This window comes from Elephas maximus, chromosome 23, assembly GCF_024166365.1.
Source record: "Elephas maximus indicus isolate mEleMax1 chromosome 23, mEleMax1 primary haplotype, whole genome shotgun sequence".
NCBI lineage: Eukaryota > Metazoa > Chordata > Mammalia > Proboscidea > Elephantidae > Elephas > Elephas maximus.
The window spans coordinates 7,910,243-7,982,331 of NC_064841.1; positions in this window are offsets into that span (position 1 = coordinate 7,910,243).

The following is a 72,089-nucleotide window of genomic DNA, read 5'->3' on the forward strand; positions in this document are numbered from 1 at the left end:
AAAAATTTTAAACTCTTGGTAAATTTGCTTAGAAAGGTGCCAGATACTGTGTGAGTGTAAGTTTTAAGGTACAAGTTGTTAAATCATTCTTGTTTAGACAAATTCAGTCTATCTGTATATATATCTCATGTTTTCTCCAAGGAAAAGCTGCTGTCAAGTCGATTCCAACTCAGAGACCCTACAGGACAGAGTAGAACTGCCCCATAGGGTTTCCAAGGAGTAGCTGGTGGATTTGAGCTGCCGATCTTTTGGTTAGCAGCTGAACTCTTAACCACTGTGCCATCAGGGCTCCTTCTCCAAGGAAGGACTAGATAAAAACTATTTATGGAATGACTTGGGATAGGATAGTTTAGCAGAGTTAGGGCTATTCAGCTTAGAAGCTTTAACTAGTATAAAAACAGAAGTTACAAAATTGTTCCACAGTTTTTCTAATGTCAGTCTTGATGAAGACCCTGCTGTTAACGTGATGTAAACAACAGCAACAACAAAAGAATAAGAACATAGCTCCAATTACCCTCTCCCTTCTTATCTATACAAGTCTTACTGAACAAGCTAAAAATGTGAATTCGTGCAAAGAATTTTTTAAAAGCTAAACAATTCAATGAAAGGTTTACCTGAAATAAGAAGCTAAGTACAATTTCATAAAGCGCCAATAAAGATCTGATAATATTAGTCATCCTGCAATTTGAAAGCGAAGTTGAAGGGAAATCAGACCGACTCTGTCGCTGCATAAATTATCCCCCTGGGAGGGAGGGAGGGAAGCACTTGGAGAATGGGAAATGTGAGATTCGTGACTCTTCGTGGCTAGTGGTTGAGTCTAGAGTGAACAGCAGTCATGATTTTGCAATAACAGCTTCTCACGAAACCCAGGTAGATTTCAATTCAAAAATGATGATTTTATTGTATTCAAAATGGTTTGTTTTTTGGAAGATACAGTTTATTGAAGGGGTGGAATTTGTCACAAAAGCACCGTTTTAAGCAAATAGTTAGGACTTAGTGAGTTTCTGACATCAGGAATTAATATGAAACTATAAAGTCCCTAATTGAATATAAAGGGAAGAAGAAAATGTAAAGCTACCAAAACCCAAAAACCTGGTGCTGTTGAGTCAGTTTTGACTCATAGTGACCCTATAGGACCGAGTAGAACTGCCTGCCCCATAGGGTTTCCAAGGAGCGCCTGGTGGACTCGAATTGTTGACCTTTCAGTTAGCAGCCTGAGCTCTTAACCACTGTACCACCAGGGCTCCATGCAGAACTAAATCACCTTCAAATCAAAGAAAAGATGCAAGGGTGCTCCTAGAGACATCTCAACCCCCTAACTCTTGCTTTTCTGCCATGCATGTTTGAGTATGAAAGATTGGAAATGAAAATAAAGGATTAATTAGTTAGGACCTAATCAATGGTCTATAGAAATACTGAGAAATGAAATAATAAATTACCCATAACTACCACCGCAAAGGAGCCCTGGTAGCACAGTGGTTAGGAGCTCAGGCTGCTGGCCAGAGGGTCGGCAGTTCGAATCTATCAGCTGCTCCTTGGAAACCCTATGGGGCAGTTCTACTCTGTCCTGTAAGGTTGCTATGAGTCAGAACCAATTCAACAGGCTTTGACTTTATTTTTCAAAACTGTTCTAAAGCTTCAAGAGAGAAGAAAAGTTTCCACATACTATTAAAGCTGAAATTTCATGGGCACAAAATTATCACGAAGATAATACGTATAAAAGTACATTGTACAAGAAGAACTCATAGGATATCATTATAAAATCTAATTTTTGACCCTCACCATTCCTTTAAATCAGATTAGTGAGGGTTTTCTTTTCTCTTGCCTTAAATGAAAAAGTGTGGTGGGCACCATTATTTTCTGACCATTCCTCTTAAGTTGTAGACTTTTAAAACAGCCCGTATTCTGTATTGATCAAAACTTTGAAGTTGATTTAAATTAAATCTCGTCCTTTGTATTCCAGTTGAAGTTTCCTTTGGGATGACTACTTGCAGAGGAAGATGGAGGAGGACGCTGGATCCTCTTTCTTTCTTATTCACCTCTGTCCCCCTTGCTAGCTCATTTCTGACACCAGCAGATCAAATTTGAAGGGTGGGAATTGGGAGAAGAAGAGTTAATGATGATAAAAGAAGTTAGGCAGAGGGGGAAGTTCATATTTCACAGATATCTGCATGTTTCCTAGGCATTTTTTTTGTTGTTGTTGTTAGATGCCTTCCAGTTGGTACCAAGTCACAGCAATCCCAGGTACAACAGAACAAAATACTGCCCTGTCTTGCACCATTCTCACAGTCGTTGCTGTGTTTGATCCCATTGTTGCAGCCACTGTGTCGATCCCTTTTCTTGAGGGTCTTCCTCTTTTTCACTCTCTACCAAAATTTTTTTTTTTTTTTTACCAAGCATGATGTCCTTCTCCAGGAACTGACCCCTCCTGCTAACATGTCCAAAGTACGAAGTCTCGACATCCTTGCTTCTAAGGACTATTCTGGCTGTACTTCTTCCAAGAGAGATTAGTGCAATGCATCAAATCTATTCTTGACATGGTCTCTAAATTCAGGTGGGATATACTCAAGGTTGTACCTTGACTCTGGTGCACTTGTTTTAATTTTCTTCAGCTTCAACTTGCATATGAGCAATCAATGATCTGATCCACAGTCAGCCCCTGGCCTTGTTCTGACCGATGATATTGAGTTTATTTTCTCTTTCCACGGATGTAATCAATTTGATTCCTGTGTATTCCATCCGGTGAGGTCCACGTGTTAGTTACAGTTTATGTTGTTGAAAAAAGACATTTGCAATCAATAAGTTGTTGGTCTTGCAAAATTCTACCCTGAGATCTCTGATATTATTTCTATCACCAAGGCCAAATTTTCCAACTACTGATCTTTCTTTATTTCCAGTTTTCACATTCCAATCGCTAGTAGTTATCAATGCATCTGGATTGCATGTTTGATCAGTTTTAGACTGGAGAAGTTGTCATTCCCAGATTAGTAGACCACATGATTTCTGATTCAAAATGGCCAAACACCAGTCCACTTCAGCTTGGCAATGCCTAGGATATCGATCTTTCTGTGTTCCATTTCTTTTTTTTTTTTTTTTTAATTTTTATTAAGCTTCAAGTGAACATTTACCATTCCAATCAGTCTGTCACATGTAGGTTTACATACATCTTACTCCCTTCTCCCACTTGCTCTCCCCCTATTGAGTCAGCCCTTACAGTCTCTCGTTTCGTGCCAATTTTACCTTCTTCCCTCTCTCTCTATCTTCCCATCCCCCCTCCAGTCAAGAGTTGCCAACACACTCTCCCGTGTCCACCTGATTTAATTAGCTCACTCTTCATCAGTATCTCTCTCCCCCCCACTGACCAGTCCTTTTCATGCCTGATGATTTGTCTTCGGGGATGGTTCCTGTCCTGTGCCATCAGAAGTTCTGGGGAGCATTGTCTCTGGGATTCCTCTAGTCGCAATCATACCATTAGGTGTGGTCTTTTAATGAGAATTTGGGGTCTGCATCCCATTGGTCTCCTGCTCCCTCAGGAGTTGTCTGTTGTGTTCCCTGACAGGGCAGACATCGATTGTGGCCAGGCACCAACTAGTTCTTCTGGTCTCAGGATATTGTAGGTCTCTAGTTCAAGTGGCCCTTTCTGTCTCTTGGGTTCTTAGTTGTCGTGTGACCTTGGTGTTCTTCCTTTGCCTTTGCTCCCGGTGGGTTGAGACCAATTAATGTATTTTAGATGGCTGCTTGTTGGCATTTAGGACCCCAGGTGCCACAATTCAAAGTGGGATGCAGAGTGTTTTCATAATAGAATTGTTTTGCCCATTGATTTAGAAGTCCTCTCAAACCAAGTTCCCCAGACCCCAGCCCCTGCTTCGCTATCCTTTGAAGCTTTCATTTTATCTTGGAAACCTCTTTACTTTTAATCCTGTCCAATTAGGCTGACCTTCCTTGTTTTGAGTGTTGTCTTTCCCTTCACCCAAAGCAGTTCCCATCTACAGATTGATCAATAAAAAGCCCTCTCCCTCCCTCCCTCCCTCCCCCCTTTGTAACCACAAAAGTATGTGTTCTTTTCCGTTTTTTCTATTTCTCAAGATCTTATAATAGTGGTCTTATACAATATTTGTCCTTTTGCAACTGACTCATTTCGCTCAGCATAATGCCTTCCAGATTCCTCCATGTTATGAAATGTTTCAGAGATTCGTCACTGTTCTTTATCGATGCGTAGTATTCCATTGTGTGAATATACCACAATTTATTTACCCATTCGTCCGTTGATGGACATCTTGGTTGCTTCCAGCTTTTTGCTATTGTAAACAGAGCTGCAATAAACATGGGTGTGCATATATCTGTTTGTGTGAAGGGTCTTGTATCTTTAGGGTATATTCCGAGGAGTGGGATTTCTGGGTTGTATGGTAGTTCTATTTCTAACTGTTTAAGATAACGCCAGATGGATTTCCAAAGTGGTTGTACCATTTTACAATCCCACCAGCAGTGTATGAGAGTTCCAGTCTCTCCGCAGCCTCTCCAACATTTATTATTTTGTGTTTTTTGAATTAATGCCAGTCTAGTTGGTGTCAGATGGAATCTCATCGTAGTTTTAATTTGCATTTCTCTAATGACTAATGATCGAGAGCATTTTCTCATGTATCTGTTGGCTGCCTGAATATCTTCCTTAGTGAAATGTGTGTTCATATCCTTTGCCCACTTCTTGATTGGGTTGTTTGTCTTTTTGTGGTTGAGTTTTGACAGAATCATGTAGATTTTAGAGATCAGGAGCTGGTCGGAGATGTCATAGCTGAATATTCTTTCCCAGTCTGTAGGTGGTCTTTTTACTCTTTTGGTGAAGTCTTTAGATGAGCATAGGTGTTTGATTTTTAGGAGCTCCCAGTTATCTGGTTTCTCTTCATCATTTTTGGTAATGTTTTGTATTCTGTTTATGCCCTGTATTAGGGCTCCTAGGGTAGATCCTATTTTTTCTTCCATGATTTTTATCGTTTTAGTCTTTATGTTTAAGTCTTTGATCCACTTGGAGTTAGTTTTTGTGCATGGTGTGAGGTATGGGTCCTGTTTCATTCTTTTGCAAATGGATATCCAGGTATGCCAGCACCATTTGTTAAAAAGACTATTATTTCCCCAATTGACTGACACTGGTCCTTTGTCAAATATCAGCTGCTCATAAATGGATGGATTTATATCTGGATTCTCAATTCTGTTCCATTGGTCTATGTGCCTGTTGTACCAGTACCAGGCTGTTTTGACTACTGTAGCTATATAATAGGTTCTGAAATCAGGTAGGGTGAGTCCTCCCACTTTCTTCTTCTTTTTCAGTAATGTTTTGCTTATCCGGGGGTTCTTTCCTTTCCATATGAAATTAGTGATTTGTTTCTCTATTCCCTTAAAGTATGACATTGGTATTTGGATTGGAAGTGCATTGTATGTATAAATGGCTTTTGGTAGAATAGACATTTTTACTATGTTAAGTCTTCCTATCCATGAGCAGGGTATGTTTTTCCATTTAAGTGTGTCCTTTTGAATTTCTTGTAGCAGAGTTTTATAGTTTTCTTTGTATAGGTCTTTTACATCCTTGGTAAGATTTATTCCTAAGTATTTTATCTTCTTGGGGGCTACTGTGAATGGTATTGATTTGGTTATTTCCTCTTCGGTGTTCTTTTTGTTGATGTAGAGGAATCCAAGTGATTTTTGTATGTTTATTTTATATCCTGAGACTCTTCCAAACTCTTCTATTAGTTTCAGTAGTTTTCTGGAGGATTTCTTAGGGTTTTCCATGTATACGATCATGTCATCTGCAAATAGTGATAGCTTTACTTCCTCCTTACCAATCTGGATACCCTTTATTTCTTTGTCTAGCCTAATTGCCCTGGCTAGGACTTCAAGTACGATGTTGAATAAGAGCGGTGATAAAGGGCATCCTTGTCTGGTTCCCGTTCTCAAGGGAAATGCTTTCAGGTTCTCTCCATTTAGAGTGATATTGGCCGTTGGCTTTGCATATATGCCCTTTATTATGTTGAGGAATTTTCCTTCAATTCCTATTTTGGTGAGAGTTTTTATCATAAATGGGTGTTGGACTTTGTCAAATGCCTTTTCTGCATCAATTGATAAGATCATGTGGTTTTTGTCTTTTGTTTTATTTATGTGATGGATTACATTAATGGTTTTTCTGATATTAAACCAGCCTTGCATACCTGGTATAAATCCCACTTGATCAGGGTGAATTATTTTTTTGATGTGTTGTTGGATTCTGTTGGCTAGAATTTTGTTGAGGATTTTTGCATCTATGTTCATGAGGGATATAGGTCTAAAATTTTCTTTTTTTGTAATGTCTTTACCTGGTTTTGGTATCAGGGAGATGGTAGCTTCATAGAATGAGTTGGGTAGTATTCCGTCTTTTTCTATACTTTGAAATACCTTCAATAGTAATGGTGTTAAGTCTTCTCTGAAGGTTTGGTAGAACTCTGCAGTGAAGCCATCTGGGCCAGGACTTTTTTTTGTTGGGAGTTTTTTGATTACCGTTTCAATCTCTTTTTTTGTTATGGGTCTATTTAGTTGTTCTACTTCTGAATGTGTTAGTTCAGGTAAGTAGTATTGTTCCAAGAATTTATCCATTTCTTCTAGGTTTTCAAATTTGTTAGAGTACAATTTTATGTAGTAATCTGATATGATTCTTTTGATTTCATTTGGTTCTGTTGTGATGTGGTCCTTCTCGTTTCTTATTCGGGTTATTTGTTTCCTTTCCTGTTTTTCTTTAGTCAGTCTAGCCAATGGTTTATCAATTTTGTTAATTTTTTCAAAGAACCAGCTTTTGGCTTTGTTAATTCTTTCAATTGTTTTTCTGTTCTCTAATTCATTTAGTTCAGCTCTAATTTTTATTATTTGTTTTCTTCAGGTGCCTGATGGATTCTTTTGTTGCTCACTTTCTATTTGCTCAAGTTGTCGGGACAGTTCTCTGATTTTGGCTCTTTCTTCTTTTTGTATGTGTGCATTTAGCGATATAAATTGGCCTCTGAGCACTGCTTTTGCTGTGTCCCAGAGGTTTTGATAGGAAGTATTTTCATTCTCGTTGCTTTCTAAGAATTTCCTTATTCCCTCCTTGATGTCTTCTATAACCCAGTCTTTTTTCAGGAGGGTATTGTTCATTTTCCAAGTATTTGATTTCTTTTCCCTAGTTTTTCTGTTATTGATTTCTAGCTTCATTGCCTTGTGGTCTGAGAAGATGCTTTGTAATATTTCGATGTTTTGGATTCTGCAAAGATTTGTTTTATGCCCTAATATGTGGTCTATTCTAGAGAATGTTCCATGTGCGCTAGAAAAAAAAGTATATTTTGTAGCAGTTGGGTGGAGAGTTCTGTATAAGTCAATGAGGTCAAGTTGGTTGATTGTTGTAAGTAGGTCTTCCGTGTCTCTATTGAGCTTCTTACTGGATGTCCTGTCCTTCTCCGAAAGTGGTGTGTTGAAGTCTCCTACTATATATGTGGAGGTGTCTATCTCACTTTTCAATTCTGTTAAAATTTGATTTATGTATCTTGCAGCCCTGTCATTAGGTGCGTAAATATTTAATATGGTTATGTCTTCCTGATCAATTGTCCCTTTTATCATTATATAGTGTCCTTCTTTATCTTTTGTGGCGGATTTAAGTCTAAAGTCTATTTTGCCAGAAATTAATATTGCTACTCCTCTTCTTTTTTGCTTATTGTTTGCTTGATATATTTTTTTCCATCCTTTGAGTTTTAGTTTGTTTGTGTCTCTAAGTCTAAGGTGTGTCTCTTGTAGGCAGCATATAGATGGATCGTGTTTTTTTATCCAGTCCGTGACTCTCTGTCTCTTTATGGGTGCATTTAGTCCATTTACATTTAGCGTAATTATAGATAAGTAAGTTTTTAGTGCTGTCATTTTGATGCCTTTTCATGTGTGTTGTTGGCCATTTCATTTTTCCACATGCTTTTTTGTGCTGAGACGTTTTTCTTAGTAGCTTGTGAGATCCTCATTTTCATAATGTTTAACTTTGTGTTTATTGAGTCGTTACGTTTTTCTTGAGTTATGGAATTGATATTCCTTTTTGTGGTTACCTTTTTATTTACCCCTATTTTTCTAAGTAAAAACCTAACTTGTATCCTTCTATTTCGCCTTGTATCACTCTCCATCTGGCAGTTCAATGCCTCCTATATTTAGTCCCTCTTTTTGATTATTTTGATCGTTTATCTATTGATTTCCATGATTTCCTGTTGTGTGTATTATTTTGTTTATTTATTTATTTTTTAGAATTAGTCTTAATTTGTTTGTTTTTGTGCTTTCCCTGTTTGAGTTGCGTTGATATCAGGACGTTCTGTTTTGTGACCTTGTATTGTGCTGGTACCTGATATTATTGGTCATCCGGCCAAACAATCTCCTTTAGCATTTCTTGCAGTCTTGGTTTAGTTTTTGCAAATTCTCTAAACTTGTGTTTATCTGTAAATATCTTAAGTTCTCCTTCATATTTCAGAGAGAGTTTTGCTGGATATATGATCCTTGGTTGGCAGTTTTTCTCGTTTAGTGCTCTGTATATGTCGTCCCATTCCCTTCTTGCCTGCATGGTTTCTGCTGAGTAGTCTGAACTTATTCTTATTGATTCTCCCTTGAAGGAAACCTTTCTTTTCTCCCTGGCTGCTTTTAAAATTTTCTGTTTGTCTTTGGTTTTGGCAAGTTTGATGATGATATGTCTTGGTGTTTTTCTTTTTGGATCAATCTTAAATGGGGTTCGATAAGCATCTTGGATAGATATCCTTTCTTCTTTCATGATGTCAGGGAAGTTTTGTGTCAGGAGTTCTTCAACTATTTTCTCTGTGTTTTCTGTCCCCCCTCCCTGTTCTGGGACTCCAATTACTCGCAAGTTATCCTTCTTGATAGAGTCCCACATGATTCTTAGGGTTTCTTCATTTTTTTTAATTCTTTTATCTGATTTTTTTTCAGCTATGTTGGTGTTGTTTCCCTGGTCCTCCAGAAGTCCCAGTCTACATTCTAATTGCTCGAGTCTGCTCCTCTGACTTTCTATTGCGTTGTCAAATTCTGTAATTTTATTGTTAATCTTTTGGATTTCTACATGCTGTCTCTCTATGGATTCTTGCAATTTGTTAATTTTTCCACTATGTTCTTGAATAATCTTTTTGAGTTCTTCAACAGTTTTATCAGTGTGTTCCTTGGCTTTTTCTGCATTTATCCGAATTTCATTTGTGATATCTTTAAGCATTCTGTAAATTAGTTTTTTATATTCTGTATCTGATAATTCCAGGATTGTATCTTCATTTGGGAAAGATTTTGATTCTTTTGTTTGGGGGGTTGGAGAAGCTGTCATGGTCTGTTTCTTTATGTGGTTTGATATGGACTGCTGTCTCCGAGCCATCACTGGGAAACTAGATTTTCCAAGTAGTCAGCTGCTAGGCTTCCTCCCGGGATGGGTTCGGGGGGGAAGGGGTGGGCCCCCTTTCTGTGCCATCTGCCCCCCTGGGCTCTGCCCCAGATCGAGCTCCGAAGGTCACCTGCCTGGTGCGCTGGCTCCTAGTTCTGAAAACAGTCGCTGTCTGCCCGTTTTTGTTCGTTTTCCGTCTCTAAGTCTGTGCTTGTTGTTCAGAGTTCGTAGATTGTTATGTATGTGATCGATTCCCTTGTTTTTCCGAGTCTTTGTTGCAAGAGGGATCCGCGGTAGCGTCCACCTAGTCCGCCATCTTGGCCCCCCTCCATTTCATTTTTGATGACTTCCAATTTTCCTAGATTCGTACTTCTTACATTCCATCTTCTGATATCACAACAGCAAATGAAGATCCCCAAAGCTTGACTCCACCCACTTCACTAAGGTCGACTCTACTTTGGGGGGACATCTCTTCCCCAGTCGTATTTTGAGTGCCTTCCAATCATCTTCCAGCACTGTCTCAGGCAATGTTCCCTTACTATTCATAAGGTTTTCACTGGCCAATTTTTTTAGAAGCAGATCACCAGGTCCTTCTTCCTAGTCTGTCTTGTCTTGAAGCTTAGCTGAAACCTGTGCACCATGGGTGACCCTGCTAGTATTTGAAATACGGATGGCATAGCTTCCAGCATCACAGCAACACACAAGCCACCAGAGTATGACAGACAGACAAGTGGTGGTCCTAGGCATTACAGATATTTAAAGCTAATTTTTTCACTTGCTGGGTATTTTTGTAGATTCTCGAAGATTCCTCTATTGGATCTTGTTTCTGAAACTCCTGTGACATGGGCTCTGTCTTTCTTTGGCAGGCATATTCACATTTCACAGAATTTGCTCCTGGCTATGGAAACCCTGGTGGAGTAGTGGTTAAGTAGTATGACTGCTGCTAACCAAAAAGTCAGCAGCTCAAATCCACCAGGCGCTCCTTGGACACTCTATGGGGGCAGTTCTACTCTGTCCTGTACGGTTGCTATGAGTTGGAATCAACTCGATGGCAATGGGTTTGGCTTTGGTTTGGTATACTCTATGCCCTTTGTAATTGATGTTCCTCACTCTGAAAGGCAATACTCCTTGGGTGGCTTCCACTTAAAATAATCCCAGGCCCACATTTCTACTTAGGATGCACATCTGGTCTCCAGGATTAACCCAGATCTGATCAACTTTCAAAAAGGAAAGAAGTAATTTCCTAGATCCAGCCTTCTGTTGCCAGAGATCACTTGAGCTAGTTCAGGCAGGCATGAGTTACAAACTTCAGGGGATATAAACTAAACTTTCTAAAGGGCCCCTTTGAAGCCTTTCTCCCTGTACTTAAGGTGACTATAAGATACTTCCCCAATTTCCCTCCCTGTGGGGTTAGGACTCTCAGCATCCTGGTAATGGTCTTCAACATTTCTTCTCACAAAATCTTTTTTTTTTTTTTTTTTTAGTTCCAACTCTGCACCATCTAAATTCATGAAAAGGGTGCAGAGCTTCGAAAGTATTGTAGCCAGTTCAGGAATATTTTCTTTGTAAATTCTGCATGAGGTATAAAAACTACTTTGGAATGCAGGGACGTCTAGCACGTTTTATTTTATCTTGGTTCCTTTCCCAAAACTTCAATTTTAACATCCTTTTTGACTCTGAAAAACTTTTCAAAGTAATTTCACTTACAAATAGTAATGTAAGCATTAAAGATTTTTATCCCAGATAGAATGCAGCAACACATTGAGTTATATTGCATTTGATCTCAGGAATGCAAGGATGGCTCGTATTTGGAAATTATTAATTCTCTTCGTTACGTCCCATTAAAGGCTGCAACTGAAAAGGCATTTATTTGATAGAATTCAGTCTTCTTCTCGGTGGAAAATTTTAATTAGCAAAGATGCATATTTTCTTAAAGTGATAAAAATATTATTTCAAACAAATATGTAATCATCTTTAAATGTAAAACACTGGTAGCATTCCCATGAATATTAGCAATAAATTTGTCATTGCTCTGGTCAAAACTCTACTATAGGACAAATTATAGAACCAGAAAAAACGATAAGGCATATTTTTTTTTTGGACTGTCTATCTCAAATATTTTAAAGCTGTTGACTATCCCTAAATTAAAATAAATGTAGTGCTGTCTCATAAAAAACACAATTAGTTCTTCTAAAAAAAAAACTTTGACAAGTTGATACTAACTTTCATAGGGAAATATAAACATGAGTATAGCTAGGAAAATTAGGAAAAAGATGAGTAATAAGCTAGAACTAGTTAATTCTTATTAAACACGAAAATTCTTTATAAAAATTGCGAGTATTATGGTTGATTTTTCCCATATCCATTCCATCTTTAGATTCTTAATCTAAGCCAGCAATGGTGGCTCCACTATCTTTGCCTAGGATTCGTTCAGGGAAAGGGAAGTGTTAGTCAACTGGGGCCAGTGACACGGAAGAAGAGTCTTGATGTGGTTTCTGGGAAAGTCAGTCTCACTCGTCTTCTTCAGGTTATGCAGCAAGTTGGACTCTTGAAACTGGTGCAGTCACCTGGCTTCCAGCCTGAGGATGAAGCCAACAGTTAGCATGTCTAAACAGGGAGATGGGAAGAATTGGGTCCCTGGTGACATGATTTAGTGAAGTGCCTCACAAACCTATCTCAAGGCCCTGTGGACTCTGGAGTACCGTTGTATGATAACATGAATTTTTTGCTCCTGGTAAAGTCAGCTTGATTCTGGCTTTTTTTTTTTTCCTTGCAGCCAGAACATCCTGCTAAAATAAATCTACCAGTAACATAAGATGGATATGACACATGCAGAGGCAGGGACAGGATAGGAGCAGGATGAAATTGTCCATTTCAAAGAAATGTGGAAAATACAGATACTCAATTAATAGTATCAGGACAGCTGCCTAACCTTTTGGAAATCTAATGCTGGATCTCTACCTCTTTCTTTTTACTGAAATAAATTTTTGGTGACTCGATTATGTAAAATGAAAATAAAATTGAACTCTAAATAAAAATATTAGGAAAACTCCCATATACTGCAGTTGGGAATGCAAAATGGTACAGCTGCTTTGGGAAATTTTTGGCAGTTTATTTTATTAAAAAGCTAAACATGTACTGTCAGTATACCATTCTACACCTAGATAATTTACTGTAGAGAAATAAAAACCTACACCCATGCACAGGCTTATAAGGTGCATGTTTATAGGAGCTTTATTCATAGTTCTGAACTGGAAACAATCTACATATTAATAATAGATGTATGAAAAAACAAAGGAAACCCTGGTGGCATAGTGGTTAAGAGCTAGGGCTGGTAACCAAAAGGTTGGCAGTTCGAATCCACCAGGCTCGCCTTGGAACTCTATGGGGCCGTTCTACTCTGTCCTGGAGGGTTGCCATTAGTTGGGAATTGGCTCAACAGCAACAGGTTAGGTTTTTCTTTTGAAAAACAAAGGTGGTATATTCATACGATGGAATAGTACTCAGCAACAAAAAAGAATGAACTATGAGCATATGCCACAACATGGATGAATCTCAAGACTGTTATGCTGATGGAAAGAGACCAGACTCAAAAGAATATAAACTATGAGATTGATTCTAGATATAAAAATTCCAGAAAATGCAAATTGATGTATAGTGATAAGAAGAAGAGCAGTGGTTTCCCGGTATGGGTGCAGAGGGAGGAACTGACTACAAAGGGCACAGGAATCTTTAGGGAGTGATGGAAATGTTCCGAATTTTGGTGGTGGTAGTGGTTTCATGGGTCAAAACTCATTAAATTGCACAATTACAATGGATGCAGATTTTTGTTTGTAAAATATCCCAATGGAGTTAATTTTAAAAAATCATCTCAGGATCTTTAAAACACACTAAATGAGAACTTGGCTTAATATTTTTATAATCTTTAGGTGGGGTACACCCAACATCCATAAGGAAAATAAATAGACTACATGAAAAAAATTACAGAAAAAATATCAAAAATGAAGCCAAAATACATTACGGATGAGAAAAATTTTGCAACACTATACACACATAAACGGGAGTCCCTGGGTGTCACAAAACTTTCAAATACCACTCAAAAGTTTGGCTGTTTGAGCCCACCGAGAGGTACCCTGGAAGAAAGGCCTGGCTTTCTGCCTCTGAAAGGTCACAGCTTTGAAAACCCTATGGAAGGCAGCTCAACACGCGGGGTCGCTATGAGTCAGAATTGAGACAATGGCAACTGGTAAACACACAGAGGGCTAATTTCTCTTTAATATTTAAAAAATCACTTCAAACAATAAGAAAAATGTTAATATAGGACAGAACAGCAGTTGACAGTAACAAAATCTCGAATGGCTTATAACCTAAAAACCGTCGAGTCAATTCCGACTCATAGCGACCCCATAGGACAAAATAGAACTGCCCCACATGGTTTCCAAGGAGCAGCTGTTGGATTTGAACTTCTGACCTTTTGGTTAGCAGCTGAGCTCTTAACCACTGTGCCATTGGCTTACAGACATACGAAAATATGTTTTATATCCCTTGACACTAAATAGAAATTTAAGTACCAATGGATTGTTTTTATTAATCAGCAGAGATCAACAATTTTGAACTAATTCCGTATTGACTATTTGAGTGTGGACTGGGCACTTCCACATGTTCTTCACCGGTGCCATCTTGGTACAGTGCTTTGGAGAGCAATTGATGATATATCTCAAAACCAAAGACTCACACTATTTGCCATTCCAATTACCCTTCTCCTTCTCAGAACTTAGCCAATACTTAAAATTGAATACACAAAACGGCACTTGCACTAATATTTATTGTAGTATTGATTGCAAAGCAAGAAAATAAAAACAGACAAAATACACATCAATAGAGAACTATTTAAGCAAATTATAGGATATTCATGTTTCATTCCATGATAAAAACACTTCATTTAAAAACAATGAGGTAGCTCTATTTTTGCTGATATAAACACTCTGTATGGTTAATCCCTCTGCTGCTAACTGAAAGTTTGGTGGTTCAAGCCACCAGTTGCTCTGCGGGAGAAAGACGTGGCAGTCTGCTTCTGTGAAGATTTACAGCCTTGGAAACCCTAAGGGGCAGATCTGCTCTCTCCAATTGACTCCACAGCAGCATCGTTGTTGATAGGTACCATTGAGTCTGCTCCAACTCATAGTGTACAACGGAACAAAACACTGTTAGGTCCTGCACCACCCTCACAATCTTTGTTATGCTTGAGCCCGTTGTTGCAGCTATCTCACTGAGGGTCTTCCTCTTTTTTGATGACCCTCTACTTTACCAGGAAACATGATGTCCGTCTCCAGGGACTGGACCCAACTGATAATATGTCCAAAATACGTGAGACAAAGTCTTGCCATCCTCGCTTCTAAGGAGTGTTCTGGCTGTACTTCTTCCAAGACAGATTTGTTCATTCTTCTGGCAGTTCATGGTATATTCAATACTCTTCACCAACACCGTAATTCAATGGTGTCAATTCTTCTTCAGTCTTGCTTATTCATTGTCCAGCTTTCACATGTATATGAGGTGATGGAAAATACCATGGCTTGGGTCAGGTGCACCTTAGTCCTCACAGTGACATCTTTGCTTTTTAACACTTTAAAGCGGTCTTTTGCAGCAGATTTGTCCAGTAAAATATATCATCTGATTTCTTGACTGCCGCTTCCATGAACGTTGATTGTGGATTAAAGTAAAATGAAATCTTTGACAACTTCAATTTTGGGTTAAAAAAAAAGTTTTAATTCCATTTTGTTTTCTTTGAGCCCCATGGTATAGGAGAAATACATTTATTTGCTCACATTGATACAAGAAACATTATGAGCATGGAGTACAGTTAGGAAGTAAATAGCGTTCCCTTGAAAATTACAGTACGGTGACCATTGAATCCTAGGATTGGGATTAATTTAAAAGATCTTAATGAAAATTTTGTTAATGAAAAGGACATGCATACTAGTTTATTTAATTAATTAGCTAATTATTAATAGCTTAACAAATACAAACTAAATCAAACAAAAAGGGATGACGGATGCTTTGGATATCAGTTATGAGCTCATTCTTATCAAGTTACTGATGGAATCAGAACAAGAATATCAGGTCTACTGTTAACAGATGTGTGAATCTGGGAAGATTCCAAGTCTTTGGGTTGTGAGTGGCTTCATCTGTAGAGCTATATGGATATCCTTGCTGTGGGGTGTGATATTCTAGGTTCTTTGAATTAATGAAGTACAGGATGGTATGGACCTAAGAGTCAACATCAGAAGAAAATATTACACTAAAGGATGACATAATTGCTGCTATCAGACTTATAATCCTATAAAGAGATATAAAGAAAAAGAAAAAAAATTATGTTAAACACAAGTCACGATGTTAGGGTTATAGTCAACATTTTCTGGTTTTCCAAACTGGGCCAATCAGAAGGGCTATGAGTAGAAGAGTTGAATCAACAACCCAGGCTTCTACCATAACTCAACTGATAGACTCCAACACCAAAATACTCAGTTTCTACCAACTTGCCATCCTACTCCTCGCACCTGGCTCAGAGGAGATACTCATCTGGTACACTGATTGAATAAACAACAAAATACACCCACTTCCCTACAGCTTACTGGTATTGAAATCTTCTTTGAAGGTGAAAATATATGATTTAAAAATTGTTATGACATACGATAAAATATACTGAGATTTGTAATAGATCTAGTACAAATATAAATGACATATGATCCCTGCTTCTGAGAATATGGGAAGAGCACAAGATGTCAGAACGATAGACTAGGTGGTGCCATGGGCAGGGGAGAGGGACAGGCACAGAAAGGGGAAGATATTAGTGTTCATAACAAACAAAAACCAAACTCATTGCCACGGAATCAATTCCAACTCATAGTGACCCTACAGACAGAGAAGAACTGCTCCATAGGGTTTCCAAGGCTGTAATCTTTAAGGAAGCAGAGTGCAACATCTTTCTCCCGCAGAGCAGCTGGTGGGTTTGAACTGTCAACTTTTAGCTTAGCATCCGAGCACTTTAACCACTGCACCACCAGGGCTTCCATTAGTGTTCATAGTAATGTGATTATATTTCCAACATTTTCTTCCAATATAGCCTTGAAAATAAGTTTTAAAAAAATGATAAAGCATACTCTAAACATAAGGTAAATATAAATAGATACATATACACAAAGATCATCAAAACTATTCATTGAGTCACTGACCAATCAAATCAGACGCTGTCCACCATGCCATGTTGTTGTTGTTGTTAGGTGCTGTTGAGTCGGTTCAGGCTCATAGCGACCCTATGCACAACAGAATGAAACACTGCCCAGTCCTGAGACATCCTTACAATCATTGTTATGCTTGAGCTCATTGGTGCAGCCACTGTGTCAATCCACCTTGTTGAGGGTCTTCCTCTTTTCTGCTGACCCTGAACTCTGCCAAGCATGATGTCCTTCTCCAGGGGCTGATCCCTCCTGACAACACAACCAAAGTATGTAAGATGCAGTCTCGCCATCCTTGCTTCTAAGGAGCATTCTGGTAGTACTTTTTCCATGACAGATCTGTTCGTTCTTTTGGCAGTCCATGGTATATTCAATATTCTTCGCCAACACCACAATTCAAAGGCGTCGATTCTTCTTCGGTCTTCCTTATTCATTGTCCAGCTTTCACATGCATATGATGTGATTGAAAATACCATGGCTTGGGTCAGGGGCACCTTAGTCTTCAAGGTGACATCTTTGATCTTCAACACTTTAAAGAGGTCCTTTGCAGCAGATTTGCCCAATGCAATGCGTCTTTTGATTAATGGCTGTTGATTGTGGATCCAAGTAAAATGACATCCTTGACAACTTCAATCTTTTCTCCATTTATCATGATGTTGCTCATTGGTCCAGTTGTGAGGATTTTTGTTTTCCTTATGTTGAGGTGTAATCCATACTGAAGGCTGTGGTCTTTGACCTTCATTAGTAAGTGCTTCAAGTCCTCTTCACTTTCAGCAAGCAAGGTTGTGTCATCTGCCTAATGCAGGTTGTATAGTGGTGTGTATTTGCCAAATAAACACTCATGCATTTGGGATGCTCCAGTTAAGGACTAGATGGTCCTTGATAGAATACTGATCAATGGAAAGATTACTCCTATAAAATGCACTTCCATCTTCTACCGGTCTTGTATGAAAAGGTCATCCTGTTCTCTAGAGACCTTTTCCCTGCCAGGTGAATAAGAAGTAGATGCCATGAACAACCGAGAATGAAAGCACTTAGGAATTTATCTGTATATTATTAGCCACTCATTCAATATGTATGAACTAAAAATGCATTTTGAAGTAATACAAAGGAAAATAATGGGGCCCCGAAATGTGGAGTTTGCTTAAGAATTTGAAGGGTCAGTTATCATAGCTTGATGTTAAAATCAATCTAATGGAATTATATTTTTTGGAAGCCAATAGTAACAGGCTGTAAGTTTTTTTTTTTTTTTTAAGTAAAATTAAAAATTTGCAAAGTCTAACCAACTAATGTGCCTTTGAAGTTGAGGGGTGGGGGTGAAGATGTCAGTCTTTCTGTTTCCTGAAGTACTGTTACCTGGGTAGCACTGACACCTGTGTGTATCAAGGCCTACAAAAGTTGAAGTAACATTAGACTTTCCTCAGGATCACAGAGACTGCTCATCCCGACGGCTGTTACCAAACCCTAGGAGGTTACAAGGCAAGCACTCTTACAGCAGGCCTAAATGCTGCTTGAACTCTTGGTCAGATCCCACAGAGCATTTGATGCTAATTGTTAACGAGAACAATAGGAAAGAAAGCAACAAAATGAGAGAAACAAGATGTTGTCCCACAATGGGGCTTTTTTCTCTGTTTATTGTAGTTTTGTTCTCAAAAATTAGCTTACTTAATTTGGAATGGCTTGCTTGCCAACATTATGCCCTATCCTCCAAAGGCTTGTCTTAAACTTGTTCTTAAATACGTAATGCCTGGGGTTGGAAGGAAGGCTGAGTAAAGAACATGTTGTCTTGGCTTGGTATTTGCCTTACTGCTTTATATAGGCAATTTGATACCCAGAGTTAAGCCTTGGAAAACCCTTACTTTAACACATGTTAAGCTTTGCCTTTAACTCAAATGTAAGATGAAAAGCTCAGCCAATGAAATCGCCACCTTTGGCAGTCCGGTATGTGTGAGCGTTTGTGTGTCTGAGAATGCCCGTCTTAGGCTGGTTTTTACAGACATTATAAATCATGACTGCAGTAGTAAATTAACAAAAATAATTTAGTAGTTAGAGTACAGAATTTGTACGGTACGTACAACATTCACACAGAATTAAAGAAAAACACAGGATGTTCGCGTAGTTGAACAATTTCGGTGACATTTCAGACTACGTGCCCTTCTACTTTATGTGGTTTAATTTCCCATGCTAGATGCTAACTGAAATTAATCTTTTTTTCCTCCTATAAGCATTTTCTTGTACCTCTAGCATTTATAATCTGACTTGCAATGTTGTTATTTATTTATACGTCATTCTCAGCCCTGGAGAGTAAACTGCTTAAACCAATTTCAACAGTGCCATAGATCACATAGAGAGAACTCAGTAACAAGTTTTAAGTTGAATACCTTTGTACGAGGCAGCTCACTGAAAATAGATTACTCACAATTGAGAAATTTTACATAACAGAAAGAAGTCCACTTAAAATCATGGTCAATAACAAAAACATTCACAGGAATAATCAGAGATTTACATGTGCATTCTCTGCCCCCAGTCCTGCTTGAGGTTCTTAAAAAAAAGGGGAGAAAATATAAAATGCGTTCTATAGTTTGTTTCTTTCAGATGCCAATAAAGAAAACAAATAACAAAGTGTTGGAGAAAACCGAGAGGTGATAGAAGTATTACACTAGGCTGAGGTAAGGTCTGTGAGATTAACTCCCTGTGGCCATATGAACTGGCAAGACAGGCTCCTCAGACGGGATGATATTTGAATTGTCCTGAGGTGAGTCCAGAGTGATGAGAAAGATTTTGCCAAATAAGCAGGGAATAAGAGCATTTCGGAAAACCTGGTGGTGTAGTGATTAAGTGCTATGGCTGCTAACAGAAAGGTTGGCCGTTCGAATCCACCAGGCGCTCCTTGGAAACTCTATGGGGCGATTCTACTCTGTCCTCTAGGTTCGCTGAGTTGGAATCGACTTGATGACAATGGGTTTGGTTTTTTGGTTTTAAGGGCATTTCAGGAGGCTTGGGGGCACAATGGTTAAGAGCATGGCTGCTAACCAAAAGGTTGGCAGTTCGAATCCACCAGCCACCCCTTGGAATATTCCTGAATATTTGGTCTGAGAATATTGTTCTCAGACCAAGTATGACAGTTGTGCTTGCAGAAAGAGAAAGCAACAATCAGTTGAATCGTACCAGTATCATTAGTTTTTTTTTCAAGCAAAAATGAGAACAATATATATATTTTTCTCTTTGTAAGAGTAAATATTTCCAAATAGTACTACTAACATTTCTGTAAATGGAAGGTTTTAGTTTTCATAAGGACACACCCCTAAGTATCTACTTTTTCCAACAAAATGGTGCCAAGAATGAAATTCTTAGGAAGGGTGGTTCCTGTTTATGAGTTGCCCGTATTCTCTTCACAGATACTGAAAAACAGCCTCCCGGCTTCTAAAAAAATTTATCACCTGATCGGGATTTCTGACCTTAGACTCTTCAAATACTCCATTCCAACGGTGTTGTAAATCTGCCAAAAGTCTGTGATAGTTAATCAGCCTTGACACATTTTTATTTATAGTTTTTTTTCCAAGATTATTTTGTGCACAGTCTACATTTTATTCTATATAATGATGTGGTAAAGAGAAAGAAAGTCCTTATATCTATCTTACCATTCCACAGATGGTGAAAATTGAGGCATACCACAGATAAAATACAGGAATAACACTACCAGTTAGAATTAATTTGGAAAGCCTGGTGGCGTAGTGGTTAAGTGCTATGGCTGCTAACCAAAAGGTCGGCAGTTCAGATCCACCAGGTGCTCCTTGGAAACTCTATGGGGCGGTTCTACTCTGTACCATAGGGTCGCTATGAGTCAGAATTGATTCGACAGCAATGAGTTTATCAAGCTAATGTATCTTAGAGTGGGGAATTAGAACCAGTAATGTAGTCTCTGTGAAAAATTGTGTATGATCCTAAAATGGTGACTACACAAAAACAGTAGATTTTCTTCTTTTGGCACGGACTAAATTTTGATTCATATCAACACACTAGCCTGGATAGTCCTGCTGATGAGACTGTTTGCTTGGCTCTTTTCATTAGGATTTCAAAGCAGAATTGACAAAAAATACCTCCAAGTTAAGTCTTGGTTATTCCTGCCACAAATCTTCTCCTTTGCCATAACTTTCCCCATTTGATTTCTTCCTTCCCAGTCTCTTCAGTTATTTCAGCCAGAAAATCGAGGTGTAACCTTAAATTCATTTCCTTTCCTCAAAACCATTCATGAAATATATCAAAGTACTGAAATCTCTGTTTCCAGAATATCTCCCAAATGCATGTACTCCGCCCTAGCTCCGTCAGTACAGCCCAGCCCAGGCCACCCTTGCCCTGCTTATAATCTTGCAGTAGCTCTTTGGTTGTGATGCTTTGTAGACTGAAATCTACAACCCATTCTCTACACTGCAGTGATATTTAAAAATGCAAACCAGAGCATATTACTACTCTACATAAAACCCAGAGTTCTTAAAATAAAATCCAAACTCCACTTAAGAGAGGTCTCCAACATTTATTTTACTGTTCTCCTTTTTTCTACTAGTGACCTTCTTTCGGTTCTTCTAACCTTCCAACCTTGTAAATATTATTGCTCAATTTGATAATGTCCATAAAAGGGTTTAGGTCAAATTAAAGAAAATACCTTTCCATGTATGTCATACAAGCTAAAAATTCAAATTTTAAAGATGTGTTTATGCACACTGATTCAGATGGATTGATCATGGGTTATTGAAGGGACGTTAGGGCTTTAGGGACAATATCTCCAGTTATTGTATCAGCATAATAACCCAAAACAATCCTAAACTTAGTGGCATAAAACAACAACCATTTACTATGCTCATCATTTCTTTGGGTCAGGAATTTTAAAAGGGTTCAGTGGAGATGACTTGGCTTTGCTCTAGAATGTCTAGTTTCTCAGCTAGAAAGACTTGAAGACTGGAATAATCTGAAGGCTCATTTACTCACATATTTGGTGTGTTGATGCCAGCTGTCAGCAGGAACCTCAGCTGGGCCTCTATGTGGCTGCTTGGGCTTCCTCACAGTATGGTGGCTGCATGCCAAGAGTGAGTGAGCATCCTAAGAGAAACAGTCAGAAGTCACATAGCATTGTCTCCATTCTAGTCACAAGTCTTCCCAGATTCCAGGGAAATAAGCAGAGACCTCACCTATTAATGGGAGGACTGTCAGATTCATGTGGTAAGAATAGTATATGGTATGGAAGATGTTGTTGCGATCATCTTTTGAAAGTACAATTTTCCACACATATCTGACCTTGAAGAATGGGACGATGAAAAGCAACAGAGAATCGGTTGCAAACGACAATGTCAATGTCAAAGATTGAAAATTGGGATAAAGGATCATTGGTCACTATTTTTGCTATTGGATTTTTCACATTAGCTAGTTTAAAAGTCATGCTACTATTCAAAAAACTAAAATTATTTATCTCAATAGAGTAGGGTGATTGGATTAATTTCAATAATGTCATTTAAAGTATAATTGATTATAGCGTTTACCAGATAATGGTTGTGACAGCTTAAGGCAAACAAACAAAAGACTGCAAACCCCCATATAAAATATCAAAAAAAACAAAAGAGGTAGGAAATCAATAGGAGAATATTTTAGAACTTGCGAAACTTGGCAATGCTTTACTTCTCTAGACTATATTGTACTTTGATTTTTAATCATGCTGAGACAGAATTTTCAGGATGTCAAGCCACAAAGACCAGCCAAAGCATTTTTCATACACGCCATACTCTTTATCAAAGGCAATGTCCCAAGTGTTTAGATATATTTCTCCCAATGCTTTCAAACTGTCCTGAACTGGCCTTGCTTGGTGATTAGAAGCTTATAATAGAGAATAATTTACATCCTCCAAGAGTTATGTATATTGAACTTTAGATAATTAATGGATTAAGCATTAAGAAAATATATTATGATGATATATAACAATTTTGGAAAGAGAAAAAACGGAAGATTAAATTTATTGGCAAGCATGTACAAAATGAACTTACACATGTATACATGTTCAAGGTGCACATGCTCTCAAGTGACATAATTGAAGAATGATTTTAACACAATGTGAGTTGTACAACACATGAAACTTCATCACCCTAGAAAACTGCTTGACGTGAGAAATTCAGGTTTGTAATACTTGAAGTGTTTATTTTGAACATATCTACTTTAAATGTAAGTTGGATACTCACAATTCAATCCGGAAAATCTTGGTAATTTTGGGTATTGCAATTCAAAAATTAAAACCTCTACTTAAAATACGTAATGCAGAGTTTATACCTTTTTAGTATTTCTGCTGTGAATGATTCTCTTTATTAGCTACTTAGCAAAAGCCTATTCATCCCTCAAGGTCCCCTCAAACATTTCCCCTTCTTTGTTTCCCTAACACTAAGCTCTTTAACAACACTCATCATATTTCACTCTATTTACTTGGGTAACCCGTTTCCTCGTGCCTCACTAGCCATGGGTACAAATGGCGTCACATGAATGGTAATGACCAAAATTGCTTTAGGTTTTGCTCCTGCCTGCTCAAGCAATAACTCAGCACCCCAGGAACTGGTCGTCAATTATTCCCAATAGCAGTCAGAGTTGTTCCACAAGGTCTTACAAGCTGATTCCAGAAATGACATCCACTGTCTTCCACCAGACTGACACTGTGTACTGCTGTGTCCACTGGGGGTGTGCCATCTCCCCTTGGGCACCATGGTCTCTTCTACTGCTCTGATGCAGCTACTCTAGAAAATAGACTGAGTATCTATGGTACCAGGGGAGTGATATACTATGCAGACATGGGGAGAATTCTCATTTCCCCCATCGTGTTTTATGCCTTGTCACTTGGCACATGGATGGATCTGTGTCTGTTCCCATGTCTCAAAAGTTTTTCATGAAAATATTCTGGCAGCCCTTTTCTCCGTGGGATTCAGACTCCAGTCCATGGGGGCAGGGTTCTCTCTTCCTTCCCTCGTCTCCCCACTCATGGCAAGCAACGCGCTCTGAATTCTTCTGTTCTGCTAAAACAAGGAGACAAACGTTTGCCCTCATAGAGTTGCTCTTTCCAGCCACCTTCCACCCACGTCAGCCCTCCAACCAGCTCAGAGACATGGCGAGACGTGATTAAATCTCATCTGTGTTGAAGGTACAGGGTCTGCAACACTGCTTCATACATTTCCAGCCTCAGAAGATTGCAAGCCTTTGAGGACAGGAACCAAAACTTTTCCTTCTCTGCATTGAATCAGAAGCAGAGAATCGATCTAAATCAACTCTTACACTGATTCTTTAATTTTAAAGATAAGAAACTCTGATGTCTGTCAAGAACTATGAAGATTTTAACTCGCTTTCAAGCTGGAACGTTAAGCTGCCATGGTATTATGGAAGCTGGCAGAAGTCACAAGACTCCTAGGTCAGAAACCAAGTACTCCATTTCACATGACACAAGAACTTTGAGGTTCATATTGAACGTCGATCCCTGGTCCCACAGGGGCCATATGTTATGTTATGAGAGAAACACCAACATTTGGAAACCCAAATATTTTATAATGGGTTGCAAGGACCTGCATGACTTTTGCCCAGAGGAAAACATTACCTCTGCTGTACTGGAGAGTAAACAAGTTTACCCTCTGTTTTGCGACGGAGAGATGCTATCTCTAACTTCAAAGCCTGTTTTCTCACAAAATTCCTAGAAAAGATAATCTCTACCAGGCTCAACAAAAGCCATCTGTCTCTCTGTTCGCGATAGGTCCGAAGAATCGCCTTGCAGAAAAATCAAGAACCAAAGTCAGTTTCTTCTGTCAGTAAATATCAGGATCAGAACTCAGGCCACTGGGCACACGATCCGGTGATTTCTCCAAGTGAAACAGCAAGAGAAATGGGGTAGTATGGTATTAGTTCAGTTTCATGGATTAACACTGCTAAAGACAAGTAAGTACTCTCCAAAACGTATTTTAAAAGTTCTATCACTAGGTCCCTGGGTGGCAAAAACACCTTGCACTTGAGGACTCACTTAAAGGTTGGCAGTTTGAACCCACCCAAAGGTGCTGCAGAAGAAAGACTCAGTGACCTGCTTCCATAAATATTACAGCCAAGAAAACCCTATGGAGCAGTTCTATTGTGTAATACACAGGTTTACCGTGAGTTGGACTCCACTTCGGGTCAATGGTTTTGCTTTTTTTTTTTAGTCACTGTGGTAATCCTCATCTCATAATAAATATTGTAATATTAATTTTAAATTCCAGTCCCTTTTTAAAACTTTTAGAAGGTTGATGCTGTGTTGTTGTTGTTGTATGGTGTTGAGTTGATTCCACCTCATAGAGTAGAATTATCCTATAGAGTTTCATAGCCTGTATTTTTTTTTTTTTTTAATCTTTACGGGAGCAGATTGCCAGGTCTTTTCTCTTGTGAACCCCTGCCCTTTCAGTTAACAGCTGAGTGCTTAACAATTGTGCCACCAGGTGTCCTTTAAAGGGTTGATATACTGACAGAATTTAAAACAAAAAACTAAGGAGTTAACAGCAAAGACAAATATTGCTTTACCCCTACTTGTGTAAAGTAAGCTAGGAATAAAAATGACCTGGCTTTAAATCATCAAATCAGTGTCCACTAGATTTATAGACCTTGTTCGGAGATTTTCACATGTAGACTGTGATATTTCTGAGTCCTGGGACCTGAGAACCTCAGGTCTATTTTTCTGCAACCATATTTTAGGAAGAAACTGTCAGAACAAAACACAAACTCATTAATTGAGGAGGTCATATTTTATAAAGTGTCTGGGAAAAAAAAAGGCACGCACCAAAGTTAAGTTAAACAGCATATATTATTGTGAACAGCACACTCTTTTTGGGAGAGTTGTTCAGATTGTTCAGAAGCCCTGGTGGTGCAGTGGTTAATCACTCAGCTGCCAGCCGAAAGATCGTTGGTTCAAACCACCAGTCACTCTGTGGGAGAAAGATGTGGCAGTCTGCTTCTGTGAAGATTTACAGGCTTGGAAACCTTATGGGGCAGTTCTACTCTGTCCAGGGAGCCTGGTATGGGTCGGAATTGACTCTATGGCAATGGGTTTGGTTTTTTATTCAGATTGCTATTGGGTGTGGCCTCAGTATTTTATTGTATGAGGATTAAAAAAAAAAAATTTGACCTGGTTGTCAAGAGTCCCTGGTTGTTAACTCATACGTCCCAATGCAAGGAACCATGTTGTGAAGGCTCAGCCTACAACTGTATCCTCTTCATTAGACTGTATTCTCCCAGCTACTTTCCATTGTCAACCTCTGTATGGAATCCAAAAAACGAATAAGAAAGTAAATACAGTCAGTGGATGCCTGCGGGTATACTGGAAAAACCATGGGCTGAGAATAAAGAGTTTTGGGATCAATTCTTTCTTCACCCTTTTGTCCAATGAAGAATGATCCTGGACAGATAAATAAAGGGACAAAAACAAGACATTTAGCCACTTTTCCTATATAAACTATACCTAATTTTAACCAAAAAGTTGATGAAGGTTGAAGGTTAAGAGTTGAAGATCATTGTAAATGACACCACCACATGCAGTTAGAAAATCTGGACTGTAGGATGCTCTACAGAATGGAAAACTCGCTTTGTTTTCACCAAGTCATGTGCAGAGAGAAAGGGAGGAAAGGAGAGGAGAGAAGAAAGAAATTAAAAGACGTATTAGCTAACTGCAACGTATGGTCCTTACTTGGTCACAAAAAGACAAACTAAACATTTGAGTCAATTGGGAAGTCTGATAGAACATACAAATCTTTGTTATTTTTAAGGTATAATTACGGTATTGTGGTTAGTTTTAAAAGAGTATTTTTTAGATATGCAAACTGAAATGTTTGCATATAACTGATGTGATTTCTGGGATTTACTTCAAAACAATACAACTCGACATTAACTGCCCTACTAATTACAAATACTTCAGGCTGCCTTCTGCTTTTTCTCTCCACTGACTCTGGAGGCAATAAAGAAGGGAACCCAAGTCCTTTCATGCCCATGAACAACTACTCATGATTTCCCTTCTGGATTTATTGTGCCTTCTCCTACGTTTAGTGGTATTTAGCTTGGAAGCCTTTTCAGCATAGGTGGAACAAAACTCAGCGTTAACAAAAACATATCAAACTCGAAACCAGTGGTCTGTAAATGAAGTTTTTCAGTATTGTACAGAAAATTATCAGCAATGATATTAAGTAAACAAAACAGTGTGATTTTGTGGTTGAGATATTGTGAAATTTATTGTGTGGCTGACAGTTTCCTGCCTAGATTTTTGAAAATAAATTTATGTGATTGGAGGATATAATTCAGACATCATTACTTTTTCTGATCATTATTACATTATTACATACTTATGCCAAAATAATCAGCCTGTATACCCCCCAAAAAACCCCAACCCTGTTGCCATTGATTTGATTCCAACTCGTAGTGATCCTTTAGGAAGGAGTAGAACTGCCCCCATGGGGTTTCCAAGGAGTGGCTGGTGGGTTTGAACTGCCAACCTTTTGGTGAGCAGCTGAGCTCTTAACCACTATGCCACCAGGGCTCCAAAATAGAAGAAAATGAACGTACCCCCCCCCAAAAAAAAAAATAGAGTAACAAAAATTCTGCCACAGGGAAGTTATAGACCCCCATCTCTGGGCAATCCTGTTGAGAGTAACTCATGAGAGTTAGCAGAACAAAAACAAATTTTTATTTTGCTCCTTGGGTGGCCCAAATGGTTTGCATTTGGCTACTAACCAAAAGGTTAGCAGTTCAAATCCTCCCAACAGTGCTGCAAAAGAAAGGCCTGGTGACCTACTTCCATAAGATTACAGCCATTGAAAGAGGTACGGTTTTACCCTGACACACACGGGGTGCCATGAGTAGGACTCACTGTAATGGCAATAGGATTAGTCAGTTCAGCATTGTTTTTAAGTTGTTATTCCTATCATGCGGTGGCCTTACTTGGCCGAATTATTGATCCTTAAGGAACGTAGTGAGTCAGAGAATCAAAAGGTTATTAGCACTAAGAGGAAAAAAAAAAAAAAAGAATCTGAACATTAAAGAAGAATTAAAATGATTACCTCCATCTTTTTTTGGTTTAAAAATTAACTTTACTCTCTTTTACAGAAAACATGGAGGTAGTCATTTGGAAGATCCAAGTTAGGCTTAAATTGAGGTAGTGATTTATTTTTTACTTTGAGTTAGGAGAAAGTCTAAGGGGTAGTATGATCTTCTCCATAAGAGGAGACCAAAAGTTTGTGGACTGTGTTCGTGTTTCTTAGTGCCCTATGTATTGGGCATTTTAGTCAGGCCAGTGTTGAAATATTAACAACAGGATAATGCTTGTTATTGCTGGCTTCTGCTCACCCTGGAGAAATCAGGAGTGATTGTTCACCTCAAACGGAGGATTTCCTCTCATAAATGGGCCAGGAGAAAACAATCATTCATTTTGATTGCTTTCTTTGGTGATGTGAACATGGAAAACTTTCTACCCACTGTGAACAATAAAGAGACAGAATATAAATCCATATTTTGCATGGATTCTAAGTGTCCCCCAGTGCTATATTTAAGTAAATTTGGGGACTGATCACAACAGCAGTGACTAAGGGCCCGGTGCTCAGTGTACCCAACAAACAGTTGCTGAAATCGTATGCACACACATCAGGGAGACATATAATTTACCATCCAAACTAGGAAGCTTGAGAATGAAAGCGGCTCTATTCATAATTAGGCTGGGACTGACCCAAGCAAACCCTGGCATATGGCCATTTTTATATACAGCAAACTCCTTGCTGTTGAGTCGATTCCGACTCACACGATCCTACAGAACAGAGTAGAACTGCCGCATAGGGTTTCCAAGGAATGGCTGGTGGATTCGAACTGCTGACCTTCTGGTTAGCAGCTAAGCTCTTAACCACTGTGCCACCAGGGCTCCTTATACACAGTAGTTATCCTAAGTGCATCTATCAAATGTTGAGAGGAATATGTTGTCTAACTTTATCCATCTTAGTGTATTCCTTGAGAAAGAAAATTAAAGTTAAACTCACTCCAAGTCAGTATCTTACCCTCTTTGATTTGACTAAAGAGTATTTTCTTTACACTGAAAGTTATACTTCAAGGAACAATAAAATCAGATTTTTTTGAGGGGGGAGGCTATGCCTTACCAAATAAAATCTTGTTAACTGAAGTGATCATTACAGGTAGTGAGAGATTGGTCAGCTAGGCTTAAAAAACCAGGCTACTAGACAAAAACAGTATTACTACTGAATTGATTTCTCCCTTTCTAAATTGTTTTTTTGCATCTATTGTTAGTGCTGTGCAGTTTAACACTTGTTTTATTTGTTGCCCTGAAGTTGATTCCAGCTCAAGGCAACCCCACGTGTGCAAAGCAGAAATGCTCCATAGAGTTTTCTAGGCTGTGGCCTTTCAGAAGCAGATTGCCAGGCCTTACTTCTGAGGTGCCTCTGGGTGGGTTCGAATTGCCAGCCTTTCAGCTAGTAGTTGAGCACTTAACTATTTGTGCCACCGGGAGGTATCAAGTCCAATGTACTGATTTTTCAGTTGGGCAGAATTGTAGAATGTAGTCTGGATGGAGAGCCGGGTCCCTGAACCTAAAGTAATTCTCCCCCGATGGGCGGCTGCTTCTCCCACAGAGTTCCATCCTCAGATGTCGGAGTCTGCAGCTCCTGGCACTTTAACTCTCCCCTCGGTACAGCGGGACTGGCTGCCTCTAGTCTGTGCCACACCAATATGCAGAGCTCGGGTCCTGGTTAAAAAAAGAAAAATGAGAAAAATTAGTGAAACTATGCATTTTACCGAAGATTCCATAGGGGAGACACATGAGAAGTGTGACATTGAACATTCCCAGGAAACAAATTAGGACTCATCAGTTAGACATGTCTTCTGGTAGATGTTTCTGGAGCTCACCAGTTATCAAGATCTCCTCTCTTTCTGAGCACATGGAAACCCTCACTTCCCATTTCCCTTGGGCGGTTTGGGATCATATGACTTAGTCACGAGGGTGTGGCCAGAAGTGGTGTGTGTTATTTGGGGACTGAAAAATTTTATTGCAGATGTGGCCCTTCACTCTCTCTTTTCCATGTACAGCGATCATGAGAAAACGTTAGGTTTGAAGGTAGACACAGAAGACGGAAGTGGTGTGAACTACTGAGTTGTCATGGAAAGGGCAATTGCCCTGAAAAGCGGTGCAGACTGATAGGGCAATTTGTGGTAAAGAAACCATTCATTACGGAGCTAAAACAGTGAAAACACTGAGAGATGAGAGATGGTGCTACCTCAGACTAATTTAACGTCTCCCGCCTAGGACCTGTCTCCTTTCTATATCCTTCTCTCTGCCTCAGTGCCACCTGGGATCCTGTTTTCTCTTCTTCCTTTGCATTGGCTCAGGATTCTTCCAGACATCTCCTCTAGTAATTCACATTTCTCCTTCCTTTATCAGGGAGAGCAATTCATCTCTAACCTAGCCATCTCCAAATTTGTACACACAAAGCCAACACTGTCTCACTACAACAAAAGGGACCTTCAGTTCACTGGGCACAGCCTCCTTTAGACTGGAATATCTGTGTGTGTATGTGTGTGTGTGTACACATGCATGTGCATGCAAACAACATAGCATTCCGTAATTATTCTATGAATTATTTTGTGAACATCTTTTCCTGAATCAGATTGCAAGTCTCTGGAGAATGAGGGGCCCTTAACTGAAAGTCCATGGATGAGCTTCCAGTTCTATGGACCCCTTGAAATTATAGCCATTTCTTTTTGTGCTTGTGTAGATCTCTGGTTTTCACCAGATTTTGAAAGGGGTCCTTGACTTAAAAAAAAAAGTTTATGAGCCATTGCTGTAAGAACAGCTGAAGCTGGAAGAGAAGGGAGGATTTCCAGTGGTCCTGAGTCCGACCCTGACCCTCAAGACTTCTAGAAATTCTTCTCACTGCCCCAGATTTAGCAAGACCGGAAGAATTGATTACTTACTGTAGGTAATTAACAAGAGTCTGAGGTATATAAATCAGAATACAACTTATTCATTTGCATCAAAACTATATCTTTTAAGAAGACAGGATAATTTCCAAGCAAAGCATTGTTTTACTTTCTTGTCTCTCTATTTAAGCAAATTACAGAAGTCAAATCATTTACCTATTTCTTCCTGACAAAGAAATCAGTATTCAAAACAGATACTGCTGTCAGATTGACTATGGTCCAGTTGGCATGGAAGCTATACTGACTCTTGGACATTGCTGGGATGGGCAAAGTGAACACCTATTCCTCTCCCCACTGCTATTCCCCTTCCTTTCCCCTTTCTTTTCCTCTACTTCTGCAGCTGGCCAATGCTTATTCTAGAAAATACAGTGTATAGTTTACTGTCAGGCCTTGAAAATCCTGGATAAAGATAATCTCTCCTCATATCTGATATGCTGATTTATAATTTAATGACCAGATGATCATAGTATTTCCAAGATATGTGTAAAGTCTCAATATAGTGCTCCTTTTAAATAGCCTGTGACTAGACACAGAGAATAGGTAAATTCATGGATCGTTTTTCCATTATAAGTTTCTCAGCCCCGGAGGATGGTAAAAAAAAAAAAAAAAAAAGGATTATTAAAACAAAACCAAACAAAAAACATTTCCTGCTTTGCAATAGATAAGTTTAATATTTTAAAATATTTATAAATATTAGAAAAATGAATTTCAGAATATATTTATATTTGGATTAAATAAACTTGGTACTCAGAGAAACAGTCATTGTTTTAGATGACACAACTTACAACGATATAGTGTTAGTTTGCTGCTCAAACTAATATGCCTTTGAATTACCTGGGGCTCTTTTTCTTGTTCACAGGCAGATTGTCATTTAGCGAATTTGGGTGGAGCCTGGGGGCCTGTATTTCTCACAATCTCCCAGGTAATGCTGGTGCTGATGGTTGAGGGGCCACACTCTGAGTAGCAGTGATGTGTAAACAAAGACGATGCCACCAACCTAGAATATGTATAATTTGGGGTGCAGTATTTATCTGTGGAAGGAGCCTGGGCGAAGCTAGTGGTTTGAGATCGACTATTAACTGAAAGGGCACCAGTTGGAACCCACCCAGCAACTCTCCAGAAGGTCTGCTTCAGTCAAAATTGCAGCTAAAGAAACCTATGGAGTAGCTCTACTCTGTAACACATGGGGTTGCAATGAGTCGGGGCCTACTTGACACCAGATACCACCACACACCTGCCACCACGTTTTTCTGTGGTTTAACAATACTTTAATAACTACCTAATATCCATCTTTATACACCTGTAAACCTGATGCCATTCAGTTGATTCCGACTCATACAGACCCTATAGGACAGAGTAGAACTGCCCCATCGGGTTTCTAAGGAGCAGGTGGTGGATTTCAACTGCTGACCTTTTGGTTAGCAGCTGAGCTCTCAACCACTGTACCACCAGGGCCCCTCCTTACACTCAGTAAAATACTATTCTCACTCTACAGCTGTGTTCTATCTATTTGACATATGAACATGAGGGTAATAACTTTATTTCTTAAAAAATAGATATGTATAATATTTTCCAACAGAGAGCGGAAAGGAAGGAACATGCCAGGGCCATTCATCTTGCCAAGGTCTCAGGGCCGATTGAGTTATGCCTTTGCTGTTTCCCAGGGCCACGTTACACCCGGGCAAGGGGACATTTGCTCAGGCATTTTTAAGGTTACACACTGTGGGACGAAGTGAGAAAAATGGGGAGGAGAAGCAGCCATGCCTTAGAAGTCTGCCAAAAATCTTGGCACCAAAGGAAACTGTTTGCTTTCTTTTGTGGTGCTTATCCAACCTGGCTTCCTTCCATTTTTATTTGGAATTCATCTTCTTTAGCTCTGGCCTTTGACAGCATGTGACCTTAGACACACAGAAATAGCTGGGTCTGTTGCTATTCTGAAATAATAGTCACTTAATTTTGGTAAATGTGCTGAAGAGCTTGTATCTTCTTATATGAAATTGAGATTGTATGAAGTACTATGGACACCTCTAATAGGAGTCTATCTCAAGGGCCTTTCGATTGCCATAATTGAGAGATTCTGCCTTTCATAGAACCTTGGTTAAGTGCTTAACCACTAGCCGGAAGGTTTGTGGTTTGAACCCACCCAGAGGTGCCTCAGAAGACAGGCCTAGGAATCTGCTTCTGAAAGGTCACAGCCTTGAAAACCCTATGGGGCAGTTCTACTCATGAACAGAGGGGGTGGCTGTGAGTCAGAATTGTGACTTAATGAGATGGCAACTAACAACAACAAAAAAAAAAAATGGAGAAAACAGTAACAATAATTTGTAGAGTGGTTGATGACAAGAGCTGGTTGGTTTTAGAATTTCTTCCATCTCCCTTTCCAAATCCTTGGGCAACAGGTGATTCACTTCTGGATTTTATTACTGAAACTCTTAATCAGCTGAATAAAGCATTTTGAACATGGGTATAGTGTTAGCCTTCATTTACCAGTATTTGTACCTATTAATTCACTAGATATTAATAAAAGCAGAAAAGCTCTCTCTTAGTTTGTATTTAAATTTCTAGATTTTCAATTCTTTGTGACTTGGGCATTTGCTATGACAAGGGGAGAAAGAGAAGCTTTATCGAGACCTCTTCCCGATCCCTGAGTGTCTATGACTGATGTGGGCTTTATCTGAAGACCCCTCAAGTCTGAGCGCTAATGGCATTAGACTCCAGAATAGAGTTTTCTGAAGCACAGCAGTGCCCATATGGCAACTGTACAAAGGGGGCTTGGGAAGGAGAAGGATAGCAACCGTTTTGGGGTAAGCAGAGCTCACGGGGGCGGAACTCTGCCCTTTGCTCTCTTTTACTCATGGAGTACAGGGAATGGGACCAGTTAAATTGTTTTTCTTTCTTTTTTTTTTTTTGCAAAATTGTTGTGCCTGACTTTTTCTACCACTAGATCTGGTATGAATGGCTTTCTTATCTGAAAGCTGCTTAGCCTTGAGCCAGAAGTTAGTCTTGACTTTGGGGTAGAGGTAGCAAAGCAGAAGAAGTGTGGGTCAGCTTGGATCCATGTGATTCCAGCAGACAGTGTCCAATGCAGCTGGTCTTAAGGCATCTTGCTGGTACCCCAAAAAGGGTCTCCACCGGAGCAGCAGGAATGATCCATCCCAAGAGTCTGTGATGTGGCTCATCCATTGGGGAGCGGATGGGGGGAAGAAGCTGGCAGGATCAAACATATCAGAGTGAAGCCATGATTTCTCCTGGCCTCAGTCTCCCGTTTATCATATGGGGGAGGGAGGATCTGCATTAACATTTTCACAGGACTGTTAAAGTCTCTAACGAATGCTCTGCAGATGTGAGATGTTAACCTAGGATAATTGTGAGATGCTCAAAAAGATCATAACACGCAGTAAGTTTCTACCTTTGCTTTTTTTTTTTTTCTTTCCTCTGCACAGAGAAATCGATTTCTGGGTGATGATGAACCATTAAAATTGAACTGGCTCATGGAGACCCTAGGGTGATCGAATTGCACTGGCCAAATATACTAGCCACATGGGGCTATTGAGCACTTACTATGTGACTAGCCCGAGTTGAGATGTTTCGTAAGTGTAAAATACACACTGGGTTTATCAGCCCTAGTGTGGGGGGAAAAAAGAACGTAAAATATTTCTTCAATAATTTTTATAATAATTATACACTGAAATTATGATTTTTTGATATATTGGTTTAAATCTGTATATTAAAACACATTTAAAAATATTTTTGCTTGTTAAATTTTACTTTTTTAAATGAAAAAAAATTTTTTTTTTTTTAAATGAAGCTAGTGAAAAATTTAACATTATATTTGTGGCTCACAATGTATTTCCATTGGACAGCGCTTGTGTAGAACTTCAAATAGAGGAAGGTGAGCTTAGGGCTTCTCCACTACTGTCTGGATGGGAAAAATCCTAGCCCCTCTTTATTCATGAAACTAGGGGGAAAAAAAAACCAAACCGCTGCTGTTGAGTCAATTCCGACTCATAGTGACCCTACAGGGCAGAGTAGAACTGCCCAATAGGGCTTCCGAGGAGCGCCTGGTGGATTCAAACTGCCACACATCTCAAACTCAGGAACGTGGCTGGGTACGGGTGGGCCCGGCAGGTAGGCAGCTGGGCAGCTGAGTGGCTGCCACGTCTGCCTCCCCAGAGACTGAACATTCCTGCCTGTGGCTGTGCTCATGGTGAGTTTTCCTGTTTTTTTTTTTTCTTACTCCTGAGCAAATGACTATGAGTGAGTGTGTCCGATTTTAACAGGCAAAATTCTTGGCTCTGGTCAAAGAAAAAAATTCTACATAATTTCTTAACCTATAAAAAGGGGAGGAGACTAGATTACCTTGAAGGTTCCTTCAAGACTTAAAGGGGTGTCTTTGTTTTCTAACCGCTGACTCCAGGAAGGTGAAAAACTAGAACAGGTGGCACTGACTTAGGTTTTAAATCACGAGAAGGCAGAGGCCAACTAGCTCCCGAATATCTGCATAAGCTTAACAAGCTCAAATTGTACACTTGCTAAATTCAAGAGCTGTAAATATTTGGCAACCATGTAGTTAGCTTTCTTTGTCTTCCACTTTTGACAGCATATCCACAGAGTCTTAGCGGTACGCCATGTCCCCTTTTTATTGCTAAAGTTATCAGTCACCTACATGAAAAGATAATGAAAGGATTTCTTTGTATGCTTTTAAACAGGTCGCCAACAACCAACCACATGGGCCATAAATCAAAGGTTCCGAGTTAGCTGTACTTTTCTTGTGACTTATGAACCCCACCCACATGTGGCAAATAGCTGAATTGAAACTTATTTTCCTATATGAAGTTCAAAGTTAATTCTGTTTATTTAAAAAAACTCCCTATCACGAAATAATTTTGGAAATGTTCATTTTTCAAGAGTGAAATCATACGCACATGAGATTTTAAAGATTTGTCTAATGTAAAATAATAGCGATTTAAAGAACAACTCTAGCCTATGGGTGAGAACAATTTTTATCTCAACTTCGGAGGACAATAGTTTGGGTCAACGTAATTACCGAATTTGAGTTTTATGTTGACCTGACTGAATATGTGAACACATTTTTAATCTTTTTGGGGTTTTGGAGAATATTATTTTGTACACATACATTATTCCCTTGGTGCTGAAAATTATTATAATACAACCTAAAATCTTTTAGAGTCCTTTGTTCAGTTTCTAGTAAATGTCCTGTGGCAGAAGAATATAAAAGAAAATAGAGACTCAGTAAAATAAATATCCTGGCAGTCTGTCTTCCTTGGATCCCCACTAACTTCACGGTTTTGTGCCATGTTAATCTGAGCACACATTTGTAATTTTTAAGCTCTTGCCTTAATAATGAATGGCAGGTCATTTTGGTATCAGATCATTAAACATAGAATGAGAAAAGCAAAGGTAAAAAAGATTTTGGATAAGTTTTAACACTTTGAACTTATTTTAAATATCAGCCTGACATTTTATACTCTAGTGTCTGGCCTCAAACACATTTTGAACCAGATGGCAAAAGAGCACAATAAATTACAACGAATTCTTAGTGAAAACACCCCAAATATAATAGGATAGAGTTGTTTAACCAGTTTGCCACATATTTGAATTCTCTTCTATGGTACATTTAATAAAATCATTTGGTAGTTTTAAAAAAATGCATCGTGGTAATAATTTATTCTTTAAATTTAAAAAAAAAATAAATGATCTCCCAAATGTTAAAACACATTTAATACTATTAAATCATTAAATAATTTGGGAATAAAAGACCTGTTGCTATTGAGTCAATTCCAACTCATAGCAACTCCAAAGGACAGAGTGGAACTGCCCCATATGGTTTCCAAGGAGCGCCTGGTGGATTCGAACTGCTGACCTTTGGTTAGCAGCCATAGCTCTTAACCACTGTGCCACCAGGGTTTCCAGTTTGGGAACAGGCTTCACTTTTCTCTACGGGGAGTTTAGTTTCAGCAGACCGCTGATTATTCATGTTTATATTATCATTCTGTATTTTTAATAATCCACTTCGGCATTTATTTCTTCGCTTATTTAAAAGTATAGGATCATTTCATTTCCACAGTATTTTTCTTTCTTTTTTTTTTTTTTTTATTGTCTCCCTTAAAAGCAGCAGCAAACTTTGATTCTAAAAGAGATCCACTGCTAAGTGGATACAATTTAATTTAAAATTAAAAGCAGAATTTTTAGAGAGAATGAGCACCCAAGTAATAACTTATTCAGAAAGGAGCGTTTGTATTAGAAAATGGTTACGAATGAGAATGGAAACACTGGGGGGGGGGAGGGGGAGGACCCAACATATTTTAAGAATGAGTTGCCATTTCCTTTCCTTTCGTAAGGATTTAGTCATTCCATGGCATTGTCTTTAAAAGGTCAAGTTAAATTTCTTCACGTGTGGTGGTCTGCCCTCTCCTGGGCCAGAGTAATACACAAAAGATCCGTTTGACTTCTAAAAGGAAATTCAATTCTAAAAGAATGAAGTATCTTGTGAGCTAGCCTAATGTTAAAATCTTAATATATATTCATACGTGGGATAACTTCCCCAGATTGTAGTCCCTTTTCAAACATTTGAGGAGGTCTTAAAAACCAAAAACCAAACCCACTGCCGTCGAGTCGATTCCGACTCATAGCAACCCTACAGGACAGGGTAGAACTGCCCCATAGAGTTTCCAAGGAGCGCCTGGTGGATTCAAACTGTCAACCTTTTGGTTAGCAGCCGTATTTCTTAACCACTAGGCCACCAGTTCTTAAAAAAAATTTTTTTTTTTTTTTTTTAGGTGTGGTTAATTTATTAATTTTCTCCTGATCTCCCTTTACCCCCTTCTATCTATTGTGAAGTAAACACTGCTTAGCACTTGACATTCTCCCGGACCTCCCTGTAAAATATTTTAGATATACCTCATAGACAGTGGACAGAATTCCTCTCTTTGTTCACATGCTTTTCCATTAAAATTGTCTTTATGACACAAATAATATGAATTTTTTAAGGAATAAAATTAGAGAATAGAAATAAACAAGCCGTTAAAAATTGCTTGTAATCCCACTACACTGGTATATTACTATTAACATTTGGGAGACTAATCCTCCAGACATTTTGATGTATTTTTAATACCATAAATGTAATATATTAACCTGAAGAGGTTTTTAATTTTACTAAAATGGGATACAGAATCCGTACCTTTTGGAACCTTTTCTAAAAAAAAACTGAATATATGAAGAAAATCTTTGCTTTGGGCATCTTTTAAATTTGATATTGCTATTTGGTCACTATGGAGCCCTGCGTTTCTTTTGCTCAATAAAATAGTAACCTCCTTAGGGACAATGGCTATCCTGAATTCCTTTGAACTTATGCTGTTAAGCACAGAATTATGCACAGAAAATATGATTTCGATACTTTGGAACAATCACATATATATTTGAATCATGAGTGGCCTTTGAAAAGTGTGTCCCAAAGGAGAAAAGGAAACGATTTAGAATCTATTCCGTCAATATATAAATGAGAGCCAACCAAGAAAAATGGAACTAAGCAGAAGATAGCATTAGAACTTGTTCAGTTGTAACCATTCTTAGAAAAAGTGATGTTGCACATACAATATCATTGTACAGACATGAGAAAGTCAGTATTTGAGATTAAATAGGTGACTTCAAACAAATCTTATTATTGTCCCTTCTTTATAACTCTTCTACGGTTCCTCTTTCCATCTTCACGATTTTGAAGTGTGTAGTAGATATTCCAGTATAGTTTCTCTGCCCATCAGCCTTCTTACTGTAGGAGTTAAAAAACAAGCAAACAAAAAACAAACCCATTGCCTTTGAGTCGATTCCAACTCATAACGACCCTATAGGACAGAGTAGAACTGCTCCATAAGTTTTCCATGGAGAAGCTGGTGGATTGAAACTGCTGACCTTTTGGTTAGCAGCCAAGCTCTACTTACTGGTATAAAAAGTTAGATCCCCAAATGTAAGACTTAGATATATTAAAATTCTATTTATTCCCAAGGAATTGTCATGGGTAGTTTAACAATTTGGTGAGACAAATTCACTAGTCTTTTAGAGATCTAGGCGGCAGAGTTTCTGCAAACTTCAAAAGGTGACTTCCAAGGTCACACTGTGGGCTTCTCTGTTTCAGCCAGAGCTAAGGGTCGGGAGCTGGGAGGAGGAACATGAAGGGAGAGAGGAAGGGGCATCGCGACTGGGTTTTAAATGCCTGGACGTGGAATTGGCGTACATCATTTTCAGTCACATTCCATTGACCAAAACTCAATCACTTTTCCACACTTAACTGTAAAATGGACTGGGAAATGTAGTCCAACTGTGTACCCAGAAGAAAATGTAGATTTTGGCGAGCTAATAGCAGTCTTTGCTTTACCTTTCCAGGAATGAGATGTTCCCTCCTATTATGTGAGTAATGTATAGCCCCTGTCATGGATCAAATTGTGTCTCCCAAAAATGTATGTCAACTTGGTTAGGCCATGATTCCCAATATTGTGTGGCTGTTCTCCATTTTGTGATTTGATGTGATTATCCTATGTGTTATAAGCCCCAATCTCTGCTTGTGGTTAATGAGGCAAGATTAAAATGAAGCAAGATTAGATTGTGTTAAAGAATATTAGGGTGGGATGCAACACCCTTACTCAGGTCACAGCCCTGATCTAAGGGAGCTTCCCTGGGGTTGGCCTGCATCAACTTTTGTCTTACAAGAGATAAAAGGAGAGAGAAGCAAGCAGAGAGAGAGGAACCTCATACCACCAAGAAAGAAGCAATGGGAGCAGAGTCCATCCTCCGGACCCAGGGTCCCTGTGCAGAGAAACTCCTAGGCCAAGGGAAGATTGATGATAAGGACTCTACCCCAGAACCAATAGAAATGTAGAGCCTTCCCTGGGAGCTGACACCCTGAATTCATACTTCTAGTCTCCCAGATTTTGAGAGAATAAATTTCTGTTCGTTAAAGCCGTCCACTTGTGGTATATCTGTTATAGCAGCACCAGATGACTAAGACAGCACTCTTCCATTCACCCCCATTGACTTATCAGTGGTCAATATTTGGCATGTCACAAGCTGGGGCAATCAGAATTTCTCTCCAAGGAATTAGAAAAAGAAACTCAGAGATAAGTTCTGTGTAATTGGAACTCTCCTGTTAAACTCAGAACGTTCAGAGGCAGGAGGGAATGGGCATGAAGCAAAGGAATGATGAACACAAGAGGACAAGAAACAAAGATTGCCTTCCTGCTAGTTTACAATTGCTGATACCAGTGCAATCCAAACGTCTAATTGGTTACTCTGACTGCTTCATGAGATGCACGTATATCTTTTTAATTAATTCCTCTTTTTGATTAAGGGAACTCAAGTTGATTTCTGTTACTTTTTTATATTGTACTCTTAAAATTGGTGAATTTTATTATTTATTCACTATACCTCGATAAGCTGATTCAAAAAAATCCAATGATTATCGATTTCTGTTACTTTTAATCAGTTTTTCCTAGTATGTTGGTGAAAAAGTTTCCACTGGATGAGAAAGAGTTAGACAGGCTCGTTATTAATTCTGTTCTCCCTTGTGTTAAGTGTCTGTTTCTCAGCAAGTTATAACTTACTAGAGTTTTCCCTGGGAAATGTGAATAATTATTATTATTTTTTTCGGCGTCCTTGCAGTTTTGTACCATCAAACCCAATAAAGCACAGCATATGGTACATGTCAGACATACAGTATATGCTCTGGAAATGATAGTTCTGATGGGAATAACGAGGGCTGTCTTAGTCATCTAGTGCTGCTGTAACAGAAATACCACAAGTGGATGGCTTCAACAAACAGAAGTTTATTCTCTCACAGTCTAGGGGGCCAGAAGTCTGAATTCAGGGTGCCAGCTCCAGAGGAAGTCCTTCTGTCTCTATCGGCTCTGGAGGGAGGTCCTTATCATCAGTCTTCCCCTGGACTAGGAGCTTCTCAGTGCAGAGACCCCAGGTCTAAAGGACGTACACTCCTGGCTCTACTTTCTTGGTGGTATGATGTACCCATGTCCCTCTGCTCTAGTCTCTCTTTTGTATCTCAAAGGAGATTGATTTAAGACACAACCTAATCTTGTAGATTGAGACCTGCCTCATTAACGTAACTGCTGCTAATCCCACCTCATTTACTTCATAGAGGTAGGATTTATAAAACATTGGAAGGTCACATCAGATGGCAAAATGGTGGGAAATCACACAATACTGGGAATCATGGATGAGTTGACACCCAGTTTTTGGGAGGACACAATCCAATCCATAACAGAGGTGTTGTTGATATTTACAGAGTGTCAAATGATGCTTACTTTTTTGGTCTGTTTTGTGGTTGTAGCAGTGGCCCACAGCTGTCCAGAAGGTTGTGTTTTCTCAGGCTTCTAGGTGAGACCCAAGCCAAGTGAAGTGTGGTGTTTCTAATTAAGGAAACTGAACTTTTGTGCCAACTTCTGCAAACCGTCTATAGCTAAAGGTCAGCTAAAGACAAGGAAAGATTTTAGAAAAGCTTGTCCTAAATCAAACGGTGCCAATTCTATAAGGAGAAAAGTATTTTTGTCATTTTCCTAGAATTTTCTTCAGCCAACATTGTTTTAAATTCAGTTTCCAGAAAATGATTATTTCCATAAATCAACATTGTTACAGTCTGTGTTTTCATAAAAGCTAAAAATCAGGAGATTAGAAGATTTGAAACTATGACTGTCTTGTAAGAAAGGTAAAAATGGCCGGTCCAATTTACACCATTTTAACCTGACTTCACCTAATGAACTCACTGAATTACCCTCCATGGCAGCTACAATTGAAGTGTACTTAATCTAATTCCACTTAATCAAGTCACTGAATTAACTACCATTCTTCATTCCCACTATATCACATGTGGATAGGGGCCCACATAATGCTACATGATAATACTCACACACGCTTCTTCCTCCAGTTGTATGCTTACCATGACCAAGAGCTAGTTGTATAATTCACAAACCTGTTTTTCCAAGTTATACTTGGAGAAAATACATACTGTAATTAAACAGTAGGTAAAATAATAAGGACCCCTGGTGGTACAGTAGTTAAGTGCTCGGCTGCTAGCCAAAAGATCGGCTGTTCGAACCCACCAGCTGCTTTGAGGGAGAAAGATGTGGCAGTCTGCTTCCATAGAGATTACAGTCTTGGAAACCCTATGAGGACAACTCTACTTTGTCCTTATAGGGTTGCAATAAAACAGTAAGATATGGATTAAAATGATAGTTTTTGCTTCTGTGAATCTGAATACTTAACAAAGACTTAATAACGATGAATTGTGAAAAATAAATGCTTTTGAAAGGGGAGCAATAAATGATTGGAAAGAGACTGAAAACTCTGGAAGAGTTTAGCACCCAGAGTGCCAAAAACACATACACATTAAAGTCAACCAGACAGTAAAATGCCTATAGTGCCTTATGGGTGTGATTCTTGAAACAGGATGACTGAATTCTAAGCAACCAGGTGATGTCCAAAGTAAAGCTCTTGATGTGGGTGAAAATGTTCAATGATTGGGCATTCGTATATATTTTAAGTTTAAAAAGTCTAAAAGCTATGTTTTTAATGATTTCTACCTGTAACTTTTTTGCTTAAAAGTCTAAATTTTGTGTCCCAATCATGTTGAATGAGGGGGGAATTATTTTCCAGGTACTTGAAGCTTTGTGAACCTGATTCTTTCAGTTCATAGAATATTCACTGATAATACTTGGGGTCTTGAGGAAATTGTGTTAATCCTTTCTTTCTAGTTTAGATAAACCATGGCATTGAAGGAAGCGCTACCATTTGCCCCGGAAATGATGTGTTATTTAAATATCAGAGAAATAGAGTATAGTTGCGTAAAGGCACCATTACTGGGGATTCTACAATTTCACATAAACAACTCACTGCCATTGAGTGGATTCCAACTCACAGCGACCCTGTAAGACAGACTAGAACTGCCCAAGGAGGGCCTGGTGGATTCAAACTGCCGACCTTTTGGTTAGCAGCTGTAGCTCTTAGCCACTATGCCACCAGGATTTCCACAATTACACATAGTCATCAGTAAAAGCAGCAGACATGAGAAATGAGGGGAATAGCCATGGATATCCTGAACATACACACTTATAAGTTCAAGGGAAAGAATAAAAGTAACCCTGAACCTGAGAAAAAAGTAAGTGATGATAAAATGCCAATTAATAGTACCGAAAAAAGTAGAAAAAAACCACTGTTTTTAAAGTTCAAAGGCTTTTCCAATGTTGATACAAAACCCAGAAGCAAAATATCTGTTTTGTTAAGATGCTTTCCTTGACAAAAAAAAAAGTCAAAAGAACACACAAAAGATTTGGAAACTCATGTCACAAGCAATGAACTAAAATACAAATCTATATGAAAATGAGCAAAGAGTATGAATGCAAATATGAACGTAAAATTCCCAGAAAAACAGCTAACAATTGTCTTCAAACATATTTAAGGACTTAGAGTAGGAGAGATTGCAAATTAACCCAATATTTATACATATATATATATATATATATATATATATATATATATATTTTATCCCTATCAGATTAACAGAGACCCAAGGTGTGATAACACATTCTTGTTAGGGTGAAGAGAACTAGGTAGTTTCATGGTGGGAAACCAACATAGTACAACCTCTAGGGAAAGGTATTTGGCAATATCCATCAAAGTGACAAATATATATAACCATTTGTCCCTATGATTCCCCTGTGTTCACTAATATACTCCCTTGAAATGCTTTTGTAGCATTGTTTATAAAAATAGGAAACAGAAACTACATGCTTACAAATATGATAATACGTGTATATAACTGAATACCATGTGACCCTATAAAAAGTGACTTCCATTTCCCTCAATATGGTAGACCAGATAGCCAGGAAAATCCTTCAACTCTAAAGCAATTAAACATGAGGAATTAACAACAACGAAAAACCAAAACAAAGCAAAATGAAATAAAACTCAGGTACTTGGCTATGTATGCAGTAAGCTAATGTACAAATTCAGAAAGGTAAGCAGGTACTAAAGCTCGTGGTTGCCTAAAGAACTTCCTATTCGTTAATGAACAGGAGTTTCAGCGTTAAGAGCCATGTAGGATAGGGGAAAAGTCCAGATTCATATATTGAGGAGAGTTGAATCATAGACACCCCCCCATAAAAATGGGTCCCAAAGGGCTACGCTTTAAGAAAAATATTATCAGATTGTGAGCTGAAGAACCTTGCAAACAGACAACATGCTCAAGCTGACCGAGGGTTCTGGATCTAAGAGTAAAATATCTCCTCTTAGAAAATGGGACCACAAGTTATCACTCTGGTGTGTGATACAAATTTAAACTTCCACTGGGATCTGTAATACCATAAACAAATAATGTATCTTAATGGTTCTGGGTTGATATTGTACCTAGGCAATGGGAAGAGGGAAAAAAAAGAAGGGAGGATCTTGTCTCTCACTTACGTTATGACTAAGGTGGATTTATTTCAGGAATGGAAAACTGGTTTGCCGTCACATCGTTAACTTTTGAATAAGAAAAACAACGTGATCTTCTCATTAATCAACTCAGTGCAGGAAAGCCTTCAGTAATATTTGAAGTCAATTCATGTTAAAAATGCTTAGCAAGCTAGAAACAGGAGAGAATTTTAAAATCTGATTTGGGATACCTGCTCAAACTTATGGAAATTTTAAATTTGATGATGAAATATTAAAAGTATTTACTTTAACATCAGGAACACAGAAAGCATGTCCCCTTGGTCATTTATATTCAACGTATACCTACATGTTCAACTGAGTGCAAGAGAAGTAAAGGCTGGGCCTTGTTTATAAAGGAAGAAAAAAAAAACTGTCATTATTTTCAAGTAATATGATTGTCAACACAGAAAATGAATATCATCTACAAATCATTCAAATGAACGAAAGAGTTCAAAAAGATCACTTTAGAAAGAGTCAGTATGCAAATGCCAGCTGACTTCCTGAACACTGGCAAGCGCTTAATTTTTTCAAAAGATAGAATTTAAAATATTTTTAAAAATGAGATAACTCATAAATAAATCTAACAAAAAATGTGAGAAAATTTTATGGAGAAATTCAGCACTTTTTTGGAAATAAACATTACGGAAAACTTAAATGAATACATAGATCTATCATGTTCATGGATGGCTGACTTAATGCTGAAAAGGTATCAATTTATTTATGGAAGTACAAAAGCCCAAGGGTAGCCGAAATATACTTTAAGAAGAATAAACTGGTTGGCCTTATCTTAATCTGTATCAAGATTTTGTTTTAGTTTCTTTATTTTTTAAGTAATTAAAATTAAAACAGACAAGAGGTAGAAATATGAATACCAGAATAGAAAACTCCAAAACAGACCCACACAGTTATGGATCCTTGATATACGACAAAGTACATAGCCTATCACATGGTAGGATAGTCTATCATTGAGGATAGGATAAGCTTCTCAATAAGTTGTTTTATGCTCTCTTCTGTGGGTGTATCTCATTAACATATATTTCTAAGAAGCAAAAACACTAAAGACTAATAAACCTATTAAAAGATGCTTGACCTCATTTCTAATAATGGAAAAGAAAATTGAGATGCAATTTGACACTCACCAGATTGGCGAAAACTTAAAAAGGGCTGTGAAAATATAGAAAAGTGGTGGCAGCAGTGTAAATCCGTAAAAGCATTTTGGAAAACAATTAGTATTATCTATTTTTTTTTTTTTTTTTAGTAAAGTAAAGTAGTTGGTACTCATACTCCATGACCCAACAATTCCACTGTTAGATACATTTTGTAGAGAAACTCTAGCACATAGGCAACAAGAGACATTTACAAGAAAGTTAATAGCATGGTTATCTATAATAATAAGAAATTAGAAACAATTCCAATTCCATACAACTGGAGCATGGATCATCTTACAGTGAACTGCTCTGTAATGGTGGAAATTAATGAACTTCCATTACACGTATTAACTTGGATAAATGACACACGATCTGAAAAAGTGTATTGGTAGAAAAATATATACAATATAATTTCTTATTTCAATAATGCTCAGACATATGTCATATAACAACAAGTAGTAGTATACATATGTGGCAGAACTTTAAAGAAAAGCAAGAGAGTGTTAAGTATAAAACAAATTTATTTTTGAACTCTGGAGAATTATACACAGGGAGGTTCGATTTTATTGGTAATATTCTTGGAAACTCTATAGGGCAGTTCTACTCTGTCCTATAGGGTCACTCTGAGTCGGAAACGACTTGACAGCAGTGGGTTGGTTGGTTGGTTGGTATTCTACCTTAAGCTGTAAGGTAGCTGCATGGGTAGTCATTTATTATTTTTCCATATACCTTGTATATGCATTTTATATACACTTCTGTATGAATGACATAATCCCTAGTTTAATAAGAATTGATGGGAAAGGAAAAAATAAAGAACGAGGTGACCCTTTGTATATCAAAACGGAATAATTTTTTACATTATTGTTAAATGGATTAAAAAAAAAGAAGGCACAAAAATATGTGTAGGATGGTATGATTTGTATAAATAATAGGGCGAAATGAGAGTAAATGCACATTTTGCTTATTCATGTGTTGAATATTTTTGGGAAGTTACACAGGGAACTGATAACTAGATTGATACCCAGAGGAACTAAATGTTCATAAAATGTCCTTTTGCAGCTTAAATCCTTATTTTTCAAGCAAATGCACTATAATTACTATAACAGCTGTGATTAAAATCTTAAATATGGAGTATAATATCTCACCCAAATTTCCCGATCACATTGGATCCTGCAATAAAACCCAAGGGTGCTAAGTCCACTGATGGGGAAAGAAGAATCTCTTCAGCAAATGTGCAGGGAAAATTGGATTTCCACGTGCAGAATAATGAAACATGATCCATGCCTCACACCATACAGGAAAACGAATCCAAAATGAATTAAGGACCTAAATGTGCAAACTAAAACCATAAAGTTCTTAGAAGAAAAAGCAAGGGTAATACTGTTAGGCCTGGCTTTTAACAATGGAGTACCTAACGTAATAACAAAAGCACGAATAGCAAAAGACAAAATAAATAAATGGAACTTCATAAAAAGTAAAAAATTTGTTCTTCAAAATATTTTACAAAACAGTGAAAAGACAAGCTACTGACTGGGAAAATATCTCAGAAACCATATATCCAACCAAACTCTAATAACCAAAATATATATAAAACTTTGGCAGCTTAACACCAAAAAGAAAAAGAACCCAATCAAAAAATGAGCAAAGGACTTGAATAAACATTTCACAAAGAGGACATTCAAATGGCCACCAAATGTATGAAAAGATGCTCAGCATCATTAGCCATCAGAGACATGCAAATCAAAACCACAATGAGCTACTATTCCACTTGCACTAGGATGGCTAAGATTGGAAAAACAAACGAACAAAAATCAGAAAACAAAAAATGTTGGAGAGGATGTGGGGAAGTTGGGACCCTTACCCTTTGCTGGTTGGAATGCAGAATGGTAAAACTGATGTGGAAAACAGTGTGGCCGTTTTTCAAAAAACTAAAAAAAGAACTACCATATGACCCAGCAATTCCACACCTAGGTATATACCCGAAAAAGAGCAGAGACTTAAACAGAGACATCTACGCCAGAGTTCACTGCCGCACATATCACAATAGCCAAAAGATGATTAACAAGCTAAATGGCCATCAACAGCGGATAAACCAAATATGGTACCTACATACAATGGAATACTACTGCAGCTAGCCGGAGAAATGAAGCCTTGCTACATCCTACAATAAGGATGGAGTTGGAAGACATTATGGTAAGTGGAATAAGTCAATCACTAAAGGACAAATGTTATATGACCTTACTTATATAAAGACAAGAAAAGACAAATGTATAGAGAAGAAAGTTTATTAGTGCTAAGAGTCGGAATCGACTCGACGGCAACGGGCAACGGGTTACCAGGAGTAGGAAGAAGGGGGATATGGGGGGTTAACGGCAATGCAAATATCTATCACTTTGGTTAAGGGTTGGGTTGCACAGTTGATTATTGTAATTGCTGCCAATAAGTCATACACCCGTAAAAAGTTGAATTGACAAAATTTGTGTGATAGATATATTTATAACAATGACAAAAATAAGAAAGAGTAGCTGCTAAGGCTGATCATGTACAACCAAAAACCTCAAGGGATTTGGTTCCTTGGTTTGGAGGTTTAGGATCATGATTTCATGGAACATCCCAGTTAACTGGCCTAATAGCATGTTTAGTGCCTCTGTTCTACCTCCTAGGTTAAAAGCTTGCAAGCAGCCATCCAAGGCACAGCAATTGGTGTCTATTAACCTGAAGCAACAGAGGAAGGAGAGTCAGGAATAAGAGGAGGATACGGAATGTGAGGCTAAATGCCCCCATGAACAACTGCCTCCTTCGCCACAAGACCTGAAGAACTGGATGGTGCCTGGCTACTGTTACTGAACATTTTGATCAAAGATTCCGTTGAAGAATCCTGATCAAAAGAGGAAAATTATAGAACAGCACTTCAAATTCTTAGATGGGGCAGTTCTACTCTATGACCTATAGGGTCGCTATGAGTCAGAATCCACTTGACGGCACTGGGTTAGGGACTCCAGACTTCCTGGAGCTGTGAAGGTTGGATGAATCCCTGAAACTATTGCCCTGAGATAATCTTTAACCCTTAAACCGAAAATATCCCTGAAGTCTTCTTAAAACCAAACAGTAGTTTAGCTTAACTGATAAAAAATGTCTGCCATGAGCATTATACTCTTTTAAGAACTATATGGGATCAAAGCGACAACAGCCACTTGAAAGGTTAGTTGGGAATCTTAGGGAGCAGCGAATTTATGTTAATAGAGAAGGAAACTCAGAGAAGGAGAGTGAGAATCGTTATACAACTTGAAGGATGTAATCAGTGCCACTAACTGGTACATTTAGAAACTGTTGAATCGATGTATGTTTTGCTGTGTATATTAACAACAACAAAATAAATAAAATAATTAAAAAAAAATAAAAACAAATGATGGGAAAGAAGAAGAACCTGAGTCATAGTCTATTAATAAAGGATTAGGGCCTTCGATCCCTGGTCTTCTCACCTAGGGGACATGGTGTGAGGAGGAACAGGTGTGTTCTCCTGCTGCCACAAAGGGAGGAAAATAAGGGAATGAATTCTGTCATTATTGTTTTTTACAAATTGCAAATAAAGAGCAGAAAATAGCAGAACTGGACAGAATCCAGTTAACATCAAGCCAGAAAATCATACCAAATGTCCAATTTCACAGACATTCTTGTTAACAACACTTACGCCAGCCACATACATTGGTTTCCACAGAGACCAACCAAAAATTTTAAGTTACTGGCTTTGTAATCTGACTTTCTAACAAAAACTAGCTTATTATATCCCTTCAAAGTTCAAGGCTGAACAACACAGAATAGTGGAAGCAAAGGACCAACGTTGTGAGCTAAAGTGAATGCTTTTATTTATGACATGGTTTGATCAATTTTGGGGGAATCATACTATATAGTACCTTCCACGGTTCTGGAATGTTTCTTCAATTAACAACTGTGCTAAATTTAATAAATGTATCATTGAGTTGTCTAAAATTGAAAAATCTTTTCAGCGAAATGATTATTTCGTCAATTAACACTTAAATGAATACTTTTTTAGTGCTTTTAGATAGGACAGAGCCAAATTATTCCGGCTTTGCTTGTCCTTCAACTTGCCATATTGTCATAAGGTTGGTTACTTTAAAATTCCTGTGGTGCTGTCTAAAACGGATCCAGGTGCTGAAGTTAATCCTGATGCGTGTACAAGTTAACATGTGTGTGTCTACCATATGTAAAAGCACACTACCAAGTGGTAGGAAGACACAGATGGGGAAAAAATATATATATGTATGTATATACATTGTGCTTTGTAATAGATTTGTCTGTTTTCATGAGAGGGCCCCGTGACACTGTGACAGGTGGTGTAAGAAAAAAAGAATTAGACAAATCGTCTGGCGTCGCGTGTGTGCAGCATTTTGGATTTGTAGAGGAATCTGATATTATTTGGAGCTACCTAAATTCCACAAGGGTTTAGGGTGGAAGGAACATTTTACTTGAGTCTTAGAGGTAGAGTATGATTTTTACAAGATGGAGAAGAACAGGGAAGGGACTTCCAAAAAGAGAGAATGCTAGGAGCTAGCTAAGATTGGTAGTATGAATGTAAATTACATATTTGGAAAACAAAGAAGGCTGTGTTTTAGATTAAACAGCCACTTTTAAGACCCCAGATAAACAAGATGAGGTCAGACTGCAAAGGTCTATGAAAGTAATGCTAAGACATTTACAGTGTTGCTGTTATTCTTTGTTATTTTTATTATCATTTTGTTCATGAGAACCATTAAGTATTTTTGAAAATTGTTACTTAAATGGGACACATAGTCTCTGTAAAAGAAGAAATAGTTGGCCAGAGTAGATTGACAAACGTGTATATATATGTATATGTGTGTATGTATATATATAACCCAGTGCCGTCGAGTGGATTCCAACTCACAGCGACCCTATAGGACAGAGTAGAACTGCCCCTTAGAGTTTCCAAGGAGCACCTGGCAGATTCGAACTGCTGACCCTTTGGTTAGCAGCTGTAGCACTTAACCACTACGCCACCAGGGTTTCCCCATGTGTGTGGGTGTATATATATATATACGGAAATCTTAGTGGCATGGCTTAGTGGTTAAGAGCTACAGCGGCTAACTGAAAGATCAGTTTGAATCCACCAGGCACTCCTTGGAAACTCTATGTGGGCAGTTCTACTTAGTCCTATCGGGTGGCTATGAGTCGGAATCGACTGGACGGCAATGGGTTTTGCTTATATATAAAAAGGCAAAAAAAAGTATTGTGGTATGACTGGTAAGAAATATATAGGATTTAATAAATGGGTATGCGAAATCATACCCATGTGTTTCTTTCTTGTGTATATTATTAGTATATTTATTAACAGTATATATAGTGTATAAATAGTATATTAACAACAAAACAAAACAAAAAAACTTGTTGCCATAGTGTCAATTCCAACTCATGGCAACCCTACAGGACAGAGTAGAACTGTCCCATAGGGTTTCCAAGAAGCGACTGGTGGATTCGAACTGCTGAATTTTTGGTAAGCAGCCTGTGTTCTTAACCACCGTGCCACTGGGGCTCTAAATAGTATACAGATGTTGATTTTTCTGTAGATACTAAGAAAATGAAGAAGTATGGAGGGAATATGTCTGAAGAGATCAAGTAGGGAATTGAATTTATTAGAAAGATGCTCTAGAGGGTAGTCATCATGGCCCTTGGCCAGTAATACTGGTCACTAGACATAAAATACAAAGGCTTTGAACATAGAAATAGTATTTAGACAGAGCAGAGAAAGGTTGCATAAGGTAATAATACTGTAAGGTGAAACAGGAACACTTTTAAGGGTCACATGGCCTATGTAATGATGGCAGCATGATCTAGGAGCAAGAGATCAAGTACCAAGTTACAGTCCAATAGACAGCCCTCTGGCTGAGCTTCTCCACTGTGACACTGCCTGAAAGAAGATTTAGACGGCCGAAGAACCAACGAAACTATCCAGTTGCCTTGTGGAAACAGGAGCAGTCCAGGACATTTCAAACGATCCAATAATCTTGATGGAGCACACACAATGTATTCAGCCTGGTTATGGGTTTTACACATTAGAATCAAGTTTTTACATTGATGTGTAGTCAAGAAGGACAAAGTTTTATATCTTGCAAGAACATGTGGTCCTATCTAACCACAAGACTCTGATGTTTCCATACCTTATGGTATCACCATGGGAAAACATACATTTATTTTCATGAGTTAACCCCAAAAATCAGCTGTAAGATAAATTGTAATTTAAAGATAATTAGATTTTTTGGGGGGACGGTATTTGGAAACAGGAGAAACATTGTAAAATACCCCAAAGTAAACAAACCCAGTTGGGGAGTAAATTAGTTTTGATGTACTACAGATTTTATGTGACTAGAGATTCTGGGTTGAAACCAACTGAACTTTTTGAACCCTAAAACAATTTTTGTTCTTTTTATTTTCGTTTGTCTAATATTTATTTCACTGCTTTTTATTGCTATCGTCAACTTCCTCAAGCCTTTAAAAAGTTGCCTTATCGTATCTTTCATGGTTATTAGACTTTCAAACGGAGAATTCAAATGTACATAGCAGAAGATGTCTTGCTCATCTTCAGACTATGTTGCAATAACCTCATTTTATGATGAATGTAATGAAAATTATTCTCATAACTGGAAAGCCTTGGTTGTTATTGCCTGTCATTTTTTCCTGATCCTAAGATGACTTTTTTTTTTTTTTTTAAGATGACATCCCAGTGTGACCACACAATCCCTAATCCAGGGTGATTTACAAAGTCCTTAATCAACCAGTTAGGAGAATAAACTGAGCGGAGGAAGGGCCAGGCAGGATGTGTGAAATTCTACTGGCGAAAGCTTGGGGTTGTTGCCTTAGATATCACACATCGCATGAGCAATACCAACAAAACTCTCAGTTGTCTTTTCCTTGCTTGCTCATCAAATCCAGACTTTTAAGCCAAGTTTCTCAAAGAAATGTTACAATTCAGCCATATTGTGCTTTTTGTGATTATCCAAAGTGGAGAAAAGAGCATCCCTGACGTTTTCAATTAAAGCCTGGTGACACTCCTTAGATTGAAGTGCATCTTTGACTGATCACTGACGGTAAAGCAATGTTTTTAATTTTTTTTTTGGTCGGTGTTGTTATTGGGAGGTTATGATTCCCTTCAGAAAATGATGAGACAGGCATTTTTTCCAGATAAATCTATGAATATACATACATTCACAATAATACACAATTTCGGAAGGTACACACCCCCCTCAAACTGTATTCATGTATGCCAAATTTATAACCTGAAGGTAAAAGCTTGAAATCTTTCTTGCCAAGCTTACCCTCAACACCCAGGCATTTGCTGTCTGTCCTGATCTTCTCTCCCACTATTCCGTCAGATGGAGCTTCTGCTGCAATGAATATGATTTCCTCGCGGTCTCATTGACAACTCGGATCATTATCTACCTCCATTCTACTGCTGCCATCCTCACCTGGAACCTGGGTAACTTTGGTTTGTTTCTCTCCTTATACACCCAGTTTTACCAAATCGAAGTTTTAAATAAGTTCTATTTTCCCAAGACAAATTTCTGCCTGATTTCAACCCTTCATAAATTCTTCCTTACCTTGCAATTTTACTTTGTGCCATAGTACACATTGGTGCTGCTGATGCAGTGAGTTTTCAAGCACAGGACACTTCCCTGGGTGTGTGATTGGACAGTCTCAAGAAAATCGTGAACTCAGTAGCACAGGGTCAGAGTTTATATTTAGATTGTTTTTCAATAAGAAACTACCCCATGGAAAAAGGTGCTGTTGGGGATGCTACTGACTTTACTGTGAGGTAACTTACAGAGGACCCACTGTGGCAATATCCTGTCAGAAGTAGCCACGTGTCACCCGAGCAATTCATTTGTTTTATCTTATGTTTACTTGGAAACCCTGGTGGTGTAGTGATTAAGCGCTACGGCTGCTAACCAAAAGGTCAGCAGTTCGAATCTGCCAGGCGCTCCTTGGAAACTCTATGGGCAGTTCTACTCTGTCCTATAGGGCCGCTATGAGTCGGAATCGACTCAACGCCAGTGGGTTAGGTTTGGTTTTTTATGTTTACTTGAATCTCGTAATTAATTTTCATCTTCTCTTGGTTTGCTAGAAAGCTTAGAATCGAATTTGTGGATTTTTAGCAACTGTAGAGGACTTCATGGCATGTTATCATCTTGTTTTGCCATTTTTCTTTTATGCGTATTTCCTCACAATATATATCTTCCTATAATATATTCATTAAAAAAAACTATATACATATCCTTCCTGAAAAAGACCAGAAAACAAACAATAAGCAAAAGGTATTCTTTGCAGCCTTCACTGTGTTGAAGCAGTGCTTGAAGAGGGAGAACAGTTACCAAAGGCCTGGTAAGAAAGACTGGAAAGGGGAAAGAAGGGAGACTAATGCAAAAAAAAAAAAAAAAATGCGTAGGTTGAGGTATTAGGTTCACCAATTTCAAAAGGACTAATTTTCCTTTATGAATTATAGTAATTTGGGATAAAATAGGCATGGTCCATCCCAAGCACTTCTCATTCCCCTTTCCTGGTTTATTTGTCTCTGTAGGACTTCTACCTGGCACATCTTTGTGCTTTGCTCATTGCTGGTATTCTTCCACTGGAACTTCCGCTCCATAAGGGCAAGGATTAGTTTTGTCCTAAAGAGTGCTGAGCCCAACTTACACACTACATAAATATTTATTAAATGACCAGCTAATAATAAAAAAATCACAGCAACATCATATAGATACAGTGTGGAACTACTCTCATGGAACTGGAAACTTAGGTCTTTGTTCTAGGTTTATTTGTTCCAAAGCCAGCTTTGTGGATTTGACTCCATTACAATGTTTTCCAACTTTATTTCCTTCATTTATTTCCCTCAAGATTGGATTGGATGATCTATAAGATGTGATTCGATGTCAGTCACTCAAATTCTATTAATAAAGAGTATTTTAAAAATGTTATTACTCAAATGGAGAATCCCTCGTGGCACAGTAGTTAAAGAGCTCTGCTGCTAACCAAGGAAGGTCGGCGGTTCAAACCCACCAGCTGCTCCTCGGGAGAAAGATATGCAATTCTGCTTTCATAAGATTTACAGCCTTGGAAACCCAATAGGGCAGTTCTACTTTGTCCTGTAGGGATGCTGTGAGTTGGAATTGACTCTAAGCAGTGGGTGTTTTGGTTATTAGTCAAATATTAGAATTCATGAGATGGTTACTCCAGGAAAAAAATTTCGTGCTTTCTTTTTGTTACCTTTCTGCAAAGGTCTTTATTTTGGATCAAAGATACTTCTTTCATATTTTAAAGACTACAAAGTTTTATAGGGTCACTATGAGTGGGAATTGACTCAAGAGTGGTGGGTATACGTGCAGACCTACGAACTTAAATTGGTAAGGAAGCCCTTAATATCTTTTTTCTGTGACAATTTTGAATAAATAGTTGTTCTTTATTTGAAAGATTTAAGCAATATCCCTAGGTAGAAGGAGAGTTTTTTAGGTTATGAAGTCAAGTGAAGTAGGCATGGGCCAATTATTTGATGATTTTATGAGTGAGGACTGCTGTTCTCTAAAGATAGGATACAAACAATTTACATTTGCAATTTCTTTTCATTACTGGCAGAATTTTGCCCATTTACCTACATCGTCATGTATCTTTAGTTCATTTTCCCTGCAGCTTTGCATAGTAAGGGTCTGTTTTTTTATTCCTTTTTATACATGCTTATCAAAAGCTTCATCTTTTTTAGCTCATTTTCATAGCAGGAAGTAAATTATTCCTTTTCAGAGAAACCAGGAATGTATGAGGTAGATCGTATTTACTTTCTGAAAACTCCTGCAGCCTAGTCATTTACATTAAAATTCTTCCTCGTTTACTTCATGTTGAGCTCCAGCGGGACTCAAAGTAAACAGTCTAGTGGGAAAAACAGACACACACACATCAATAATTAATAGGTAAAGTGATGTGGTGGCAGTGAGTACAATGTGGAACAAGGAAGAAAGGGTGACAAATACTGGTATTTGCTCAGATAAGGGAGTGTGGGAGAAAAGGAGAACTTGGTCACAGAAGAACTTCAGAGCATGAGAGATAATACTGTGTCGGGCTAAAAAAAAAAAAAAAAGTCTAGGAATGCATATTATACCCAGAATGTAAAGGGCATTGCTTGCCATGTTGAGTTGTGTCTAATTTTTCTTTTGGATAACGGGAACATTCAGTGGTTCTCTAGTAACTAAAGGTCAGTAAATTTATCCCACCCACAGCCTGTCAGTCGGTGAATACTGAAGACTATGTACATATTTCAGAAGTGTTTAATGTAGTGAAATGATCCAAGATTTTGGAGGAAAGAGACATATATTTTTAAACTTCCAATATAAAAAAAATAAAAACAAGGAAACAACTGTCATGGGAAACTCATGTCATCACTCCACAGATTCATTAAACACAACAGAATGCAATGAAGAGCCGGTTTCTCTTCATGCTCAGACCCCAGTCTCTCCTCTCACAGGTGATTCTTAGCAGATTTTTATGATTCCTTCCAAGCATTTTATATCTATAAAATCATATGCAACTTATTGAATGGTAATATTAGGGGTTCTGTGGACCCATTCTCTAGAAAAACAAGCAAAACTGGTGACAATTATAAATAAACAACCATTTAAAGTCTCTGGAAATTGTCCTGAAGCCATATAGCAAATGAAGAAACATTTGTGTAAGAAAACTACTAAAACTTTCTAAGACCAGTGTGAGTTTGTATGAGCCATGACCTACTCGCTCTTTTCCCTCCTACTCAACTCAGATTGATGGAAACTTCACTTCTGATGGGTGTGGCCAAGAGTATGGGTCTCCCTTTTACCTCAGCTCTCCATCAGCGCATAACATGACTGGAAACTGAGGGGAGGGGCAAGCATTTCTCATCCCCTTACACTTTGAATTGAAGAAGCTAAATTTCTGATGAATTCATTTGAGAGATGAAGGGCTCCCATTCTCCACCCAGGCCCTACCCATAGTATGGAGGCTCTTTCCCAGGCATAGCATGCCAGGAATCCTGGGAACCTGGCTGCCTTCCCCCAGCTTGCTTGTAAGGCAAAGGTTCCATGCTGACAGAGCCAAGTTAAGAAGATCAAAATTTGCTGCTCCACCCAGCACACTCAGTAATGACTCAGATTTTTCCCCGAAGAAGAGTCTCTAACTTATCTAGTAGTCTTATAACAGAAATACCAGAAGTGGGTAGCTTTAATGAACAGAAACGTATTTTCTCACTGTTTAGGAGGCTAGAAGTCCTAATTCAAGGAGCTGGCTCTGCAGGAAGGTTTTCTCTGTCAGTTCTTGGGGAAGGTCCTTGTCTTATTTCAGTTTCTTTTCCTCTCTTCATGTGTTGTGGGGTCTATGACCCCCCATCTCTGCTTGCTTCTGTGCCTAATCTCATTTTATATCTCAAAGGTGATTGGCTTAAGGCACACCATACACTGATATGGCCTCATTAACATAACAAAGAAAACCCAATTCCCAAATGGATTACATCCCATTTACTTTTGAATAGAATCAGAAATAAAAACTAAAAAGGAAAATAAAACAATAGGATTAAAATTCTACAAAGTATGTTCTCTGATCAAAATTGAGTGATATTGGAAATTAATAACTGAAACAAATTTCTGAAATTCACAAATACTTGGAAACTAAGCAACATGATCCTAAATAACCAGTGAGTCAAAGAGGAAATTACAAGGACATAAAATATTCTTTAAGATGAGTGAATATGCAGACTGAATATACTGAAACTTACGGGATCCAGCTAATGCAGTGCTTAGAGGGAAATGCATAGCTCTAATGGCTGCGAACCAAAAGGTCGGCAGTTTGAATCCGCCAGATGCTCCTTGGAAACTCTACGGGGCAGTTCTACTTTGCCCTATAGGGTCGCTACGAGTCAGAATCAACTCAACGGCACTGGGTTTGGTTTTTTTTTTTTTTTTTTATCCTCAAAAGAGGAGAGATCTCAGATCAGCAACCTATCTGCCCATCTTAAGACACTGAAAAAAAGAAGAGCAAACTAAACTCAAAGCCAACATAAGGAAGGAAATAATGATTAAAGAATAAATTAATACATCAGAGAATTAAAAAAGCAATAGAGGAAGCCAGCAATAGTAAAAGTAGGTCCTTCAAAAAATTTTTAAAAAAATAAATTTTTTTTAGATAGACTGACCAAGAAGAAAAGAAAGAAAATTCAAATTACTAAAACCAGAAATGAATGAGGGGACATTAATACCAACCTTACATAAGTAAAAAGAATTATAAGGGAGTATTATAAACAACGGTATGCAAAGAAATTAGATTAACTTAGATCCAATAGACAAATTTTTAGGAAGACACAAACTACCAAAACTGACTTAAGAAGTAGAAAATTTTAACAGAACAATAACAAGTAAAGTGATTAACTTAGTAATAATAATAAACATTTTTTTTCTTTCCACAAAGAGAAGCCCAGGGCCAGCTGGCTTCACTGGTAAATTTGATCAAAATTTAAAGAAGAATGAATATCTTTTTTTCCTAAACTTTTCCAGAAACATTGGAGGGAGTACTTCCCAATTCAACTATAAGGCAAGTATTACCCCAATACCAATATCAAGAAACCATCACAAGTAAAGAAAACTATAGACTGATACTTCTCATGAATATATAACAAAAAAAAAAAACAGTGCCATTGAGCTAACCTGTTGCCATTGAGTCGATTCCCACTCATAGCAACCCTACAGGACAGAGTAGAACTGCCCTATAGGGTTTCCAAGGAGAAGCTGGTGGATTCAAACTGCTGACCTTTTTGGTTAGGAGCTGAGCTCTTAACCAGAGCTCACTGTCAACAAAATGCTAGCAGATCAAAACAATAAGTGGAATTTATCCCAAGAAAGTAAGGTTGGTTTAACATCTGAATATCAATTAATGAAATTTATCACATTAAAATAATAAAATACAAAAACCACATGATCATCTCAATAAACACAGAAAAAGCATTTGACAAAATCCAATACCCCTTCACGATACAAACACTCAGCAAACTATGAGTAACAGGGAACTTCAGCAGTCTGGTTCTACGAAAATCCCACAGCTAACACCATAATACTTAATATACATATTTTCCCCTTATGCCACTTCTATTCACCATTGCATTGGAGGTTCTAGCAAGAATGTTCATGCAAGAAAAGAAAATAAAAGGTATTCAAATTGGAAATGAAGAAGTAAAACTACTTCTATTTGTAGATGACATGATCTCATATATACATACCGTATTTTTATTCAAATAACACATGCCTTCTATGTTTGCCAACCTCTCCATCCCTTCACTTCGAGGTATTTTCATAAGGGCACTATATTAGCATAGCATGCTTATGAAAATACCTCATAGAGGAGAGGGAGCAGTTGGCAAACAAATAAAAACCCAGTGCCGTCGAGTCGATTCTGACCCATAGCAACCCTATAGAAGGCAAATGGTATTTGTATAAAAGCACAGTAGTCCTAAGGAAAACACACACACACACACAAAGTGTTGCAGATAATAAAAAAGTTTAGCAAAGTTGCTGGATACAAGGTTTATATGCAAAATTAATTGTTTTATTACACACTTGCAACGAACAATTCTGAAAATGAAATTAAGAAAACAAAAGCATCAGAAATAATAAAATACTTAGGAAAAAGTTTAACAAAAGACGTGCGAAACACATACTCTGGAGACTTAAAACACATTGCTGAAAGAAATTGAAGCCCTAAATAAATGGGAAAACATAATACAAAGCTTCAGCAATCAAGACAATATCTTACTGGTGTAAGGATAGATATATAGATCAATGAAATTAATATTGAGTGTCCAGAAATAACCCACACACATAGGGTTAATTCATCTTTGACAAAGGTGCCAAGATAATTCAGTGGGGAAAGAATAATAGTTTTTTCAACACACAGTACTGAGACAATTGGATAGCCATGCACAAAATAATGAAATTGGACCCTATCTCACACCATAAAAAAAAAAATTAACTCAAAATGGAGCGAAGACTTAAATGTAAGAACTAAAACTATACAACCCTAAAAAGAAAACATGAGCATAAATTTTCATGATCTTGGGTTAGGGAATGCTTTCTTAGTAATGACACCAAAAGCGCAAACAACAAAAGAAAAAATAATCTGGCCATCATGAAAATTAAAACCTTTGTGCTGCAAAGGAAGCTGTCAAGAAAATGAAAATACAACCCATAGACCAGGAGAAAATATTTACAAATCATATATCTGCTAAGGTGCTTGTATCTACAATATGCAAAAAAGCCCCGCTAAACACAATAATAAAAAGACTAATACCTCAATTAAAAAAAAATAAGCATACGATCTGAATAGACATTTCTACAAAGAAAATATACAAATGATCTGTGGAAATGCAGATACAAACTACAGCGAGGTACCCCTTCAAGCCCGCTAGGATGGCTATAAAAAAAGACATAATCACAAATGTTGGCAAGGATATGGAGAAAGTCGGAATGTGAAATGGTACAGCTACTTTGAAAAGCAGTCTCGCAGTTATTTAAATGTTTAGACATAAAGTTAGCATATGACCCAGAAGTTCTACACCAAGGGATGTACGCAAGAGAAATGAAAACATAAGTCCATACAAAAACTCATGCAAAAATTCTCATAGCAGCATTATTCACAATAGCCAAAAAGTGGAAACAACTCAAATGCCCCTCAACTCATGAATAGATACATAAAACATGATAGGTCCATACAATAGAATATCGTTCAGCAATAAAAAAATGAAGTCCTAATTCATGCTACACTGAACCTTTAAAACATTATGCTAAGTGAAAGAAGCCAGTCACAAAGTATCACAATATTGTCTGATTCTATTTCTATGAAATGGCCAGAATAGGCAAATCTACAGAGACAGAAAGTAGTTTTATGTTCACCTAGAGCCACTGGACCACATGCGTCTGTCAGTTTGTCATATTGTGGAGGCTTGCGTGTTGCTGTGATGCTGGAAGCTATGCCACCAGTATTCAAATACCAGCAGGGTCACCCATGGCAGACAGGTGTCAGCTTGAGCTTCCAGAGTGAGACAGACTAGGAAGAAGGACTTGGTCTACTTCTGAAAAAAACTAGACAGTAAAAACCTTTACGAATGGCAGCGGAATACAGTGTCTAATATAGTGCCGGAAGGTGAGCCCCTCGGTTGGAAGGCCTGTCACTTTAAGAACTAAGATGCCCCTGACCTAAGTCATGGTATTTTCAATCGCCTCATATGCATGTGAAAGCTGGACACTGAATAAGGAAGACTGAAAAAGAATTGACGCCTTTGAATTATGTGTTGGCGAAGAATATTGAATATACCATGGACTGCCAGAAGCAGGAACAGATCTGTCTTGGAAGAAGACAACCAGAATGCTTCTTAGAAGCAAGGGTAGCGAGACTTCATCTCACATACTTTGGACATGTTTTCAGAAGGGACCATCCCTGAAGGAGGACATCATGCTTGGTAGAGAAGAGGGTCAACGAAAAAGAGGAAAACCCTCAACAAGGTAGATTGACACAATGGCTTCAACAGTGGGCTCGGGGATAACAAGGATTGTGAGGATGGTGCAGGACCAGGCAGTGTTTCGTTCTGTTGTACACAGGGTCGCTATGAGTCAGAACTGACTCCATGACACCTGACAACAATAATAGAGCTGTCGGGGAAGAGAGGAATTGGAGAGGCGATGACAACTAAGGAGTACAGAGTTTCTTTTTGTGGTAATGAAAAGGTTCTAAAACTAATTGAGGTGATGGATTCACAACTCTGTGAATGCGTTAAAAACCATTGAATTGTATCTTTTAAATTGGTTAATTCTGTGGTAAGCAACATCACAATGAAGCTATAAAACAATCATATGCAAATGACACTTTCCTGTGCACGATGTTAAATATCTTTTTTTTCTCTGAACAACGCATTTTAGTTATCTTCCCAAATCCATTTATATATTTATATATAACCGTCTCATCCATTATATACTTTTTTGGGTTTTTTATCCATTATATAGATGTATCACGATTACTTCGACTCATCTTCCACTGATTTGTAGTATGTTTAGGCTGTGTTTCAAAGCCTTTGTGAGTATAAATTTCCCTGTTTTGAAGTCTTTGTATGTATTTCTGTCTTTATGCACACCTGATAAAATATTAATAATAGAAAATCCTAAAAGTCAAGTTTTTTGACTTTTCCCAAATATTGCCAAGATTTTCCTAAATGTTTCCAAGGTGCTTTCCAAGAAATATTGCCCCAATTTAAACTACCATGAGTATAAGAATACCTATCATAAAACATTTTGATATCTGCAATCTGAGCAAAATGTACATTGGGGCCTTTAAATTGCTTTAATTATAATTTAAATTGAGCATTTTTCATAGGTTGCCTATCTTCAATACTATTTCTGCAAACTCCCTGTTTTGACCAATTTTTATTTGCTGTTGGTTTTATGTATTGATTTATGAAAACTTTTTATTTATTACTAACTCTTTCCATACTTACATACTTTGGACATGTTATCAGGAGGGATCAGTCCCTGGAGAAGGGCATCATGCTTGGCAAAGTACAAGGTCAGTGGAAAGGAGGAAGATCCTCAACAAGGTGGATTGACACAGTGGCTGCAACAATGAGCTCAAGCATAGCAATGATTGTGAGGATGGTGCAGGACCGGGCAGTGTTTCGTTCTGTTGTGCATAGGGTCTCTATGAGTCGGAACTGATTCAACGACACCTAACAAAAACAACAACAACTCTTTCCACCTGTTGTATATGGAATTTAGCAAACACGTGCCCTCTCAGGGCTAGAGGTTCTTCTATGCTAGTCACCTCTGCTCACTCTGTTTCCAGTACTGGAGCTAGTTCAAGTCATCCTTGCTGAAGCCCGAACAACCTGAAGAGATCAGCTTGTGGCTAAACTTCTATTGTGACCACATCACAGAGGTTCCTCAAGTTGCCAGGGAAGGAGGCAATTTTGCCACATGGTCACGATCACCCACAACAAATTCTCTTTGTGCCATCAGTACTATAGTTCTTTAAATGCATTCATATCATCATTTCTGTAGTGAGCAAGATGGCCACCAGAATGGTTGGTTTGAGACGGACTTTTCTCTTGGTGTCTTCTGACACGTAGATCTGGAATCAACAATCCTCTTCAACTGGGGTTTGTTGCTGAGGAAACGAGCAGGTCCTGTTAATTCCCACAGATGTTGTGGTCCCTCTCACAGATTTCATTACTCTTCATGGCTAGTCTTTAGTCAAAGCCATCCTGGTCTAACTCAACAGGCTCTAAAAACTGGACGTACTGCAGATTTTACGAACCCAATTTCCTTAAAAGTTTATTTAAAAAACATTTAGCCGGAATTGGTTTCTGTCACATCAAAGTTAGAAAGATGATTGACACAGAAACTTTTTTCATTCTGCTCAATATGCTAGACTTTATTAAAGGCAACAGGCTTTGTCTTTCAATAGGACGTTGATTCTCTCAGACACTCTCAATTTGCCTCAGAGATTGAAATATTTTAGTTATAATATCGCTGTATCCCATCAAGCCGAATGACCTAAGATGCCATTTCCCTTTTGATGTCCAGTTAATATCTGGCCTAACTGGACAAAAATTTTTTTTTTAAGTAGATTCAGTCTACAGCACTCCAAAAGTAACATAGATTGGTTACAACAGCCATAACAGATACAACCTGGTCTATCGCAATGCTCTTCTGCAATTTGATTAGCCTCTCTGGGCACTAGTTTTTAAATTTTTTATTGTGACAAACAAGGAGATCGAATACAATATTATACGTAAAGAACATGGTAGTGTGCCACTCATTTAATTACAAAAAAAAAAAAAAAACTTTGCTGTTGAATCGATTCCAACTCATAGTAACCCTATAGGACAGAGTAGAACTGCTCTATATGGTTTCCAAGAAGCATCTGGTGGATTCAAACTGCTGACCTTTTGGTTAGCAGCCAAACGCTTCACACCACTAGGGCGCCATTTAATAGGTGTTGAAATAAAATAAATTTTCACAAAATTATTATTAGGATATGATTATTTATACTATTCAATAGCAAGTGTTATTTTGAAGAAGATCAAAGTTTTTTAAAACAACTGACCATCTGATTCAATGTTTATTGTTCATAGCTAGGGTGCTATGAAGGATAAGCGTAAAGCCATAATATTCTCCAGTTCATATCAAAATTGGAGTACGCACTGGTTGTGTATATAAAAATGACTCTTTCACTCTTTAAATGCATTTCTGTTTTGGAGAGAAAGAACTATGAGGCAAAGGACCACCTAGTGAGCCAAAAGAGCTCAAGTTCTTAATTTATTGTACCACAGCTTGTCTTAATTCGTAAAAGGCACCTCTCTATTGACCTGGAAGGGAAGCCAGAGCTAAGCCCATGATGCAGATCTTAAATATATGCAATTATTAATACCAGATTTGTATTCTGAGGCTTGTATAACTCAAGTTCCAAACAGGAAAAACCTAAACCTCTCTAAGCATTTAAAAGAAAGGGAATTTAATACTGGGAAGTGATTACATTGGTGATGGAATAGCTAAGAAGTCAAGTAGCTTATATGGAGGAAACCCAGAGGTAGACAACAGAAGGATGTTACTATCACCCCAGGCATCTGGGCCAAAGAAAGGATGTGTTATGGAATTCTAGGCACCGAAGCCATTGGAAAAAGCTAGAACTGCATCAGGCCTGTCTGGTGTGAACTAGAGCCACAGGGAGATACATCCATGGCTGGAGACACCACCCAAGGCAGAGAAAGAGGGCAAGAATTACCTTGACATCTCCTTCAACCTTCAATCTCCTGCCAGGGTCTCCTATTGGCTGAACCCAATCAGAAATTGAAAGCATATGTCCATAAAAGCCCTGTGAGTGAAAGAAGCCAGACCAGAAAGAATGTATTCTACACAATTTTACATAAAAAAAAATTCTATAGCTACAGAGAATAGATCAGGGACAGAAAACAATGTGGAGAGGGAGAATTTGAGAAGAGAAAGGAGGGATTAAAAATGGGCACAAGGAACTTTTTAGGGTTGGTAGGCGTGTTCATTATCTTGATTGTGGTGATGGTGTATATATTTGTTAAAACTGGTGTATATATTTGTTAAAACCCACCAACTTATACACTTAAATATGTAGAGTTTATTGTATTTCAATTATATCTCAATAAAGCTGTAAGATAACTGAGTAAATAACATATCTCCTTATCCACAGTGTTTTACACTTAAAAAATTTTTTTTGACAATATATCTCAGACACCTTTTTTATATCCATACATAGAAACATTCTTTTAAAATAAGCACGCATTCCTTAGTAATCTATTGGGTAGATATATCATAATTTATTCAAATAATCTCCTTTCATATCTACTGGAGTTATTCTGATCTTTTGGTATAATTAACACTCAGGTGATGAACAAACTAAGATAAAAATTATTTAATATGTGTGCAAGAATATTATAGGACAAACCCCCAGAAGTGGATTTATGAGAACAAAGGTTATATACATGTATATTTTTGATTGATATTTTTCAAATCAACCTCCATAAGGTTTGGACCAATTTATATTCCAATATCTTTTATTTCTCCATTAATCATATCGTACTTCAGTTTCTCTCTTTCCTAAATGAAACTCTCTCCACACTTCCTTTGCTTCCCTTCAGACCAGAGCACATACATCTAAGCATGCACAGCTCTGCACAACCTGAAGTCAGCTAACACTTCCGTTTTCCTCAAAGCTGTCCTACTGCCCCAAACATTTTACTTTCAACCTGTATCAATATTCCTGTGGCTACCACGTATGCCACCATCTCACACTCTTTTGTCTCTGAACATGCATTTCCCTTCATGGGGATCCCTCCCCCACTTTTTTCTCTGACTAGAAAAATCCAACCCTTCCTTTCAGAGCCAATTTGTTGTGGCTTAAGTGGTATCTGGCTAGTCTTTCCTGATGTTGCCTCTCAAACTGTCCCTTCGAATAATCACAAAGAAACTGAAAAAGAGGAAAACATCACCTCTGAAAAATATAAATCTTGGAGGTAATTCTTTTCATGAAAAGATTCATGAAGCTGAATTTAGAATCACTATTCTTGGACAATAAAAGCTCTCTGCTCATTGTATCAGCAAAACCATCTTGCCCTTCAGAGACTTAACCATCAGAAAACCACAGGTAAAAGACAGTGAGGGAGAGCACACAGTGGCCACAGGAAGCTTCCTCATAGACATGAATGCTAAGGATTGTGGTTTTGCATTTACAGAGTACTGTATAGAGTGTCAGGAAACCGAGAGGTAGAAGACAAAATTTATGGGCATTTAGTTGCAATCTGTGTTTACGTATTAGACTCTGGATCTATTGTCTAGCTGCAATTCTGAAAAGTTGTTTCTAGCATCAGTTAAGTACAAAGTATTTATAACCAAGGGAGAACTCACCTCTGTTTTTTGACAAGTGCTGGGACTTGATAAGTTTCTGCTACCTAATAAGTAAGGAGAAAAACAAATGAACAAATACCCAATATTCTTATTAAAGAGAAAAAAAAAAAAAAAAAACTATAAACAATGAAACAAAAAAACCCATAGACATTCAGAAGAAAAAAAGTAAAAGTTACCAATCAAGCTTGTTTACTGTATCTTGGGGGATAGCTAGGTCAATTTTCATAGTCCATAAAGACAATGTTCTACATCCTACTTTGGTGAGTAACAAATGGGGTTTTAGAAGCTTGCGAGTGGTCATTTAAGATACATGAGTCTGATAGGGACCAGTGAAACTCCCAAGACTAAGGCTCTTAGACAACCATTCAAACCTAGAACTAAACACACTCCTGGAGATCACCTTTCAGCCAAACAATAGCTAGGCCTATAAAGTGAACTATAACACCTTGAGAAACGTGGTCCTCAGAACAATTAACCACCCTAGACCAAAAGGGCAGCATTTGCCCAAAAACAGAGTTCAGAAGGCAGGAGGGACAGGAAAGAGGGGCAAATGGAAACCGGGGAACCCAGGGAGGAAGGAGGTAGAGTGCCGTCCTATTGAGGGGATTGCAACCAATGTCACAAAACAAAATGTGTATATAAAGTGTTGAATGGGAAACTAATTTGCTCTGTAACCTTTCACTCAAACCACTATAAAATGTTAAAAAAAATTATTTACTATAGGTATCGGAACACAGTTTAGAAAGTTACTTTATCATCTTATTAGGAGAGAAGAAGGCATAAGTGCTTTAAAAGAAAAAAGACCAGACCATATCAAGACAAAAAGGGAAAAAACTCTTTCAAGGAAGTTAAAACTTTATAGTAGAATTAAAATTTGTGTTCTTGACAGTAGAGAAGAGAACTGACATAGCAAAATAACAAAAACAACAAAAATCAGTTACAGGTTGAAAACCTGAAAAGAGAACAGGGAAAAAAAAAATCAAAATATATTTAGAAGAAAATTTTCAGGAGATTAAAAATGTTGGAGTCTTTTCTGTTGAAAAGGAATCTATATGCTGATAGAAATTCATTAAGGAAGCAATGAAAAGCTATAGCTAGACATAGTTTAGCAAACATTTCAATTGCATAGATACAAAGAAAAAAAAAAACACACATCTTATCAGGAATTTGCCCTACCCTACAGATGACCTTTTTTAACTTTTTGCAAGTTTCACTTCCAGGAGAGGGGGGGAAAAAAAAGAACAGTAAGACAAGAAGCCTTCTACAAACTTTTGAGAGAAAAAAACTAGGATCGCAAAATTTTATACCCAGTTAGGTGTTCACTTATAGGTGACAGCAACAACAAAAATTAATTATAGATAATTTGTGACCAAAAAATGAAATGAAAATAAATATGCATTTTGATTTCATTATTATATAACATTATTCTAAATATCTTGCCCGATACCATGAAAAGGATTTTTTTTCCATTTAAAAAAGAATTATAATTAATAGAAAGGAGTAAGAGAAAGCATTATTTTTAACACATTATGGCTACATGGAAACCCTGGTTAAGTGCTACCGCTGCTAACCAAAAGTTCGGCAGTTTGAATGCATCAGGCTTATACCTATTAAGCTAAACAGAATGAAAAAATTCTTAGAATTAAAAAAAAAATAATTACCTAAAGTGGAAAACTAAAGAAAATATAAAAAAAGTTTCCTAAAGAAAAATAGGAATTACTCTATAAAAATGGACCCTACCTATATGAAATAGGAAGGATGGGAGGAAGAAATTAGAAACACACAGAGAGAAAGAATTAGAGAAACAGAGAAAGACAAAAAGAAAGAGAAAGAAAAACAGCACTTTTCTGGCAGATATAAGACTTAAATAAGTGGAAAGATAAATCATATTATCGAATGGTACAACTGACAGCTAAATATTTGAAAGATGTCAGATGGAATAAAGATTTATCGGTAAAAAATCGTTATAACGCGGTAATCCAGGAAATACGTAATTTTAAATGATTTCAGGAACAGGGATGGCTTCTTAAATGGTAAAGCAATTGTAAAATTCTTTTTTTTTTTATTGTGCTTTAAGTGAAAGTTTACAATTCAAGTCAGTTTCTCGTACAAAAACTTATCCACACATTGTCATGTGACCCTAGCAGCTCTCCCTACAATGTGACAGCACACTTCTCCTCTCCACCCTGTATTTCCTGTGTCCATTCAGCCAGCCCCTGTCCCCCTCTGTCTTCTCATCTTGCCTCCAGACAGGAGCTGGCCACATAGCCTCATGTGTCTGCTTGAGCTAAGAAGCACACTCCTCACCAGTATCATTTTATATTTTATAGCCCTGTCTAATCTTTGTCTGAAAAGTTGGCTTCAGGAATGGTTTTAGTTTTGGGCTAACAGAGAGTTTTGAGACCATGAAAAAAATTGACTGAATAGCAAATACTGGAAAGGAAAAAAAAAATAATAATATTATTAATAAATTAAGAACCCTAACAAATAGTAAAAATATTAGCATTCTAGTATTAAAAGGAGCAGAGGGCCTATAGAGAATATGTTTCAATATTTACAGAAGAAAAACTGTATAACGGCAGATAAAAGTATAAGAAAAGATGTTTCTGCCTGTCTAGTTATTACAAAAGGAGCCCTGGTGGTGCAGTGATAAAAGTGCTCGACGGCTAACCGGAAGATCTGAAGTAAATCATCAGGTTTGAACCCACCAGTGCTCTGTGGGAGAAAGATGTAGCGCTCTGCTTCTGTGACGATTTACAGCCTTGGAAACCCTATGGGGGCAGCTCAGCTTGGTCCTACAAGGTTCCTATTAGTTGGAATCAACTTGACGTAAAGCATAGTTACTACATATATTATTCTCATAACATCCTGTTGAGTGCATACATTAGTATAAGTTTCCCTTAAGACAATTTGGTAGCCTATTAACATCCTTAAAAATTCCAATCCTTGTTGTTGTTAGTTGCTGTCTGGTCAGTTCTAACCCATGGTGACCCCATGATGTGTACAGAGTAGAACTGCTCCCTAGGGCCTTTAAGGCTGTGACCTTTAGCGAGCAGATTGCCAGACCTGTTTCCTGAGACACCTCTGGGTGGGCTTGAACCTCCAACTGTTAGGTTAACAGTCCAGTGCTTAACCATTTGTGCCACGCTATTCTAGCTTTAAGAATTACCGATACTGGATATAATTCAGAAATGGCTGCCACAACTGGCCAACGGGTGGCCCCAGAAGCTCAGTGTACAGGAGTTCACCCGTTGCCCTTGAGTTCACTCTGACTCATGATGACACCAGGGGTGTCAGAGTAGAACGGTGCTCGTTAGGGTTTTCTGAGAAAAGATAAATCATCGGGCTTTTCTTCTGAGGAAGCTCTGGGTGAACTTGAACCTCCACCCTTTCTTTTAGTAGCTGAATGTGTTAACCATTTACATCACTCAGAGACGCCAAGAGTTAGGACACTTATTTCTCCTGCTTTCTCATTCCCACATTGCCACTCTTTGGCTGATTTCCCCCGTAGAAGTCCACAGTGCCTATTAGGCTAACTTTTTCAGGTTCTGATAACAATACTCCCCTGCTTGCTGACCACAGGCCTAGGGCTGGGAAAGGCTCCCTGCTTTTGCTTGTTGGTTTCTGTTAGCTCTGCCCATACCTTTGCAAATAATCCCTTCAAAAGAGTCCTCTGGAAACGCTGGAGGCGTAGTGGTTAAGTGTTACGGCTGCTAACCAAAAGGCTGGCAGTTTGAATCTACCAGGCGTTCCCTGGAAACTCTATGGGGAAGTTCTACTTAGTCCTATAAGGTCACTCTGAGTTGGAATCAACTCAATGGCCCCCGGTTTTTTGTTTTTTTTTTTAAGATTCCTCTATAATGTCACTTGAACATGCTGTCTACTGCTGATCTCCTTCCTGATACACCCATAAAATATTATATTTTCCATATCACTTGAAAAATCAGAAGATCTTGCAACCACTAGGGAAAGAGTTCCTAATTCCATTGTATTTTTACTTCTCTTTTTACTTATCAGTACAGCCTAGCCCTATAGTCAAATCAGGGAGAGGAACCTGGTCTGTTTTATTCAACATGGCATACATGCACTGAGTTTCTTTTTTTATATATTGCCTGTTGGTAGATGGAGGAATGAGTGCCCATGTTTAGAAGGGTGATGGCAACCCAAATTCTTGGTTTCCTGGCTAATACTCCTTTCTTATATCACGACCCCAGGCCAACACTGACATTTTTTCTTATTTCACAGATTCAAGTATTAAGGACAATTATTTTTATAGCATCAAAGGCTTCTTCCAGCTCAAAATTAAAATAGTTTAGGGAATATATGTAAAATAGTTTAGGAAATATATGTAAAGGTAGTTATACCTTATACTTAAAAATGGTTACTTATAGTTGAGTGACTATAGTTTGTGTGCTTGTTTGATTCTTGGGATATTTATCATATTTACAAAGAAATAGTGTTATAGTGGTTCCCTGGTGCCGCTGTGGTTAAGAGCTTGGGTGCTAACCAAAAGGTCAGCTGTTCAAATCCACCAGCTGCTCTTTGGAAACTCTTTGGGGCAGTTCTACTCTGTCCCACAGGGTAGCTTTGAACCAGAATGGACTTGACAGCAATGGCTTTTTTTTTTTTTTTTAGTATTATAGCAAAAATTTCCATAAGTAATATTGCTGATATGGAATAGATATATATCATTTAGTAACTCATCAGGACTTAAGAGATATTCTAATTTTTATCTAAGTTATATTTAGAATGATTAGTTTCAATAACAATTGCATACACTGAGGTACGTGTATATAATAAAAATACAAAGCATATGTTGAAACTGGGTTTAATAAAGAAGAAACACTCTTTGAAAGAAAATCGGCAATATTTAAAAGAATAATGGTATTATTTTTTATGTTAAAGAAAGTATACTTAGATTGCAGAAGTCAGAGGCCTTTTCCCTTAATTTTATTTTTCAGTACTTTCTGGAATAACAGGTATTATTTTCATACCCAGTAAGTTATGTCTTTGAAGGCTCCAGGAGCAGTTCTACTCTGCACACATGGGATCGCCATGAGTTGCAATAGGCCCTATGGGGACCAACAACAACAATAACATCGTCTTAAAAGAAAATTAAAGAAATTAAAGTGGTCATGCTTAACTTCTTAGAGAAAACAATGATAAAAATTGAATATAAAAAAAAACAAAAACTAACAATTTAAAGGCACTGAAAATAATCCAAAAGAAGTCAGAGCCCACAGAAGTATTTATTTTTGAAAATCTGAAACTGGGGGTATAAGAATTGTGAGAATGTGGGTTTCTGGCCTGAGGAGAACCCCCCTCCCCATAGCCCAAAGGCTCATATCCATGGCGACAGAAAATAGCGGTAGAAAACTTCAGCCTTCCTAGTTCAAGGTAACAGAGATTAGGAACCAGGGCTGATCATGCAGCCATGAATTTAAAAGAGGTAATTATGGCAGCAAGAGAACAGCAGAGGAAATAAGATCCAAAATCTGAGTGTTAGCTCTGCCCAAAACACTTGCTGGAAGCTAAACTATACATTCAAGGGGCACATCACTGGGGCCTCGGTGAAAATGCAGACAAGTGATAGAAGTGCAAGGGGCAAGACTGGCGAGTCTGAGTTTGCCATTTTATTTTATTTTTTTAAACTAAGCCAAGTCCACAGCAGTGAACAGATTGAACAGCAGAAAGCTGAGAAAAAATATCAGTAGATACATGCCCTGTACAATATGAACTTCGCAGCTTGAGTCCAGGCAAGTTAACTGTCTGTTGTTGTGTGCTGTCCAATCAATTCAGACTCACAGCAACCCTATCGGACAGAGTAGAACTGCCCCATAAGGTTTCCAAGGCTGTGATCTTTACGAAAGCAGCCTGCCACATCTTTCTCTTGCGGAGCAGCTGGTGGGTCTGAACCACCCATCTTTTGGTTAGCAGCTGAGGGCTTAACAACTGTACCTCCAGGACTCCTTAGTTAACTGCCTTGTAGAACATGAAACCAAAAACCGTCATAAGAACACAACACAATCCACAGTTACTACAATATATTTCCCATTTTTCAACCCCAAATTATTAAATGTTCTAAGAAACAGGAAAGTGTGACCCGTACCCAGGAAAAAAGGCACTCATTAAAATATGATATTGAGTAGACCCAGATGCTGAATTTAAAAAGACATCAAAGCAGCTAACATAAATATTTTCAAAGAATGAAAAGCAAGTATTTCCTAAGTATTGAAGGAACATATGGTATCAGTAAATGAACAGTAAGGAAATGCAACAACAACATGGAAACTATAAAAAAGGAAAA